Source organism: Muscardinus avellanarius, assembly GCF_963383645.1.
Source record: "Muscardinus avellanarius genome assembly, chromosome: 14".
NCBI classification, from domain to species: Eukaryota; Metazoa; Chordata; class Mammalia; order Rodentia; family Gliridae; genus Muscardinus; species Muscardinus avellanarius.
In genome coordinates, this window is record NC_137800.1 from 26,533,508 (window position 1) to 26,605,596 (window position 72,089).

General features: G+C 37.3%; 1 protein-coding gene across 1 annotated transcript; it reads right to left on the bottom strand.

Annotated features, from left to right (window-relative positions):
- Positions 1-10,464: 10,464 nt before the first annotated feature.
- Positions 10,465-51,762, bottom strand: HPGD (15-hydroxyprostaglandin dehydrogenase; the record flags this gene model as incomplete). Its single annotated transcript, XM_080710912.1, has 7 exons — positions 10,465-10,603; positions 11,816-11,979; positions 14,154-14,230; positions 36,337-36,433; positions 46,691-46,797; positions 51,252-51,375; positions 51,670-51,762. 7 exons carry the CDS (start codon positions 51,760-51,762, stop codon positions 10,465-10,467), a joined length of 801 nt encoding a protein of 266 aa, XP_080567038.1.
- Positions 51,763-72,089: the final 20,327 nt, after the last annotated feature.

The window sequence follows — 72,089 nt, forward strand, 5'->3', positions numbered from 1 at the left end:
GGCTCCAGAGAGAAAGCGGACTGAGAACAGAGCTCAGAGCCACAGAGGAGATACACCGGCCTCACGCCCAAGGACTTGGCAGCAGTGCCTTACTGCCGGCGGCAGTGGCGAGTTCACCGGGCGGCTACAGCGAGCCGAGGTGAGCCGCTGCAGAACAGCCGGGTGGGATTTTTCGGCGCAGGGAGCATCTAAAGCTCCCAGTGGCTGAGCTCAGCACATGCTGCAGGGACTCAGAGCGGAGCTCAAAACCAGAGAAGAAATACGCCAGCCTCACGGCCGAGGGCATGGCAGCGGCATCATATTGCCACCCGTGGCAGCAGCAGCGAATTCACCTAGTCCACTACAGCTCCATCTGCGTACTCAAGAACAGTGAGTCAAATTGCGGGCCACAGAGGAGAAATCCCAGTATTGCACTCCCAGGGACTTGACCCAGTCGGGGAGTGGCAGTGGCAGAGATATCACACCATAGGAGAACACCCAACCTGGCACCCCCCATAGTCTAAAGCAGCCTCTATCGACTCCCTGGGTCTGAGACTCTGTGATACAACCCAGTAAAGGAGTAGTGGGGTCTGAGATACCACAGACTCGAGATCCAGAGCACCTTAAGTGAAGTCATAGTGACCCAAGGGAAGAACCCAGAGAAGGCACAAACTTCTGAAATCATGGGAAAGAGGAATAACAATGGAGCAATGAATGCCCACAATCCCACAACATCAGAACCTGGTAAAACAGAAATTCAGAGATTTCTAGAAGATCAATCAGGAAAATAACTGTAGAAATAATAGAGTGGTTTTGAAAAGAATTCAGAGAGAGCCAAAAAGAGATAAAGGATGCAATTAATGAAGTAAAGGCTTCAATTCAAAGTACAAACAACTGATTAGACCACATGGAGAATAGAATCTCGCTCTTAAAAGATGATCAATCCAAAAATGAATGCATAGTTTCTAATCTAGAAAAAAAATATCCAACAGCAGGAATCTGACATTGAAGAAATATGGGTCCATTTTAAGAGAGCTAACCCAAGAATAATTGGAATAGAGGAGGGAAAAGAAGGTGAAACCAAAGGGATCAACAATCTCTTCAAGGAAGTAATAGCAGAAAATTTTCCAAACATAGAGCAAGAGGTCGATACACAGGTCCAGGAAACTTATAGAACTCCCTTTAGACAGGATCGGAGAAGAGGATCCCCATGCCACATAATTGTCAAAATGACCAATGTGGAAGCCAAGCAGAGAATCTTAAAGGCAACACAAACAAAGGGCCAAGTGACATTTAGAGGCAAACCAATTATAATCACTCCAGACTTCCCAAACCAAGTCATGAGAGCCAGAAGGGCTTGGAGTAACATATTCCAAACTCTGAAAGACAACAACTTCCAGCCAAAAATTTCCTACCCAGCAAAACTTTCTATCAAATTAGATGGAGAAATAAGAAGCTTCCACAACAGACAGAAACTGAAGGAATTTATGTCTTCAAAACCAGCACTAGAGAAAATACTCAAAGAAATTAACTACAAAGAAGAAATAGGTAACACACACCAGAACCAGAGAAACAAGATTTTCCATCCAACAGACAACTAAGATTAGTTATCTGTGGAGATTCATTACTTATGTTAGTCTTTTACCTATCTCTAATTTGTATTGTTTGCTTTTATTGTTGTTAATTTTTAGGATTTCTAGCTGGAATATTAATATACCTTCAGATATAACATTTAGAAATATTTTATCCCATTCAATCAGTAACTTTTAACTCTGTTTACATTGTCTTTGGATATACAATATTTTTTTTTATTTTTTAGGGAGTTTGTATACTCTTCTGTTGCCTGTGCCATTGAAATCATATCCAAGAAATTACTGCCAATTTTAAAGTTGCGAGGTTTTATGACCCAGATTTTCTTCTAAAAGTTTATAGTCTTAAGATTTATATTTAGGTCTTTTATCTATTTTGAGTTAATATTTGTATATGGGATTAGGTAAGGGTCCAATTTTATTCTTTTCAATGTAAGTATTATTTTTCAACAATATTTAGTTAAAAGATTATTATTTCCCCCACCAAATGTTCATGGAAACCTTGTCAAAAATAACTTGACAACATATGGAAGAATTTATCTCTAGGCTTTTATTTAACTCCAATCGTTTATATATCTGCCTTTAGAACAGTACTACACTGTTTAAATTATTGTAGCTTTATATGGTTTGAAATCAGAAAATATATATCTTCTACCTTCGTTCTTTTTCGAGATGTTTTGGGTATCTAGAGTCCATATTTCATATTAGGATAGATTTTTTTTCTGAAAAATAAATATATAAATATATGATAGTTTCACGTAAAAAAAAAGAAAAAAATATTCTCTGGTAAGAAAGAAAGCAAAAAGAAATATTGAAATGTTATCTTTAAGTCATCAAAAGCTTGGTATCAGACAAATGAAACTGTTATGTGAGATTATCATTTTTAATTTTGGATAAATTGATATAATACTAGATGTCAACCACTAAGTCAAGCATGGGAAGGAGGGATGGGGAGGGAATGGGGTGGGGATCGGGTGGGGGCTGACTGGGCTATGTGTGCATGTATGTCTACAAAAGTTTGTATCCCAGTAAGATGTATGAATACAGTGCACCAACAAAAAATTTAAAAAAAGAAAAATAAATAAATAAAGTGGTCTTGTTATCTCTCTCCTGCCTCATGTGGATATGCAAGGGTGTACCTTATAATTTGCCCACCGACCTTGTACCTAAATCAGTCATGATCTTTTTAACAGGGAATTATGATTTTTTTCCCCTCACATCTCTTTACCAAATGCAGCTGCAAGCTCTCTGAAAGTAGTCACATGGCCGATTCTTCCTTGACTCATTGGTATCTAGGATTATGTTTGTAGTTGGGTGGCTATTCAAGAAGTATATGCAAAATGGAAAGCAGATGTTTTGATGTTCTTGGAGTTCACAATAATTCAAATGAATTTAAAAATCACTCTGTAAAGACGCTACTCCAGAAATCCAAGAAGACTAGTTAGCATTCCTAACAAATTTCTCTTCTGTTGGAGGAAAGCACTGATCTAGATGATAGCAAAGTTCTAATTTTTTTTCTTTTTTTTTTAATGTGGTGCCGGGGATGGAACCCAGGGACGTTCTACCTCTGAGCTACAGTCCCAGCCCTATTTTTTATTCTTTATTTTGAAACAGGCTCTCACTAAGTTGCGGAGGGCCTCACTAAGTAGCTGAGGCTGGCCATAAGCCCGAATCCTCCTGTCTCAGCCCCCCCAAGTACTAGGATTACAAGTGTGCGACGCCACACCTGAACAAAGAACTAAATTTAAGAAGTAAATTTTTCCTTTGCTTTAGGTAATGGGAAAGGAAAGGACAAAAATAAATCCCATTTCTTTAGTGTTTTACATGCAGGTTGAACATTGAAAAGTTGCTAGAGAGAGGCTAAAATACAACAGAGCCAATTAAGCGTAAATTAAATGAAAGGGAGTTTAAAGAAGAGTTAACTTTTCCTTTTAACCTTTTTGTTTTAGTGTAAAGAAAGAGAACACTGATAAGGGATGGAGTCAGTGAAGCTTATGACTGAGAAATATTATGGGAATGATGCAAACTCCTCTCTGCATTATAAAATACTTAAGTAGATGAAAAAAGATACCAAAAAAGATAAAAGATGCCTGAGAAATATCTGAAGTGAGCCGGACATGGTGGCGCATGCCTGTAATCCAAGTACTTGGAAGGCTGAGACAGGAGGATCACAGATTCTCGGCCAGCCTCAGCTCAGCAAGGCCCTCTGAGACTTAGTGAGACTCTGTTTCAAAGTTAAAAAAAAAAATAATACTAAGGCTGTGTAGCTCAGAGGTCCAAAGCCTGTGGGTTCAATTCCCAGTACTATACAACAGCAACAACAAAAGAAAGAAAAAAATTAAAAATTAACATATGAGAATCCTAATTGCTGAGTTTTATAAGAATAAGCTTTATCAACAACAGCCATTTCTACCCATTCTGGCTTTCTACCAATGGCGTGTTTTTGTGCGTATCTGTGCATGTGTGAAGAACTCTCCATACAGTATTATTCTGCTTAGCTTTTTTTTCAAGTTTTGAATATTTTACAGAAATGACAAGAAGCAGGATCATTTGGAGTTCAGCATTCCTCAGTCACATGCCACAACTTGAATACAGATCATGGGAAGCTGAGATTAGTCACTGCCCTGCTGAACTGTGTGTGTGGGATGACACTGCAGCCCCGAGTAGACCAGAATTCTGGGGCTTGACTTGTGATGTTTTAGGCCATAATAAAAATTAAAAAAAAGTCGTCCAGAAATGGAGACAGGAGGGGCGGTTTTGGATGATGACTGATAAACTCTCACTGCTGTGTGGTTCAAATCAACTGAGGAGTGATGGGCATTTCTGTGTAGTGATTTAGTGCTGGGAACCATGAAAAGACCTGCTTCTCTGTCTTATGTACCATGATTATAATATGAAAAGCATACTCATTTGTCAATTGAATCTGAATCAACAGTGATCACAAACATCTGTATGCAGAAAATTAAATTCAGAAATCTATTCCTTGTGTTTTATATTAGGCTAAAGAGGGAAAACATATTTCTCTGAGATTTATTCAATTTTCTTCCTAGTACCTCTCTTTACCTTAAAACTTCTGAGATTCACCACACTTTCTGATATTAATTTTCTTCCATTTGAGGGAATTCAGTCCAACTATCTTCCTGCACACTCTCCTAATTCCTTCTTCCCTTTTAACATAGAGGAGATTTAGAGATGAGGGAATAGAGTAAGAAAAACTAGAGTGGGAGTTAGGGAAGCTTGTCATTTCATAAGGAGTTGCCCAGAAAGGGCCACGATAGAAATTTATGGCCTGATTGTGAAAGTCCTGACATGTCTAGCTAGAGGTCTGAGCTTCATTCCTCTAGAAATAGGAGACAGAAGGTTTTGAGCTGGGAGTGATCAGATCAGAGGCATGTGCTAGTTAAATCATACCAACAAAATTTAGGGCTAATTGATGAGGACAGACACTGGAGGCTTGAGAATAGTTATAAGAAAATTCAAAATACATTAACACATGTTAAGATGTTATGAGAATTAACTTTGGGCAGTGGAATTATTTCAGAGGAAAAGTGTTGGAAAATAAGGACCCTGGGCTACAAAGATGTGCTGATTTTTCTGACTTAATCTCGTAAGCCTCAAGTACAGCACCCCATACAATCCTGGTTCAACCCCTAAACCCTAGGTGCTTGTGTTATTCTCATACATTTATGCCATACTCTTACTGATAAGGTACAGGAAGAGGAATAAACAACAAAGATAAGTTTTATCCTAGCAATGTAGTGATCAGCAGATAAAGACAATAAATAGTTTACCTAAGAAAACTGTTGGTGCTTAAAACATCCTTCCTGACTTGAAACTTTTCTATTTCCAGCCACACCACCATGGGCAGCTATTAGTCAGTCGACATTCCATAAGCCTTTCATCACAAAATCTCAGTAACATGATCACTGGACCTATTCAAAGTTAGGTGGCCACAGGGACTCATTTAAAAAGGGACTAGCCAGAAGCTTCCTAGAGGCCCCTGGGCGGCCATATCATGGGGCAGCCCCAGAAGAAGTAGCAAACCAGTTCTTCAGATTTTTCTACCCAAACACTTCAGATATTAAATGGATTGGAGATACAAAACATTTGAAAAAGTGGAAGTAAGCCAGTGCAAAAGTGTCTGAGCAGTCCTTTATGATGAAGGAAAATATTACCATAAGTGGCACTTACTTTGTATAAAGTAAAATAGTATAGTTCTATAGAATAGAAATGAAGCTAAAAGTGATTTAAAGGTCATTTGGCTCTTCCTCCAATTTACATAGAAATATTGTGTACAATAGTTTAAAAATGGTTAACTGACATCACCCCAATCATGTCAATGATCAGTTAGTTCTTTGCTTCCATGAACAGTGTATTCCATCTTGGGTATCTTATTCTGTTGGTACCTTATACAGCATTCCTTTTACCTCCACTGGTTCATAGCTCTGTTTCTAGGAGATGATGATGTTTATTACATTTCTTTCCTTTTTTTAAAGTCAATTTCAAGTATTTGGAGTTTTGTGTGTTTGTAATTAAGATAAAATCCAAACTCTAGATTGCCAAAGGCTTCTTACAATGTGGCACTTAGACTGATCAATGCACTACAGAGTGGACATATTCGTTTCTGTTATTTTGGAAATTTTTGTTGTTTTTTAAGATAGCCTAGGATAATATAGCTACTTATGAGACATTGAATTTACTCATTTAACAAATATTTATTAAATGTACAACATCTCCTAGTTAAAACTGCTGGGATTAAGGGGAAAGCTAAACAGGCCTTGAAAAGCTTCCACCGTATCATGGTAGAGTAGAAAAATATAATGAAGTAAAAACAAAAACAGTCAAGTTTTATTTACAGGAATGTTAGGAAGGAGAATATAAAATACAGGTGGTGTGTTAGTCTAAAATTGGATGGCTGAGTGATTGGAATGGTAGAGACGGGAAGCCATATTGAGGAATCAATATTAGAGTCAAGCTAATCTTAGAAATGTTTGGGAAGAGAGCCATCAAGGCAAAGGAAGGGGTGAGTGGAAAGGCCCAGAAAGGTGTTTGGTACATTCAGGTTTCAGAGAGATTAGTGAGACTACACTGAAATCAGAATAGAGTGAGAAGAGTGGAAGATGGAGGATTTTATCTTATTTGCTATAATAAGCCATTGGAGGGTGATAGAGAGGGGTGAGGGATGATCTGATGTGCAGGACAATTTGCCCGTCATGCAACTGGAGATGCTTCTTGACTCACCATGGTTTGTTCTCTGATAAGCCCATACTAAGTTGGAAATATTGCAAGTTGGAAATGCATTTAATATTTATGACTTACTAAATAGAACAGCTTTGGGACACAATTCACTGTAGAGTGTTGGCTGTTTGTCCTTGTGATTTGATCATGAGGCTGACTGGGAGCTGCAGCTTGCTGCTGGGGTTCAGCATAAGAGTATAGTCATAGTCCTATCATAAGAGTATAGAGTTTCATTGTACATATTTCAAGTCTGGAGAAGATAAAAATTCAAATGTCAAGGTACAGCTCTTACTGACTACATATATTTTTTGCACCATCATAAAATTGAAAAACTGCAAGTTGAACAATTGTAAGGCAAGGGCAGTCTATATTTGTTTTTTGTGTTTTTTACATTTAACATTTTATTTCTTTCCTTCTGGACTCATTAACTAAGCAGTATTATAAAATTATTCTGAATTAGATATTATATGTTATTTTCTATGTTATCCTGGGCTTTTTTAACCTATTAATATCTAACTCTACCTAGTGATTTTAATCAAATTTTAGAAAATAAAAAAAAACTTAGAACACTTTTCCATTGGGTATTTTCCAATGTCAACTCTGAGATTATGCATAAAAAGCTATGATATAATTTTGGTTTGAATTATCTCCCAAAGGCCTGTGTGTCACCAACTCATCACATTATTGAGGTATGGTAGAGGCTTATTGGAGAAAGGTAGGTAGGTAGATTATTGGAAGTGTGACCTTGAAGGGGATACAGAGACCCTGTCATTTCTGTCTGTCTGTCTGTCTCTCTCCCTCTCTGTTTTCTGACCACTGGGAGATAAGCAGATCCTCCATCACTGCTCTGCACCATGATGTGCTTCCTCAACACAGGCCCAATGCAACAGGGCCTTGTGACCATGGACTAAAACCTCTAATACTGTAAGCTAAAATAAATCTTTCCTTTTTTTAAGTTATTTACCTCAGGTATTTGTCCCAGCAGCAAAGAGCTGATTAATGCAAAGTACAGACAACTTTGTAATGATTTAAACTTCTATGTATAACATTTAAAGTCAAGAATAAGAGAGAGATATTCCTAGCCCAAACTGCTGAGCTGCTGCTGGAGAGGGGCTTCATGGACAGGGAGGAGTTACATTTCCTGACACTCTACTCCTTCCTTTGCATCTAGATGGAGTCATGTGAGTAGTTGTCCAAATGATGCCAGAACAGAAAGATATGGTTAAGAAGCAGGGGTGCCACGTCCACCTTATGAGTAGACTCCAAGGCTCTGAATAATGGTGGAGCCACAAAATGGAGGGAACCTGAGTCCTTGAGTGGTACCTTGGAATAGTGCCTGCTCTAGCTTTGCACTGGATTCTTTTGTCTGAAAGGGATATATTTCTATGTCCTCCAGTCACTGTGATATGGAGATCTATCTTCTACAATATAGAAGTCCTCTTTATCTGGGTTTTTGCTTTCCATTGTTTCAGTTACTAGTGGTCAGCCATAGTTTAAAAACATGAAATGGAAAGATCCAGAAATAAACAATTTGTAAGTTTTAAACTGCATGCAATTCTGGGCAGCATGATAAAATCTTATGCCTTCTTCACACCTTGTCTCACTTGGGACATGAATCATCTCATTGTCCAGAATATCTATGCCATACATTCCACCCACCTATTGGTCAGTTAATAGCTTTCTTGGGTATCAGGCTGACTGTCATTCATCTCAGTGCTTGTGCTCAAGTAATCTTTATTTTATTTAAAATGATTTTTATATGAGAAAAATTGAATATTCCAATGTTATTATCAAATCTCTTTGTCTTTCGGGGAGGGGTATTCACATATTTGCAGTTCTGTTGTTCTGAAAGCTCCAACGCCATTTATTAAGGAAAATGCATTTGAAAAAAATACATATTTACATTAACATTTTCATTGAAAATACAATTAAGGAAACCAAGGCTCACCCTTCTACAATTTAATTATTTTTCTCAACCAATATGTAGAGATAAATTATAGATTTATTTAAAGCTACTTATAGAAAATAAGTTTTAAAATAAAAGAAGTTTTTACCATATGTAACATTTTTTTCAGCTTTACTTAGCATTTTGTTTTGAAATGTCTACTAGTCTATTTGAAAAAATGTTAATTCAAAGCATAAACTATATTGGTGGCTGTCAGTACAAAAATTTATAAATAAATAAAAAATCTTAGCTGTGACTTTACATGGCAGTGGGAAATACGTCAAATATGTAATACTTTACATACTTGTATCATCCACTGATTGGTCTCTGCCAGGATGTGCAAGTAAGTCTGTGCCTAATTAAAATGGAACTCTGTCAGCTGTTCATTTCTTGCTATATGTCAAATACATTATGTGAAACTCTAGACTAGTTATTCATATTCAAATTACTTCTTAAAAGTGAAAGTAATAGTTCTCTAAAGCAGAATTAAAGCAAAGTATGATAGCACTCCAATATCTTTTAGAAGTCATCATGTCTCCTATGGATGGATTTTGTTCTAATGTGAAGTGTCGATTTAGTAGGCATAGTGAGTCATTTCTCTAGTGTTTCTTTAAGTAAATGACTGATCTAGAAATCTTGTCGTTTCTCTGCTGTTAGTATTCATTACTGCTTGCAGAGTATTACCCAAAGCAGATGCATTTAATGACCCTACCTTCAAACATCTGGGAGCAAAAAGGACAAGACATCACAGTTATTATGATGTCTGTGTTATTATGGATTTCATCATAAGTATAAAAACATTTCCAGTTGTGGCTGAGACAAAATTGGTTTTATCTCCTCAGTGGCTATACATAAAAGAATAATTTATGGAGTGTGGAAAAAAGGAGTTTTATTGAGATGTGGGAGCTTTTGAACTTGGCATAAAATCAACAGAGAAGTAATCCAAAAAAGTTACATTTGCATTTTTATTAATGGCACATATTATATATAAAAATTTCAGATTACTAATACTCCATTGTTGTTATGTTAGTTTCATTCCTGAGATTTTTTTTTGGACTGAACTGAAATACTTAAAGTAAGCAAAAGAAGAAAGAAGTGTATTTCCTTGATTTGATGCTGACCTGTGTGTAAATCAACACATCTCCATCAGTTACTTTCTGATCATTTTCTATATCAAAATTTTTATTAGTGATATAGCCACACTGTAGTTTATCCCTTAATTACTAGCCCCCAATTATATCACATCTTTAATGAGTTGAAAGGTTAATCTTACAGGTGGTATATAAGTAAAAATTAGTAGCAACTTCCTTCTTCTAAGGTGCAAATATAGACACAAAGTGGGTTTTTACATTTGTTTTGATTTAAATAACAATTCAAGTATCTCCTTTAAAGTGATTTGGAAAAAACATCAATATATATGAACCACAAATTTAAATATGTTTTCTGAAAAGCAGAATATTTTTAATATCCTTTGTTTTAATAATTACTTAGACTATATAGATTACAACCTAGCTTTGGTTTGTATTGTGTTGTTGATGTTTACCATAAATTTATACCCATAGACTTCATTAATCATGTAGAAGAGTATTTAACATCAGGTGTGTGAAGAAAGGTTCAGACTATAACATTTTCATTTAAAAAGCTATATTGAAATAAAAATTTAGTTGTAAGCCATCTATGCTTATTTTCAGTTATGGCTGATATTTAAAATGTTCATTGAGTTTGTATATCAGATGGAGTTGTGTCATAGTCCTGAAAATGAATTCCATTGGAAGCTGTGATCTTCATAATAGCGCCATTTAAACCATCATCTTCAATGAGTCTTATTAATCCATTGGCGATTTCTGATGGGCTAAAAAATAAACATTGATATTTTTTAAATTAAAGAAATGCATGTTGTCATTTCAAGTTATTTTCTGAAAAACTGACATCCTTGAGTATATAATAGGGAAACAAATCATTATATCACTGTTCCCTCCAATTTTATTCATTCATATACTCATTAAATTCTATGATAAACTTAGTGGTAAATTTTCATGCCTAACCTTTTATCATTTTGGCAAAAAGTATTTATTATCATTATTTTTATTAACAAAAAAATCATTGTTTTAAATTTTACTGTATCAAATCTTAGACTTACCATTTGGAAATGTTATTAGAAGAAAATATGATGAATTATAAATAGCATATATTGAACATCTTATTACTTGCCATTTGCCCTTTTAAGTACCCTTCATTATCATTCATTACCTATATTTGTTTTCATATTATCTCCATTTTACATGTGAAAAAATTGAGGCATCCTAAGGTTGGCAGAAGTTCATGGTCAGTGGTAGAGTCAGGATTTGATCCCAGATCTGATTAGTCCTTCAATACGACAGCTTTGATTCTGTGTTATAAAAGCCTCAAGTACTCTAATTCAGACACAACTCACAGAATGCATGTGTGTGTGTGTGTGTGTGTGTGTGTTGGTCATTTGTTTTTATGAAAATAGGTGAAGTTGTGGAATCAAACATTCACAATGGTTACACCTGAATATTCCTTGAAATTTAGCTAGATAACATATAATTGCCGTCAAAAGCGATTGAATATCATCTTTAAAAATTAAATTGGAGCCAGGCATGGTGCTGCACACTTGTAATCCCACCACTTGGGAGGTTGAGAAAGGAGGATTGTAGGTTCAAGACTAGCCTCAGCAACTCAGTGAGATCCTATTTCAAAAATAAAATAAAATAAAATAAAATAAAATAAAATAAAATAAAATAATAAAATAAGACTGGAGGTGTAGCTCAGAGGTAGACTGTCCCTGGGCTCACTCCCCTAGTTTCCACTACCCACCCCTCACATCTGACAAGAGCTGAATATATTGTCTATATTTCAAAGCAAGATTCATATCATATAAACAAATTCTATTCGGAAATTGCAATTGTTTTTCAGAGAATTTACCAACTGAAACTTTGAAGTTTGCATTCGGTTCTCAAGTTTAAGAGATTATTTTCACTTTTATTGCTTGTCTAGCTAGTAATTTAATGCATTATATAAAGGAAGATAGAAGTTTACTTACTCCAGAACACCATAGTATTTCATCATGTCCTTGATATGACTCATGTATTCTATATATTGCCCCATGTTTTCTTCTTTTTCAATGGATTGAAGGATGGGTGTGTTGACAAAACCCGGGCAAATGGCATTCAGCCTCACACCACTCTTCATGAGATTAGCAGCCATCTGCCATTACAATCAGAAGGGACAGGTTTCAGCTGTTTTTCAAGTGTATGGCATAGGAGAAACTCAAAGTTATTTGAAAGACTAATGTAAAAATTAGTATTCAGATATCCTCTCAACTGTATAACATTGACAAGTAAGCAGAAAGATAGCAAAAGAACGCATGCCTAAAGTATGAATTAATTTCTGGAAGTCTCACCTAATTAATTTGAATAAAATAGTATTATTGGACAACTCCCGAGAATACTTAATTATCTATGCTGCTCTTATCTACTGAACTTTGTAGAAATCTGAAGCCAAGCACTGAAGCTTACCTTTGATATGGTTGTATAACAAAGAATATTTGCTTAGAAATACCTTGGTGGAAATTTTAGGACCTTAATTGATTCTTGAAATACTTTTTAATACTATGTAATATCTGGAAAAAATTAAGTATTTTGGGGTTAATGTTCATATTTCTGCTCACTTCTGCCTTGATATGATTTTCCTATTTTTGTGCTTGTTGCTGGTGGTTTTGCTATTTTGAATGGCCATCAAGCCTACAGTAGAATTGCTGTGTAGTGTTCCTACATAAGAAGGCTGTGATGTGTCTTAGAGAAAGTTGGTGAGTATGCTATGCTTCATTCAGGTACAAGTTACCTGTGCTGCTAGTCATCAGTTCAGTGTTATATAATATGTAAGAAATAAGGAATATTTCAATAGAAGTACACATAAAATAGTGTTATATATCAAGTGGTTGATCAACATGTTGTGACACTAGGATTTCAGGAACTTTATCCTCTATTTCCCTTAGAAGCAATGGTCCTGCTTTCCCTCATTCAGTGTTTGCAAGCAACTTGATGGAACATAAGTACTGTGAATCATGAGATTTGACTGTAGAGGTATCCAGTCTTCTAATTTTAAATATAAAATTTTATACAATTTATATAAATAATTTTATTAAAATATTTATAATTATTTAAATATAAAATATAAAATATATTTATATTTATTTTATATAAAATTTATATAAATAAAATATATAATTTTAAATATAAAAATGCAAAATTTTTGATCTTTAAGATTTACTTTGCTTTGTAAAAGCTTTATGTGGCTATAAGAATTTAAACTGAAGATTAAATCCTTGCAAATTATTTTTTAATCATTTTAAATTAGGAGTGTGAAAACCACTTATCTTCTTTTTTTGAGTGCACAATTAATACGCACATGTGTTATTTCCTTTCTACTAGTATTTCCTCTGTTGTTAATGTTTTTCTTATCTCTCTGGCTCCTCTCTGGCCTAGAGGAACCACCCAGAGACCTCCTGATTATTCCTTCCTCTTTCACACAAGTCCTCTAATATATTTTCCAAACAGCAGTCAGAATGGTTCTCTTAAAATGGAAATATGATCTTGTCATTCTAATGCATAGAAGACCCCTAGGTAGCTGCACTTAAGACTACAATTCAAGCCTACAACCATGAGGCCCTTAGTCCCTTTGGGTCTGGCTCCTGCTTATGTCTCTGATAATAGCCCATCCTATTCTCTGCCTGCATACCTGGCTCCCTTCAAGCTGCCCTTTTGTTAGTTATAAAAAGGCAAGCATTCTCACTTTATGCTTTTAACGCATGTGGTCAATTAGTTCTAAAAGATTTCCCTAAGCTCTGTATACCCTTCACCCCAGGCTTCAGGGAACCACTGTCTCTGAATACTCTAGCAGTGAGTACCTGGTCCCATCCCTCGCTCCAACACAACTTCACCATATTGCCAGGGACCAGTAATGTCTAGGGTCTACCGTATCCTCTACTGAAGGAAGCCTGAAATGAGTAATGTGAAAATTCGGAGTTAATTTTAAAACACAAACAAACTTTCCTCATTATTTATCCTTAAGATATTTTTCAATAAGGCACGTAGGTGTGGAATCGACTTCATTTTAAAATGTTGCATTCTTTATTTAGTTCTTCATGTGACCTGAGACCTTTTTTTATAATAAAGGCTAAAGCAAAATATGTTTCTATCCTAAATCTAGATGTATTGAATTCTGAATTCATTTTTTCTACCTCATAAGATTTGCATTTCATATATATGTATGTATATATATGTATATATACATATGAATATATATATACATATATATGTATATATATACATACACATATGTATGCAAAGAAAAAGATACTGTGGTCGCTATCTTCTCACCGCTGCTGAACGCGTGAATCCAATTATGCCATGCTTCGAAGCGCAATAAACGGGCTGCTGAGCAACAGGCATGAGTCCTGAAAGAGACAAGTGAAAAACTTAAGTCATTTGAGTAAGAAAAGAGACCATGTCGAGGTATTTCAAAATGGCAACTGAGGGACACAGCACTTCTCAGTAGCTGAAACAAATAAAGTTCAACTACTTAGAAAGCAGTGTCTTAATCAACAAAATAAATACATACCAGGAACCAAAACAGATCCAGGTACCTTGGCAGAACCCTGAACTCGAAGAAGAAGAAGAAGAACAAAGATCGGACACCAGACCTGCTGCAGATACAATCGGAACGCCCACTGGCAGGCTGCCTGTGCGGCTGCCTTCCTGAAATCACCGCGGCAAGATAATCCGGGACTGAAAATGGACATAGGACCTCATCTTAAGCAGCAAGCAGCACCCACTTCAGAATTCTGTGTGCTCACCAGCGACTGGATCACAACAGCACAGGGACTCCCACGGAAGCCTGAACCAAGAAAGCCAGGTACCTGAGTGCGTCCAGGGAAAGTGCGGGTCCTATCGTGTGCCCCAGCCCCAACCCCAGCACTGGCCCGGGGCATCTGTCCCACACCTCAGAACCCAGCACTGTCCTTGCGTACCCTGTCTGCGCCCCGGACACCTGCTAGTAGTCAGTGCCTGCGCCACCGCCACCCCTAAATCGGAGCCTACCTTGTGTGTCTAGCCCCCGCCCCCCACTGAAGCCCAGACATCCACCTTGCCAGAGGCCTGCCTTCCAGGCGGCGAAAGCTCTGTGCGCCCCGGAAATCTCCTTGGGCCCCCCCAGCTTCTACGTCCCGCAGGAGGCAGAGATTATTGCTGGACACCGCACACTGCCTGTGCACCTGGACCCTTGAGCACCTATCCTGCACCCCTGGCCCACCGCTGGGAGTTCCCACCCGCCCGGTAGCCCGATGCTTAGTTCTAATCGAGAACACAGCTCAATACACCTTGGAAGAGCATAGCAGTAGCAATAGGCAGCTGCACCCACTCACACCTGGGTCCAGTAATAGCAGCGCACCCAGCCTGCACTCTCAGAATAGGCAGAGCCCTGGCAGTAAGTGTGGGCATCCCTTTGCCCGGGGTACATCTTGGGACCACACCAGCTAGCCCATTTGGAATTTCCAGAAACACAGGAAAATCCATCAAGACACGATATCTGCACAGGACCTCAGGGGGAGGTTCCTAGTATACTTTGGACATCTTCCACCCCTGCTGTAGGGAAGCACAGGCGGGGGTCTAGGGTGGTGAGTGCAGAGGTGCTGACTACAGGTTTGAACTTCGCAGAACCTGTGAATTGTACATAATCTAATAACAGTGAAACCAGACATCCTGACACATAAACCCAAAGCAGTTAAAGGAAAGAAAGGTGTCCAAACACCCAGAGTGACCTAAGAAGATAAAAATAGAGTACAAAGAAAACTAAGAGACATTGGACTATATTCTGAAAGCTACCAAAGCAATCAGATATGCACATATTATATGAACCTGACCCCATATTCGTAAATAAGTAGGACTGTTTGTTTTACTTTTATTGTGGATGTTTTGTTTTGTTTTGCTTTTACAGTGCTTTTGTTTTGGTATGGTTATTGCTGTTTTATATTTTTTTCTTAACCCACCCTTCTTTTACTTTAACTTGTATATATATATTACATATTTGATAGTTTTCCTTATTTTCTGATTTCACACAGCTGCTAGTTCCTTTTATTTTATTCTTGTCCTTTTTTCCTCTTTCTTCCTCTTTCCTTCCTTTTTTCGTTCTCCTCCTTTGATTGGTTTTTCCTTTCTTTTTCTTGGATTACATAATAGCCTTGATATCTTGTGTAGATTTTTTTTTTTTTTTTTTTAGGTTTGTCTGCTCCTTCCATCACCCCTATTTACAAATTTTCCGACACTAACCTACATACTCTTCTCTCCCAAAACTTTTCCCCATAATATACCGCCTGGTTTAATACTCAAAGTATTTCATATATCCATACTTACTCTACTAACGACAAGAATCCTACTAGTTAACTCTCTCTCATTCTTAGCAGGATATTACCTTATCATACTTAAAGTCTTTCTCAACCTAAACATATCCTCTACCTAATCCGACTCCTTTACCCATCACCCCAGCTCCTTCCACATCACCCACCCTCAACACTGGAAAAGCTCTGCTGATTTGCCGATACCCCTAAACTTCTAATATTAAGATTGGACCAAGCATAATACTCATGAACGATGGGTAGAAATCAGAAAAACAGGACAGAGAACGCTATAAATATGAGAACCAGGAGTTATGAAGAGACCGCAGAAATCACGAATACTGACCTACTAGAAATGCAAGAAGGGGAGTTCAGAATCTTGATGTTCAATATGATGAAAGGATTTAAAACAAGTATAGAGGAGGTTAAAGGTGAGTTAGAAACACTAAAAAAGAATCAGAAAGAGGTCTGGAATGAAATGAAAGAGACAATAAGTGAAATGAAGACAGCGATAGAAAGAAATTCTGGAAGATTAGATGAAATGGAAAACAGAATATCAATATTAGAAGACAGTACATCCCAAACCGAAAACACAGTCAGCGATATACAGAAATCTTTACAGCAACAAAACCTAAACATCCAGCAATTATGGGATAATATGAAGCGTCCTAATTTACGGATAATAGGCATTGAGGAAGGGATAGAGGTACAGACCAAGGGCATCTGTAATATCTTCAAGGAAATAATCTCAGAGAATTTTCCAAATATGGAAAGAGACTTGGACCTTCATGTCCAGGAGGCATACAGAACTCCACTGAGACAGGACCAAAGAAAGACCACTCCACGCCACAAAATAAACAAAATGACCAATATAGAGGCTAAGGAAGGAAGCTTAAAAGCAGTGAGAACAAAAGGACGGGTGACATATAGAGGCAAAACAATAAGAATCACCCCAGACTATACAACCCAGGTCATGGATGCTAGGAGAGACTGGTATGATGTGATTCAGACCCTGGAAGAAAATAAATTCCAGCCCAAACTAATCTATCCAGCAAAACTACTATTCAAGATCAATGGTGAAACCAAAGTCTTTCAGGATAAACAAAATCTCAAAAAATTCATGAATTCAAAGCCAACACTAGAGAAAATTCTTAAAGAAATAAACCATAAGGAAGAAAAAAAAAGCAGACTCCAGAATCAGAGAAGAGAAGAAGTTAATAAGTGGGCCATTTAAGTAAAAAAGAAAGATCACACCACCCAAGAGTAGAGAGAACACAAAATGGCAGAAAACAAAAATCATATTTCAATAATATCTCTTAGTGTCAAAGGACTTAACTCACCAATCAAAAAACATAGACTGGCAATGTGGATTAGGAAACATAATCCAAAAAATGCTGTCTGCAAGAAACTCACCTCACAGCCAAAGACATTCACAGGCTGAAAGTGAAAGGATGGAAAAAGATATACCATGCCAACAGTGACCAAAAAAGAGCAGGGGTAGCAATCCTGATATCCAACAAAACAGACTTTAAACTAAAACACATCAAGAGACAAATCAGGGCACTTCCTTTTATTAAAAGAAACAATACACCAAGAAGTTATAATGATAGTAAATATTTATGCCTCAAATGTGGATGCAACCACATTTGTAAAACAAACCCTTCTGGACATAAGATCCCAAGTAGACCCAAATACAATAATTCTGGGAGACTTTAATATGCCTCTCACACCGCTGGATTGATCTTCAAGGCAAAAGATGAGTAAAGATGCTTTAGAACTAAAGGAAACCATAAACCAAATGGACCTAATAGACATTTTCAGATTATTTCAACCAGGAACTACAGAATACACATTCTTCTCAGCAGCCCATGGAACCTTCTCCAAAATAGACCATATCCTGGGACACAAAGAAAATACCAGCAAATTCAAAAAATGTAATATAATTCCTTGCATCTTTTCAGACCACAATGGAATAAAAGTAGAAATCAACAACAGGAAACTTGAAAGAAAGTATTCAAATCCATGGAGAATGAATGATACACTATTGAATGATGAATGGGTAAGAGCAGAAATTAGGGAAGAAATAAAGAAATTTATGGAAACAAACGAAAACAGAGATACAACCTACCAAAATCTATGGGACACCATTAAGGCAGTATTAAGAGGAAAGTTTATTGCATTGAGTGCCCACATAAGAAGGACAGAAAACCACCAAGTAAAGAACCTAATGACACAACTCAAAGACCTAGAAATTCTGCAACAGTCTATTCCCAAAGCCAGCAGAAGGCAAGAAATCATTAAAATTAGAGCAGAAATAAATGAAATAGAGAACAAAAAAACAATTCAAAGAATCAATAAAACAAAAAGTTGGTTCTTTGAAAAGATTAATAGAATTGATAAACCCCTGGCCAACCTAACCAAAAGAAAAAGAGAATCAACTCAAATTATCAAAATTAGAAATGAAAAAGAAGATATCACCACAGATAGGGAAGAAATTAAAAAGATTATCAGAAACTACTTTAAAAATTTATACTCCAATAGACTTGAAAACCTGGAAGAAATTGATAGATTTCTAAGCACAGTTAACCTTCCTACACTCAACCAAGAGGACATAGCAAGCCTAAACCAACCAATAACAACCAAAGAAATAGAAATGGTAATAAAAATTCTTCCTCCAAAGAAAAGCCCAGGCCCAGATGGGTTCCCAGCTGAATTCTACAAAACCTTCAGTGAACAACTAATACCAATATTTCATAACATGTTCCGGGAAATTGAAAGAGATGGAACTCTTCCAAATTCCTTCTATGAGGCCAGTATCACATTAATCCCCAAACCAAATAAAGACACCTCAAGAAAGGAAAACTACAGACCAATATCATTAATGAACATAGATGCAAAAATTCTAAACAAAATACTAGCTATACACATTCAAAACTATATCAAGAGAATAATACATCATGACCAAGTTGGTTTCATCCCAGAAAAACAAGGCTGGTTCAACATACGCAAATCAATACATGTTATTCACCACATAAATAGAACCAAGAACAAAAACCACATCATCATAGCAATAGATGCTGAAAAAGCATTCGACAAAATCCAACACCCATTTATGTTAAAAACACTGAAAAAAAATTGGGATTGAAGGAAAGTACTTCAACATCTTTAAGGCAATATACTGTAAACCCAAAGCCAACATTATATTGAATGGGTAAAAACTGCAAGAATTTCCGCTAAAGTCAGGAACAAGACAAGAATGCCCACTATCACCACTCCTTTTCAATACAGTCCTTGAGACTCTTGCTGCAGCAATCAGACAAGAGAAGGAAATCAAAGGAATTCACATAGGAAGAGAGGAATTAAAATTATCCTTATTCGCAGATGACATGATCCTTTATCTGGGAGACCCAAAGAACTCAACCAAAAGAGTTCTGGAACTGATTGACAAATTCAGCAAAGTCGCAGGTTACAAAATCGACCTAAAGAAATCAGTGGCTTTTCTTTATGCCAACAACGAATCCACAATGAAAGAAACAAAGAAAACAATTCCATTCACTATAACCTCAAAACCAATAAAATACCTTGGAATAAACCTAACCCAAGATGTAAAAGACCTCTAGAACAAAAACTATAAAACATTAAAGAAAGAAATTGAAGAAGACCTTGGAAGATGGAAAGATCTCCCGTGCTCATGGATAGGCAGAATAAATATCATCAAAATTATATTTTTCATTATAAGTTTTGAGGGCACTGGCCAATAATTATACTTAGATTCTAGAATAGGACCTTAAACTTTTAGCATAAGTAAATATTACTATTTCTATGTTTTTGTAACAGAAAAGCATAAGAAATAACATGCTCCACATCTACTGTGCTCATGACTATAATAAATATTCCTTCTAATTTTCCTTGCAAATGTAATTTCCTAAGTAAATCCAAATGGTGAAGTAAGAAGAAAATAAAGTTATCCTCTTTGGTGCTGGATTTTGAAGAGATTGGATAAATTTTGACTCAACTTAAGCATTTTCAAAATAAACTAACCAATACAAGAGAAAAAAAGAGACTATGTCTAGTAATGATTATGAAAATAAATATTATATGATCATTTTAATTTAAGTTTCATCTGAAAACTACCCTAAAATAAACCCTGACTACTTTGTAAACCTCAGTGGCCTTAGCATAGATCAATTTCCCATGATCTTTATGGTCCAAGGTTTATGGGTAAATTATATCTAGGTACAGCCATGAATGATATGTAAGTTTTTCTGCCTTACTGGCTCTCTGGAAAGTATAGGGAGAGCAGTTTTACATAAAGCAGAAAGAGAACCATGTTTAATACTAGTAAATTGCCATCTAATTTGTGTTTTTTAAGTCTGGATTTTAAAAAAGAATGTATTTGACTTTTTCTTTTTTATTGCCATGCTGAGGATTGAACCCAGGGGTGCTCTACCACTGAGCTATATGCCCACTCCTCTTTATTTTATTTTGAAACAGGGTCTCACTAAATTGCCCATGCTGGCTTTGAACTTGTGATTCTCCTGCCTCAGCCTCCCAAGTAACTGGAATTAGATGCCTGTGCCATCATTTTTAGTTATATTTGACATTTTTTAAGGCTTTCGAGTAGCTGAAGGATTTTGAGTTACTTAAGAGGGACTTGGAGATTATTAGTTTTTACTAAAATAGAATATGCAATTCTCTGTCAACAGTCTGTCTTGCATGATGCCTCTAAGAGTGTAAGAAAATTAAATGTTAATTTTCTTTGATTTAGAATCCTAGTAGATTCCTAGACTTTTTTGCATTTTGTCTGAGGGAAAAAAGACTTAAGTAAAAATTTATGGTGCTATTTTATTTCCTCTCATGATTACATAGTCAACAATAGAATTTAGTCAATTATAGAATTTTTAATTTTTAGTTTTCCACATATATACAATAGCAACTAATTAAAACCATGGCTTGGAGGATAATAAAATCAGTATCATACCATGTACAGAATCTTTTCTTCCTTTACTCTGGGTCTAGCCCACCCCTCCAAAAGGAATCCAAAGAACAAGAAGGAAAACCCCATTTCATTGCAGGATTACTTCTCCTAATTGTCAAGATTTATCAGTCAAATGTAGAGTCATTTTTATATTCAGTTTTGTCTAATTTCTTAGATTTACCTGTTTTAGCACTTCTTTTTAAATTTGTAATTTCTCTGAGTCAAGAAACAGTGATCCCTGATTACTATGATATCAATATCAAATGTCATGTTAATAATACTAAATTATTCTGCTGCGGGTGCTATCTCCACCCAGATAACTAGTTCCAGAACACCACCAATCAGTTGAGAGTCTTGTGCCAAAGTTCAGCCAAAAACGTGGACCGTAACCACTCCCTGGGTGCCTTCCAGGTCTCAATTTATAAGGCATGTTTGCTCAAGGGCAGTTTAAATCCCTGAGGATGGTAGATCACACATAGTCCGTCTACTCAGTGATCTCAAAGTACTGGGACACGCTGCTGCTCCTGTTGGTGTTTGGGTGAAGTAAAACGTGTTGGTTAATTAGGTTCATCAGAGTCAGCAAGAATTTGTGTTGTCTCCACAGGGTACAGAGGTCTATTAGGAGTATGAGATACAGGGAATAAACAGCTGTAGCCGGATGTTGATGCTTCATGTTCTTATAAGTTAGTCCTTGCTTTACCCATTCCTTAAATGTTTATGAAACAAAGGCAGTAGTTGTAGGATGGTGCTCACATACTGCAGGAAGTACAGCATGAACCTTAATCTGTCAGAGATAAGCTTGTTGACGCAGCCATAAAAACTCAAGGACATTATTCATAAATGTTATCATAGATAGATTCTGAATGAACTTTTGTTACATATGGAGGTGACAAACTTTTTTTTGTGGTACTGTGGATTGAATCCATGGGCATTCAACCTCTGAGCTACACTGCAAGCCCCGTTTATATATATATATATATATATATATATATATATATATATATATATATATATAGTTGTGGGGGGGTACTGGGTCAGAGGCGTTCTACCTCCGGGCTATACTCTCAGACCTATTTTCTATTTTATTTGGAAACAGGGTCTCACTAAGTTGCTGAGAGCCTCACTAAGTAGCTGAGGCTGGCTTCGAACCCGTGCGATCCTCCTGTCTCAGCCTCCCAAGCGCGGGGATTACAAGCGTGGGCCACCACGCCCGGCTTTTATATATTTTTTAAAACAGGGCCTCACTAGGGTCTTCTTAAGTTGCTGAGGCTCTCCTCAAACTTGCAATCCTCCTGCCTCAGCCTCCCCAGTGCTGGGATTACAGGTGTACGCCAACACACCCAGCTGTGATGAACTTCTGAAACCAAGTTAAGCCAAAAAGTGTCACAGACGTAAAACAGAAGTCAAATACTGCTTTGTTGGTCCTAGAAGTAAACAAACACAAAATACATATAGTATTTGTCCCTTTAAAGTCCAATTACAAGTGTAAGGAGAATGTGAAAGAACTTATTTGTATTTTAAATGGCACTTGGTTTTATAAGTCTTGTCATTCTGACAGTTTCACTACACTGATACAAAGCATTCCCCTTGCATTGCCTTCATTTTCTAATATTAGATCAAAGCCTACATAAATCAATTTTAGACATTCAGAAACTAAGCTTTCTTTTATCTTTATTTTTATAGGCTTATTGAAATATAAATGGCATGTAATAAAACTGTATGTTCTTAAAATGTGCCATTTGATAAGTTTTGACAGGTCTAGAACAATGAAACCATGACCACAAAGAAAATAGCAAACATATTCATCACTTGAAAACATTGTTTGTGTCTCTCTGTGATCTCTTCCTTCATCCTTTCCCTCCTCCCGTGCAACCATTGATCTGTTTTGTCACCACGGTTTGCATTTCCTAGAATTTTATATAAATGAAATCCAATTATATAAGTTCTTTTTGGTCTCATCATCTTTTATAGATTCTTTCTTCCTCTTGTGATCATTATTTTGAGACTGATCTACACAGTAGTAGATATTGATAGCTTATTATTAATTATTAATTTTGCTAAATAATAGGCTATGCCATCAATTGCATATACTACATATTCACTTGTTAAACATTCAGGTTGTTTTCAGTTTAAGGGTATTAAACATAAAGAGGATTCTATGCTACAATTATTGCACATAGTCAAGTTGTGGTTAACTTAGTTAAACAGAGACTTTTAACATTCAATACATGTAGATTTTGTGTGTCGCTTTTGTTTTGTACAGATAAGGTGGATTAGTGGTCTCCAGTACTTTTGTTTTGCTGATTCTCAGTGCTAAAAATGACTATTTATACCTCAGTTTGCTGTTTTGGAATGGACGCTAAATGAGAGGAAAAAGCTTTATACTATTTTTCACAATGATTTTAATTGAAAGTAAAGTTTTTTTTTTAAGTTGGAAGTAAAGTAAAGTAAGTTTTTCAGAAACCTAACATTTTTAATTTTATCTCAATATAAATTTTTTCTTTGCAAGCATAAATATAATATCATAAATATTTACCTTTGTGGTACTGGGATTTGAACTTAGAAACATCTATCTCAAAGCTACATCCCCAGCCCTTTTTTTTTTGTTTTGTTTTGAAACAGGGTCTCATTCGGTTGTTGAGAGTCTCACTACATCGCTGAGTCTGTCCTTGAACTTATAACCCTCCTGTCTCAGCCTACCAAGTACTGAGATTATAGGCAAATATATTTTTGCTATTGATGTTTAGCTTAAGTGTTACATGGCCATACTTCTATAACTTATCTAGATCACAATGCCAACATGTACTACTGTTTTTATGTGCTTCAAACAAAACTTGTGTTCTGAGGCTGATAACCAGGCTCCACACACACGATTGTGCTGGGTGGCCATTGTCTGAGTGCAAACACTATTCACACGGTAGTTGATACAAACCGAACACCTTAAGGTTCTTAAAGTTTACAACCTGCACTATTGCGCGTTGCAGCGGTCTCTGGTAGAGGAAAATTACTGAACAGAGACAGATAAGAAGGAACCAGGAGAGGTCAGTAAAGAACAAAGCGTGTGTTATAGAAATCAAAATGAAAATACTTAAAGTATTCATTAGTCTCAAGGGCAGAACCAAATGAGAATCATTCTCTTTGAACATGTCTGTGTTATCCATCTAAAAATAATACCTAGTTTGGCCTCATACCTCTCTCCAATTAAAATAATACCTATTTTGGTCCTGTACCTCACTCCAATTACCATTGCATTTCTCTGTATAAGAAAAGTCTTCCAAAGACTTTTCAAAAGAGTTAATACACTCTTTGTCTCTATTTTTCTTACCTCCGATTTACTCCATGATTCAATCAAATCAGGCTTCCTCTTTTTCTTTTTTGTGGTATTGGGGATTGAACCCAGGGGAATTCTACCTGTGACCTATACCTCCAGCCCTATTTGACTTTTTCTTTTTTTTTTTTTTGAAACAGGGTCTCTCTAGATTGATGAGAGTCTCACTACCTGCTAAGCCTGTCCTTGAACCTGCGATCCTCCTGTTTCAGCCTCCCAAGTACTGGAATGACAAGCGTGTACCACCACACCGGGCATCAGGCTTCCTTTTGAACCCTCCAGTCCAACAGATCTCAGAAGGTGCCAGTGAGTGCCAGCCTGCTAAGTCGAAATTTCTGTCTTTATCTTGCTTGATCCCTTCCTTGGTACCAACTAGCAGAGTGAAATGTGCTCTTTTTGAAGCACTTGCCTCTTAGGCTAATCTTTTTCCTCACTCACACTCACTGGCAGCTTTTTCTCAGTGTCTTTTGCTGGTTTCTCTTCACTGATAAGCAGACTCATAAACGTTCTAGAAAATGCCAGAGTTATTCCTGGCCTTTTTTTTTTTTTTTTTTTTTTTTTTTTTTGAGGAGGGGGTATGGTACTGGGGATGGAACCCAGAGGCATTCTACCTCTGACCTACACTCCCAGTCTTTTTTTTTTTTAATTATTATTCTTTATTTTATTTTATTTTATTTTATTTTATTTTTTGCGGGTCTGGGGGTGGAACCCAGAGGCATTTGACCTCCGAACTACACCCCCTGCCCAATTTTTTATTCTTTATTTTGAAACAGGGTCTCACTGAGTGGCAAAGGGCCTTACTAAGTAGCTGAGGCTCTTCGCGAAGGGCGATTCTCTGGTCTCAGCCTCCCAAATGCTGGGATTACAAGCGTGCACCACCATGCCTGGCTTTTTTTTTTATTGTTTATTTTTGAATCAGGATCTCACTGGGTTGCAAAGGGCCTCACTAAGTAGCTGAGGTTGTCCTCAAACTGCAATCCTCCTGTCTTGGCCTCCAAAAAAACTGGGATTACAATTGTGCACCACCACGCCCTACTCTTCTTTTTTTTAATTTTTAATTTTTAATTTTTAATTTTTAATTTTTTAATTTTTTTTTTTGGGGTGGTACTGGGGTAGAAACCAGGGTCTTTTCTACCTTTGGACTATACTCCCAGACATATTTTATATTTTATTTGGAAACAGGGTCTCACCAAGTTGTTGAGAGCCTCAATAAGTAGTAAAGGCTGGCTTTGAACCTGTGCGATCCTCCTGTCTCAGCCTCTCTAGTGTGGGGATTACAAGCATGCGCCACCACACCCAGCTCTTTTTGTTTGTTTGTTTGTTATTATTATTATTATTATTATTTTTATTTTTATTTATTTATTTTTTGGTGGTACTGGAGTTCCTAGAAGCCCTTCTACCTCTGGGCTACACTCCCAGACCTATTTTATACTTTTTTATTTTTGGAAACAGGGCCTCTTTTTAGTCTGGGTGATTTTATCCACTACTATCGATGAAAACTCATTTTCTCAATTTAGCAGTTTTCTAGCCAGAATCTCCCATCTGCCTTTAGGTTTATGGAGGAAGCTTTGGGGGCTATTCATTGTCATATCTCCTAGTAGTTTTCTTTCCTTAAAATACATATGTGTTAATTCAAAATGTTTGGTAGGAGTAATTCACTTCAGAAATATGCACTGGTATCATTAAGCACACCATTTAATGAGAACATGCTTTAAGTATAGTAAATTAAGTATATATATATATATATATATATATATATATATATATATACCCCAAAGAGAGGAATATCCTTTTATCAAAATGTCATTTCTTCTACTATTTGACCATTTAAATTTTTTTATTTTTGGTGGTACTGGGGTTCCTGGAAACCCTTCTACCTCCGGGTTACATTCCCCAACCCATTATATATTTTTATTTGGAAACAGGGTCTCTTAAGCCAGCGTGGCTGGCTTTGAACCAGCGCAATCCTCCTGTCTCCGCCTCCCACGCGCGAGGAGGAGGATTACAAGCGTGCGCCACCATGACAGGCCTGGCCATATAAATTTTTTAATGAAAAGAATAAGAAGAAAAACCGACACGCTGAGAGAACATGTTTATGAACGATATATTCCATAAAGGACTATTATCTAAAATACACAAAAATCTTGAAACTCAACATAAAGAAATGAACAACCCAATTTTAAAAGTGAACAAAAGCCACCTCATTGAAGAAGATACTAAACAGATAGCAAATACACACAGGAAAATATGCCCGGGATCACATCATTAGGGAATTACAAGATAAAAGAGTAATGAGAGAACCCTGCACACTAATTAGAATGGCCAAAGTCCTGACCCTGACAACCTCAAAGGCTGGCAAAGACGGAGAGGAACAGGGATTCTCACCCATTGCTGGTGGAAATGTAAAATGGCACAGCCATTCTGGAAGGCAGTATAGCCATTTCTCACAAAACATATTCTCATGATACAATCGAGCAGTTTTACACCTGGCATTTATCCAGAGGAACTGAATATTTATGTCCTCATAAAAACCTGCACATGGATGGATGTCTGTGGTAGTTTTATCCATCCTTGCCAACACTTGGAGGCAAACAAGACGTCTGTCTTTCAACAGATGAGTAGATGAATGAACCATGGTACCTCTGGACAATGAAATATTAGTCAGCACTAAAAAGAAATAAACCATTACATAATGAAAAGACTTGGAGGAGTCTACTAAGTAAAAGAAGCCAATCGGAAGAGGCTACATACTGTATGATTCAGATTATATGAGATTCTGAAAAAGGCAAAAGTATGCAAACAGGAAAAAGACAATGGCCCCAGGGCCTAGCCGGAGGGAGAGGTGAAGAAGTAGACACACAAGATTTTTAGGGCAGTGAAGCTATTCTGTATGATACTGTAGTAGCAACCACAAGTCATTATATGGTTGTCCAAATCTAGAGAATGTACACCACCAAACCGTTGACTGTTGCTAATTCTAATTCAAAAGAGTTTCAGAAGTACCTTCAAAGGTGTATGTATTTAGCTCCTTTTAAGTGCAAAGTATAGTGAAGTTATATTTTAAATATACTCCATCAAAATCTATAAAACCAATAGGAGGGCCCCTGGTGCCAGCGGAGGGTGGAACTTCACTGGCTGAACAGCCAGATGGATCGGTGGCACCTCACGGGGAATTCTGCCAGGATGAGGACTACAGGCCCAGTTGCTAGGATGAATATGAGTTTTCAAAATCTTGCAAATAAATTTCCATAGCACAGGGTAATTATTTTTCTCATTGTGTTTAAAGATTTAAAAACAATGATAATGGCCGAGTATGGTGGTGCATGCTTGTAATCCCATGCGTGGTAGGCTGAGACAGGAGGATCGCACAGGTTCAAAGCCAGCCTCAGCTACTTAGGGAGGCTCTCAGCAACTTAGTGAGACCCTGTTTCCAAATAAAATAGAAAATAGGTCTGGAAGTATAGCCTGGAGGTAAAAAGCCTCTGGATTCCACCCCAGTACCACCAAAACAAAACAAAACAAAACAATAATAATGAAGCCACGAATTATATAAGACCACGAGAGAGCAGTCTGCACTTTAAAGAAATACTATTTTATTTAAGATTGTGAGAATTCTCTTATTTCCACTTAAAAGTGGATCTTTTATATGTAAAAAGTTAAGAAGGATTGGGCATGCTTGTAATCCCAGTATTTGGGAGGCAGAGACAGGAGGATCACAGGCTCACAGCCAATCTCAGTTACTTAGTGAGGCTTTCTACAACTTAGTGAGACTCTGTTTTAAAATAAAGAATAAATAAAAATGGGGCTGGGGATGTAGCTTGGTGGTAGAATGCCTCTGCCTTCAATCCCCATTACTACAAAATAAAGTAAGAATGATATTTTTAATATGTAATATAGTCCCGCCATTCTTCAAGGGAACTTATAGAAATGTAAAATAGTTCTTTCTAAAATATATTATCATATAGCCGGGCATGTTGGCGCACGCTTGTAATCCCCGCGCTTGGGAGAAGGAGACTGGAGGATCGCTCAGGTTCAAAGCCAGCCGCGCTGGCTTAAGAGACCCTGTTTCCAAACAAAAAAGTATAAAAATAGGTCTGGGAGTGTAACCCGGAGGTAGAGGGTTTCCAGGAGCCCCAGTATCACACACACACACAAAATATATATATATAATCATATACATATATAATCATATATATTGTATATATATTGTACATATATTGTCATAACTGTACAGTTAGAGATAAAAAAAGTAGAGGAAAAAATTCTATCCACAAAACAAATATTATCTAAGACCACTCAGGATAATAACGCTAAACCACAAATTGATGAGAAACACACACACACACACACACACAATTTTATATATGTAAAATCAATTTTATGCATACAACATTTAAAACACTTGAAAACTACTTATGTATTTAAACACAAATAAGAAAGTCATTTAAAAATAAAATTAAAATTCCATTTCCAAATCACTTTGTCTATTCTTCTCATGCTTCTAAGAGAGGACTTTAACCTCTATATACCATGGAAGGTAAGCAGCTCAGAGATTTTGTGCAAAAACCAAAATCTCCTCAAAAAAGGGAATTATACTGAACATACAAACATATTATATTCTAAAAGTATAGAAAACACATAAAATGGGCTATATAGAAATGATAAAAATTCAATTTAGAAAAATAAACTGTGAATCTAAGAAGCTGAGTCTTTAGCAGCTGTTCTAAAAAGCAAGACTATAAATCTCCCATGTCTGCTTTAAAACCAAAAAAGAGAAACTGCTTTCCCATTGTCTATTTTTAAATGCCACTTCTCTAATATGAAGAAAAGGAAGAACTAGTGAGAATCTACCTAGGTTTGTGCATAAAACTGACCAAAGTAACTGGTGGACTTCCTCATTAAGTGATTTTCCACACAAGAGAATACCTTATCTGAGGCTGTTTTCCTCCTCCTTTTTTAAGTTGGTGCACTGCAGATGTACATGATATTAAGATTCATAGTGATTTATTCCCCCTCATTCTCCTATTGGCCATGAAGTTATGCTTTAAAGTGTGACGTGGCATTAAAAAGTGACACAAGCTTTCATAACCCCTACATCTTTTACAATAAATTTTTTTTAGAAAGATTAAGTCCAATAGTGATTTCCAGTGATTAATTCTCAGAAAGTCGTTCCTAGTGTTCCACCCAAATGCATATTCCCAAGATTTTGACCACTTACTGCGGTGGTCAGAAGAAACTGAATGAACAAGAGGCTAGCTTCGTAAAGTGTGGTCTAGATATCCTGTTATCTGGGAGTGAAATTTAAGGACCTACTTCAAGCAGAATTTCAGGACCCGCATCAATCCTACAAAGTCAGAATCTGCATCTGTTAAACTCTTTAGATGTTTATGCATATTAAAATTGGGGAATCTCTGTTCTAGCCGACTATTTTTTAATATCTCTTTTTCATACTAGGAAATTTTAAATCTTTTATCTATCCTCAAAAGGCTCGTTAATAAATATTCAGGAGATGGGAAATGATGGTCCATGCTTATAGTTCCAGTATTTAGGAGGTTAAGAGAAGAAGATCACAGGTTCCAGGTTAGACTCCACAACTTGGCCACAACTTAGTGATACCATTTCAAAAAAATAGATAAATAAAAAAATAAGATAGGGCTGGGAGTGTGCCTCAGAGGTAGAATGCCCATGGGTGTAATCTCCAGTATCTCACATACACACACACACACACACACACACACACACACACACACACACACAGATGCATACACACAAATAATTAAATAAATATTTAACCTTTCTAACTGATTTCTTCTAATAAGTGACTTAATTATCTAAAGACAAAATACAGCAAAATGTACCCAAGTCTCCATGCAGTGACATGGAGAGCTTTGCCAGAGCTAGGCAGGAATATAGATCCAGACAGCACAGGAACCTGGATCCATTCCACATCAGATAAAACATTACAATGAAATAAAATTGCTTTTATTACAACTCTTCATTGTTACGCTTTTCACGGTATATGGTATGTGACCCAAATGACATTAGTTATTTAACTATAAATTAGAGATAACTAAACCTCAGTGGAAGAAACATATAAAAGTTAAATGCGATATTATGGAGCATTACCACATGGCCTTTAACTTGGCAGTTGCTAAATGATGTTAGGCTCCTATCCTTGATATCAGGCATAACTGTAGAGGGTAGTACCACATGCGGCTTTTTACTTCTGGCTTGGAGATGAAGGATGATCATTGCTTTATCTTACCTCAAATTTCTGATCTATTGAGACAGTCCAGTGCAAATACTCTTTTCCAGGCTATTGGTATCCCAAAGTCCTTGCAACTTAAACACACTTATGTTTAAATAGTCTATGCCACCATGGTAAATATTTGCTTCAGCCATCCTGACAAGAGACACTAATATGTAGTTCTTGAGGTAGGAGCTTTGCCTCATTACTTTTATATTTCCATATCCTTTCTGCAACTGTTAACATATGTTGAATCTAAATTTTTAATTTAACTTTTGTCCTAACCATCTTTAGGCTAGTTATATTATTTTAGGGAAAATTCATAGCACAAGTGGATGTTACTGGGATGTTAATTTAAATTAAAATGTATATGATTTTTTAATATTTCCCTGAGTTTACAACTTTATTATTGTTGATGGTTTGTTTTATTTCTGGTGCTGGGGATTGAACCCAGGGGTGTTCTACTTCAGCCCCCTATTTTATTTTTTTACTTAGAAACAGGGTCTCACTAAGTTGCTGAGGCTGTTCTCCAACTTGCGATCCTTCTGTCTCAACTTCCCCAAATACTGATTTGTAAGTGTGTGCCACCATGCCTGGCTCTAACATTTTAAACTCTGAATAAATAAGGCCCTCATGGTATCTCTCACAAAATGCCGCTAAGTGGCTAAGTTTCTGAGGCCTATAGAATATCCTAGCTAACACCAACACCTCAGTAGCTGACTGTGCAGGCAGGTGGGGAAAGGATTAGTAGGTAAATTTCTTTTTTTCTGTGACGATTATTTTCATTTTCTCACAATTCGAAGCAACGAAATATATAAAAAGCACATCTGACATCTTATGGTATGTCTTATGGGAACACAGCTGTTTATCTGCACTAGAGCAGACTTTGTTCTTCTCTGCTGTTCCTAACTTTTTTTTTTAATAGTTAAGGATGAATGTGTCACCATGAGCGCGTGTTTGTGTGTTGTGTTTATAAACAAAAACTCATAGAAGAGTCCACATGGGGGTCAAGAGCCATCAGAAAGACTCGGAGCTGCAGCCTGGAGCACACTCATTTCTCAGTCTGCTGAAGAGTCAACTCCCACTTTTCTCCTGTTTGTCAAACCCATTAATTGCATTTGAAAATTCTGTCTGCGTCAGTGGCCATTACTCATTAACTTCTCTGCCCAAACCAGTGTGTCAACTTAAGGTTTTACCATGACAGTGAAGGACTCAATCCTCGTGAGAGATCACAAGGCTAGACCCTGGTCGGGCTGAACGTTGCCCACAGCGAAGCCTTCACTAGAGTGAGCAGAAGAGTTCTGTAAAGAAGGAAGGAAGGTTTGGAAAACACAGGGCAAACCAATATCACAAAGTACTTGGGAGAACATTATGCTAAGTGATATTAGACAGTCTCAGAAAGCAAGGTTTTCTCTCATACACGGAAGCTAGAGAGGAATTGGGTAGCAAAAGGAACTTCAATTAAAGGAAGAGAGAATCCAATGGCGCAGTGGAGATGGTTTAGGAGAGGGAGTTGGAAAGGCGATGTGTTTAAGGCAACAGTTCAAACAGTGCTATGTGAATATAGGAAATCATCAATACCAATATCAATGACATAGAGGATAAGGGACAGAGTGGGTAGGATTCAGAGGGAAACACACCAACTGCTGTGGGCATGTATGTTTCTATCTCTCTATACTCCCTTATGACATATAATTACAATGTACCAATAAAAATATATATCTTTAAAAAGAAGTACTTTGGCTTTGATAACCCCTCAAACTATATTTTTGGTCCTCTGATCACTATCTATGGGCCTATGACTTAAAGGCATACAATTATTGATACCATTTCTGAGAAAATGGTGAAGGCGGAGTGGTCCTCTTTTACCTCCTTCTATGATTATGATATTCTGAATTTTTATTAGAATAGTATGGGAAGGATAAACGGTTTTTGATTAGTGGATAAAATACAAGGCAATTTGTTTTAAGGCTCTTTGTGAGATGAAGGCACATTCCTGAGAGCCCCGGATGGGAAGAGAAGGGCAGGGCTGTCCAGGTTGGCCGATGGCAAGCAAACAGTATAAACATGCTGGGTGTGGAGGTTGCATTATAAAGGGAGGGTGCCAAGGCCAAGCTGGAGAGGAAAACAATCCAAGCAGAGGGACAAAGATAAACTTAAATTACACACGATTTAATCATTTAAATGTGATTGCCTTGCATGTTGAGACAAAAATCAGAGACAAAGTTTGGAGTGCTATAATATTCATTAACTTGTAACAGTGGCAGAAAGCTAATTTTAAAGCCCAAACACATCTCACCACTGAATTCATTCATTATTTTACCCATGAAGAGAGAAGACTCATACAGGATCCTAAATATTTTATATGAGAAGAAATCCGCAGGAGTGTGTAGTGTGATAAAGCAAGCTCTTAGACAAGAGAACAAAATGGACATCACGTTGTAAGTTTTAAATAGCTATTTTCACAGGCATTTTTTTTTTTTTTGCTTTTTAATTCTGGTTATTCCCCTCCCTCCCAAAAAAAACAAACAAACAAACAAACAAAAAACACTTTGAGAGACTTACAACATATATCAAATGGGGTAAAAGCTTAAGAGTTTGCTGAAGGTTTGGTAATGCAGCCTGACAATTAAACAGTGTCCTGGAGTCCTGAAGAGACTGGCAAATTACACTGGCTCACATAAGTCCTACCCTTTCAGGTTCTTTTACTTTTCTGGAAGACTTATTTGGATAGAGAGATTGATTAATAGATGAACTCACAGAAGAGATAAATAATCTTTACCTTTGTGATTTTTATTCAATGTAGGCCCTTTATGTATGAGTTCTGGTTTTGCTGTTGCTCACTTAGTGAGCTTGGGCAAGACACTTCAACTCCTCTGACTCAGTCTCCTCATTAACAAGATGGAGACTGTAGAATCTACCTCACAGGGTTTCTATGAGCATTAAATGAGATGGTATAAATGCAGTGTTTAAAATGGTATGAGGTCCCTACAGTTTGGAAGTTGAATGTCCACCAAACTTTCCTGCATTGAAAACCCAATTGATCTGTGTTGTGGGGTTGGGCTCCAAAGAGACAGTAGAACCTTTAGGAGGTGTGATTATTATGGGAGGTCTTTAGGTCCTTGGAGGCCTGCCTTTGAAAGGGATCCGGTGTCCCTGCAGTCTTGTCTTTCTTCTACTTCCTGGCTTGTGAAGGGCCTTGATTTGCCACACACTCCAGCCACGATGTGCTGCCCTTGCAAGAGGCATAAAGCTATGGGCTGCCTAATTCTGAACTGGAAACTTCATAACTATGAGTGAAGATAAACCTTATCACTTTATAAGTTAATTATCTTGGGCATTAAATGATAGTTCTGGAGAGCTGACTGATAATGCACAAATAAACAGTAAGCACTCAAGTATCAATTGTTATTGTATATTTAAATATTTTAATTGGGTAAAAGGCTATTGTACTACACTGTACCTCTCTGTTCTTCTTTTTGAAGAAGTAAGCTTCCTTATATGGTATAGAATCTCTCCCAGAAAGTCCTAAATCAATCCAAACCTGAGGCTTTCCAACTTTCTTAAGAATACAATCGGGCTCTCTGGTGACATAAAGCAAGAAGCTTTCTATATACTGCTCATGGTTCTCTGAGCTTTGCTGGCTTTCTTAGCTTTATAGAGAGAATCTATAGAATTATCTCTTAATTACGGCCCCAGGTTCTTATAAATTTAAACTTCTAAGAAAATATTAAATATTTATTATTTCTCCAACCATTTACATAATTTTAAAATTATAATTTTATTTCAAAAATAGACTGAGTTTTGCCAATTTGCCTTAAGCTTCCAGAAACCAAAATTTTTTACTCTCTGGAGAACACACATTTTTTTTTTCAAGTACTGCTTGTGTTTTTACTTTTTAATGTATATTTAAAATTGAGATGTTGCAATTTATAAGTAGATGTCATATTTGAAAAAGTAACCAGATTATCCAGGACTATATATAGAATTAGGTTTGTAATAGCTTTAGGGATGTTATTTTGACTTTAAGAAACCCAGAAAATCAGATGCTGGACAACTTTTTAGAACTTCTAAAGGAGGAAATTTTTAAGTCCCCCCCCTCCCTGGCAGTCCTCTACTTTAGTGGTTCCAGCCATCTGATAATGATTTCTAGAGAAAGGAGAAATCAAGACACTGATTCAGTCACCAGGACCTCAAACCTGATGCCCTAGATCACTGGGGCTTTCAGGAGAGGAGCAGGGTGGTTATATTCTGAAATCACCACACTAAAACCAACCAGATAATTTAAGAAGGCTTACCTATTTTGGGACATGGATAATTCAGACTTGCTCTCACTATTGAACAGACTTTCTTCAACTCCCTAATTTCCCTTAACTCTTCAAGAACCATTGATGACCTTTCCCTGGAGTTTTAGAAATCAAGTCACCCGACTACATTGCTCTAAAAACATATACCAGCAGTTCATGGGTAGCATTGAGAAATAAGATACCAGCTGGTACTAAACCCTAATGTTCTGAGCAAAATACAGTTTGGGATTGTTTGTGTGACATTAATCTATCAACTGCTGATGTGGCAAAGATGACAGTCTGGCTCATCTGCTCAGTGAAATCTCTTTTTCCCCCCTCATACAGCTAAAATATATTTCCCAGATGTTCCCATTGTTAGGTGAAGCATGAGTTTAAATATTGTAACAGGAAAGTGAGCAAAAGCAAATTTTGTCCTTATTGAGCTATGGATTTTGAAAGAGTTGCTATGTTTCCTCTATGTTCCTTTTCTCTTTCCACTAGAAATAAAGAAGTCCATCACATTTCAAACAGTCTTGGGGGTTCCATATAGAAGATGTGTATTTGTGGGCCAAATTTTCCATATGGCTGTCTATGGAAGAGGAACCCTGCAGTACAGATCTTGCCCTGGGATGAGTGAGTAATATATTTGTACAAAATTTAAACTATAACATGTATGGGCATATTTAGTACAGCAGTTTAGCACATACCAACCACTACATATTTCCTGTTTCAAAATAGTACACTTGAGCCGGGCATGGTGGCGCATGCTTGTAATCCCCACGCTTGGGAGGCTGAGACAGGAGGATCGCACAGGTTCGAAGCCAGCCTCAGCTACTTGGTGAGGCTCTCAGCAACTTAGTGAGACCCTGTTTCCAAATAAAATATAAAAGAATAGGTCTGGGAGTGTAGCCCGGAGGTAGAAGGGCTTCCAGAAACCCCAGTACCACCAAAAAAAAAAAAAATAGTACACTTGTAATCAAATCACATGAGAACAGAGATCACCTAACTTCACTTTAGTTCTCCCTACTTGTCAAAGACACTTTCTCATACATTATTGCTTACGAGTGTCACAATAGCCTTTGAAAAACAGTACTATGGGGAAATATGCATAGCATTAAAGTTGGTAAGACAATTTAAAAAGATGCAACTTAGAATAAGGACAGAGTTCAAATATTTGGTAGTATGCAAAACATTCCAGGGAACTATAAAAAAAAATCAAAAGAAGTTTAAATTTTAAATCTGAGTTGATGATAAATATACTCCAAAATTTTAATTTTATAGTCTAAATTACCAGTAAGAAATTGTAACTATTAATATGACAGCTGTCTTTACCTGCTAAAGATGACATATTGACAATGATGCCACCATCACCTCCGTTTTGCTTACTCATGTAATCCAAACCGAGATAGGTTCCACTGATAACAGAAACCTAATCCAGAGACACAAATGGAAAAAAGGAGTAGTTATTAGACTTGACAATATATTAACACAATGATATTATTGCTATTTCATACATCTGTGGAGATTTCTGCAAATATTTTCAGTCAAACGCTTTTTTTAAAGGTAACCATCAATCCTGGAGGTCTTCTTTTGTTGTATAACAGCTTTGTAGATTATCACTTCTCTGTAAAACCTTACTGCATTTAGTTGCCCAATATGAGATTTTAGAATAACGTTTGTATTGCAGTGTTTTGTTGCTTTAACTCAATTCTCAGCATCTTTATACGTTCTCTGTATTCTTTTGTATTTCTTAAACATTGAGAAGAAAATCTACTTGTCCTTCTCTTATTAGCACATGGTTATCATAGCACACATTCATCAGCACTGTTTACTTGTCTTGGATCTTTGAATATAGAATAGAGGATCTCCTTGATTTTCTATACAATTTTCAATTTCTCCTCCCTTCTTTCTAATACAAATTCCATTTGCCTTTTTAAGAAATATTTTTATGTGTGCATTGTAATTGTACATCTTAGTAAGGTTCAAAGTCATACAAGCAAACAGGCAAACAGGTAGGTCTTGGTGTGTTTCTTTGGTATCTATATCTTCTGTATATAATATGGTTGATGGCATTATAGCTTTAGTGTACACACAAATTAATCTAATTCACAGATATCCTTCTTGACAGTGGCTGGTCTAGAAGCCAGCATATGACCCAGTTCACATCACTGAGATCTGGGGGTCGTCTGCTGGAGGTGGGGAGTAAAGGACAGGATGCTGCTGAGAATTTTTTGTTGTTGTTATTCTTAAGAAAAGCAGGAAGAGTTGGTTACATTACTTTCTTTACATGGTTTTGTATATTTGTGATGACTGGATCTGATATTCATAGTGCTAGCAGCATGAAGATGAAAACAGTAACGACAGCAGGTGGGTGAGAAAATAGTAGGTCCTAGCGATATCACTGATCTGCATTATCAAATAATCCTGAACCCTTATGTTGTGGGAAATCACAAAAGTGTTTTGTTTAGCTTGAATGGAGATTTGCTGTTACTTGGGTCTTGTGGTCTTGAGTAATGTATATCACTGCATTTTATTCATCACTTTTTACTGCTGTGTGTATGTAACTTGGAATTGGACCCAGAGACATTCTACTTCTGAGTTACACCCCCAGCTCTTTTTATTTTTTGTTTTGAAACAGGGTCTTGTTAGGTTGCTAAGGCTGGCTAAGTTGCTGAGGCTGGTCTTGATCTGCGTTTCTCCTGTCTCGGATGTGCCACCATGCCCTGCTACAGCTTTTCTTTTAATAGTTTACTGTGTTGCTAATTACCACCATGTAGAGACTCTTCTTTCTTTTATTCTAACATTAAAGAATTCACTTCTACCAGAAATGTCATGTGAAGTGAAATGGGTATTTTAAACTTTATTTTTCCTTTCATAATTAAGAACTTGTCTCTCTCTTCCAGCTTGGTCTTTTAAGAACTGAAAATTCCATTTTGGCATCTTAATTCCTACTCTTTCAGGCTTGGCAGTACTGCAAAGCAAATGACTCAATAGGGAATGAGTCTGAAATGGAGAACATATATCAATTTTTACCTTCTTTATATTTTAAAAAAGTCCTTTTGGAATTTTCTTAAGTATTCAGAGATGCCTCTTTCCTGATAGTAGGTCCAGGAAAAAAAGAAAAAAATAAACTGGAAATTCTATTGATTTAAGCCCTGTCTCAATTTGATATTAAGTAGGCTTAGGAGGAATGAATAAAATCTCCACACAATTCCCTTCAAAAAGGGGAAGGAAAATATTGTTTATATAAGAAGGAAAAGAAATGTAGATTTATTAGTGAAGGCAGTTAGATTCGGTTGGGTTCTGCCTGAGCCTTTCAGCATGTCTGAACAGAATATCTGTTTACATGAATTAGTGCTGTACTTTTTTCTCAGGTATTTACAGGTTTTCTGACATCCTGCTTTTGTATTTTCAACATAAGATGCAGCCAGATAGAAAATTTGGGAAGACTGAAGCTTCGTTTTTAATTTCTTAAGACAAGACTTATTTCCACTGTTTTGGTAGAGGAGGGAAAGGGATTATTTTTCTCTTCTATTAATCAGTTTAAGAACTTTCAAATGGGATGAATCTACAAGACAGGTCTAGTGCTTAGGTTGTGCATAAATGACATTTTCACCTCTTCTTATTAACTGTTCTTTTCCTTATGCCATATCATATATAAGTTATAGGATATACATGTACACACACAAACATACACATATAATATGAGATTCCTCTAATACATATATATGTACATATACATATACATAAACATATATGTAATGCAGGATTCATATGCATATGTATTAGGGAAATTATTCAAAACCCATTGAACAAAACATTTTTTTTTGCTCTTGAGCAATATTTATGTCTTACAGATTGAGGCATTATGATATTAAGCATTTAGGTAAAAAAGATAATTATAGACATTTCTAGATACACAGATGAAATAACTTGTAATTATAGTAATATTTAAGTCCACTTTGTGAAAGTAATTAAAATTCTGTGCTTGACTCTTAAAGAAAACCTTATGTCTAATTTCACACAGAGAATAAAAGAACGTTTTAATTATTTTCAAAATGATCAAGTTGTCTTCTTAATACTTTGGGTTGTAAAGAGACAACATTTGTATGTACTACTAAAATTGTGTTGTATTTCAAATATCAAAATTTTCACTATTTATAGTATTCTGCAACTTAAAACTACTCTCACAAATTTTCTTATACTGGGAATAATTCTCCAGTAACAAAAGTAAATGGACAAATGGTAATGGCCTGCATGTTTAACCCTCTTACAGGTCCTCAAGGCTCCCTATCCAGTGCACACGCACTCCCTCCCCAACACACACACTTTTTTTCCCTCCTGAAATTTCCAACCTGCCACTTCTCCATTCCCCTCCCCTAGCTCCTCTTCCTCCACCCAGAGGTTCCTTTTAGTTTATTTGTGGTTCCTGCATTATACCATAATAAAAAAAATTCTGACATCTAAGTATGCAATTTTGCTTTTAAGGGTCCTGAAATTTAATTTAATTTAGCCCAGAACTCAAAACATATTAGTCAGCATAATTATTTTTTCCTAAAATCCCTTTATATCCTTTTTTTCATGTTCTAAGCTTTTCCAACTTTTTCTTGTTTTAGTCCTAAATATTGACTTCCACCTTGTTGTAGCTACTTACAATTAGGAAACTCTACCTAAGATAGTTCAAATGAACTTTCAGTATTACAGGGTAGCAATGGCAGCCAACGGTTACTAATTTAATTTACAATTTAAATCTTTGGGAACCTAGAGAAGGGAGCACATTTGAGAACAATGTTTCTGTCTATTTCTTCAACTCTGCATTAAAGATGCAGTAGAAAAGAGGAACCCAACCTACCTCACGTAAAAATTAAAAAAATAAGTGAGAAAATAAAGGTTTTGACATCTAGAAGGGAATGCAATTTACTGAATAAATATCATGCAGTAGCACTGTGCTAGATGCTTCACAGACATTATGGTTCATCTAATCTTAGTAGTTTTCACAGCGAGGGTGTTTATCTTCCTCCTTTCACAAAGTGAGAAATTAAAAAATCAGAAAAATTATATAACAGTTCACAAATTGTAGATTTAAGATTTCAACTTTAGCTTTGACTAGTTCTAAATTCCGAATGCACACCATTTCTAGAGTGATCTTATAACAACTAGTGTATTTCTAAAAAAAAAAAAAATAGAGTACCAGCAAAAATCATCTATTTTGCTTAATTTTTACTTGGAGATACTAAAGGATTCAATATATGTTAGTTTTGTTTCCAATATAAATAATAATTCCCTGCTAGATGGGGATGAAGTATTTGGGTATTTTGTTAAACCTTCAAAATGGTCAAGTGAAAGAAGTACGCTGCAGAATCGTAATATCACAACCATCAATATTCAGTTACGTCTACCTCTGCCCAATTGAAGAATGACCGGCAAAGGCTCGTTCTCTTCTGAAAGTCCTTGTAATCTGTAAGCAGGTATAAGTAATAGTGCTGCTGCTGAATTCAGACAAGAGATTGGGAAGAGGCTTAGTGTTTCTCTCCTGTGGGAAAAGTGGTGAGATCAGCAAAGTAAAGAATAAGGAAGAGGTAAGTGTGGTAAGTGATGAAAGCAGAAAGAGGACAGATAATAGCATCTGACAGCACTGATCTATTAGAAAATCACTTAGACATGGCACTAAAACATGGATAGGAGCACCCATGTATATGAAATACCTCACAATGGCAGATTATCCAATAAATATTAGTTGTACCTCTAGTCTACAATGGTTTTCTTTCTTGAAAGAGCCTATGGTTTGCTAGCATAAATTTCATATACATTAATATAATTTCAAAAAACCCTCTGTAAATGTGTTAGTGAGTTCTTTGAGAATGACAGGAGTATGATATATAAGATTTCAGAAGAGGGAGAGATATGGGGGATGGGGTAGAACTGAGTGGTAGAGTACATGCCTTCCATACATATGGCCCTGGGTTCACTCTCTAGCACCAGAAAAAGAGAGATAGAGATAGAGAGGGCCTTTAACTCAATGTTTGCTCTCTGACATGGGCAGTATCATGGAAAAATACAGGAAAGAACAAGTATATAATTACATAAGACCAAGGAAGCAAACTGGATTCAAAGCAGTCTTAAAAACAAACAAAAATTATATGAACTATCTTTGTATTACATTAGCAGAGCTAATAAAGTTGGAGAAACAAGAATTAGTCAGACTTTAATTTACCTTTGCAGTGGGTATATGTAGCAAGAAGGCCAACACGTTTTTAAGCTGTACATGAATATGTAAGATTAAACAAATGTTATCAACCCCAGAAGTTAATCTAAGAAGTGGCCTATGTCAACAAAGTCCCTAGAGAAATTCAGGCTGGCTATATGTCAGTGGGGAAGAATCTAGGAGAGTTAGTTGTAACCAAAAGGTCACAATAAAATTTCCCTGGTCTTCCAGAATTCCCTATTTACGGATGATGTAGGTACTTTCCAGCTTGGAGCAGGTGCTTATTCGTTAAAGCAAATATGCCCTCTTAGCTGGATGAATACAAATCATTTGAACTTGTACCTTTGTGACAACTGTCTCATTATTTTCATGTTTCTCTGTGCTAACTCAGGTCTTTGGACACTATTTTGACAGCTGATTTTTCAGATAGAAAACTCAGTTGGTGTCCATTAGAAATGCAATGGGAAATAGGACCTTTCTACCCCAGTGACCTTTATGTATAATAATATCTATAGTGCTTACTAATAAAACTATTAGAGATATTAGTAGTAATGCTGAATGGAGAGGCTGTGTAATTTATGCTTTTGTACTGGGATGGTTACATTGAAAAAATTCTTGTAGTTTTATGTGGTTTAGGAAAGTGGAATGATTTTATAAAAACAAATTCTTAAAAATTCCCGCAGTTCTCCAGTGGCTGTATATTCAAACATTTTGTTTTATCAGGAAACAAAGAACAAAGTATGGTTCTTAATAAGTCAGGAGCAACCACTAATAATAAAAAAGTCAAGTAATGCTATGCACATATATGAAATTATCAATCTCATTATCAATGTCATAGATGGGGAAGGAAGAAAGTGGGGTAGGATCCTAGGGGAAACTCACTACATGCTGTGCACAAGTATAATCTTACCACTCTGAACCTCATTATAGTGTGAAATTGCAATGCACCAAGAAAAGCATATTTAAAAACAAAATTATGGGTTTTCTTACCAGCAGAAAAAATTAAAACTATCTAATAGAGTTAGAAAATAAATGAAAATATAACAAAGACAAAAAGCAGTAAATATTAAATTATAAAACAGAAAGTAACAATACATATAAATGGCTTAAATTCATAAATATAAACAAGGCAGATGTCAACACATATGATTTTAAAAATAAGACCGCACAATATAACATCAGCAAGAGACATAGTTAACATAAAAAGGTTGCTTATGCTTTCAACATAAAGGAATGGAAAAAGAGATACCTAGATAAATCTGAATAAAATCATAGATATTAGACACAAACTTTGCAATTACTAGTGGAAAACAGGACCAACTCTTCAATATGTAGGCACTGATAGAGTTATTCATTATTATGTTCAAAGCTCAGGAAATAAAACTGTGAATTAAAATACTTTTGTGCAGCAAGGGAAATAAGAATCTAAAGAAAGAGCTTACAGCCGGGCATGGTAGCACAAGTTTGTAATCCCAGCATTCGGGAGGCTGAGACCAAAGGATCGCGGTTCACGGACAGCCTCAGTGAGGCTCAGTGAGGCTCTCTGCAACGTAGTGAGACTCTGTTTCAAATAAATAATAAAAAATAGGTGTAGCTCGGAGGTCGAATGTCCCGAGGTTCCATCCCAGACCCACACACACAAAAAAAGAGCGAGCTTACAGAAGGGGAAAAAATCTTTGCCAGCTTCTCTTCTGATAGAAAAATATTCTAAACTTGGGACATATAAATAACTCAAAAAATTTAACACCAAACTAAACCACTCAAATAATTCAATTAAAAATGGAAAACTGAAGAGCCGGGAGTGGCAGTGTATGCTTATAATCCCAGCATTTGGGAGGCTGAGACAGGAGGATGGCAGTTTGCAGACAGGCTCACCTACTTAGTGAGGTCCTCTGCAACTCAGTGAGACCCTGTTTCAAAATAAAGAATAAATAGAGCTGGGGATGTCACTCAGAGGTAGAATGCCCCTGAGTTCCATCCCTAATACTGCAAAAAAAAAAGAAAGAAAGAAAGAAAGAAATTGAATAGATAATTCTCAAAAGAGAAAGCACAAATGGCCAAAAATTATATAAAAATGTTTAGCATCATTAGCAAATAGTGAAATGCAAATCCAAACTACACTGAGATTCCATCTAACTCCATCTAGAATGGCAATCCTTAAGAATACAAACAATAATAAATGTTGGTGAAGATAAGGGAAAAGAGGAACTCATGTTTGTTGAGAATGAAAATTAGTATGACCCTGATGGAGATCAGTACAGAGGTTCCTCAAAAGACTAGGAATGGAACTACCATTACATCTCAGCTATAATATTCCTGGGTTTCTTTCCAAAAGAATTGGAGTCAGAATATTATAGTGATACATGTATATTCAAGTTTATAGCAGCACAATTTATAATAGCCAAATCGTGGAACCCATCTAAAGGTTAATAACAGATGAATGGATAAAGAAAATATAGATGCCGGGAGTGGTGGCGCACGCTTGTAATCCCCGCACTTGGGAGGCAGAGACAGGAGGATCGCGCAGGTTCGAAGCCAGCTGGGCGCGCTGGCTTAGGAGAACCTGTTTCCAAATAAAAATATAAAAAATAGGCCTGGGAGTGTAGCCCGGAGGTAGAAGGGCTTCCGGGAACCTCAGTACCACAAAAAATCCAAAAGAAAATATAGACAGTGGAACTTTACCCAGCCATGAATAATAATAATGAAAGAAGCTAGAGAACTTTATGCCAAGGCCAGCAAAGTCAAAGGTTGTATATTTTCTTTCATATATAGAAACTAGAGAGAAAATAGAAAACAAAACCAAACAAAACTTCAGATAAATGAGGAGAGAGACCAGGAGAACAGTGGAAGGAGACTGGGGAAGAAAGATGGGGAGGGTAAAAGGAGGATTGAGAAAGGAAAGAGTTCAAATAATGTTATGTCCATATATAAAGGTATCACCATCAATCTCTAACAAGGAGAGAGGTAGGTGGGAGTAGGGTGGGATGCAGAGTAAAATACACCAAGTGATGTATGCATGTGTGAATGTGTCACTTTGAATCTATAATATATAATTACAATAAAATAAAAATGTAATAAAGATAAATAAAATTACCAACAAAATTATGTAATAAAGAAAATCATGGGGCATTAATTTTATATCTGAAAATATAGGCCAGATGAAAATGCTACAGGCATCAAATAAGAGTATAACTTAAAAATGCAAAGATTAATAATTATAATCACCAGCACTTTGGGCTCTGAATATTAAAGGTTTATAATGTATAAATTCTAAACTGACACTATTATTGAAAGAGGTTGAAAAACTGACATTAGTCCTTTTATTTATCAATACCTTTTGTTCAGAAACTAGCAGAGCAAGGAGATAAAAGTCAAAGTATAAATGACATTCAAGCTAAATAGGAACAGTATAAAAATAGAGTTATAAACTTATATCATGTATAAGCAGAGACACAAATATTAAATTAGGTATAACTAAGAATGTTCAACAGTATAAAATATTGATATACCTCAATAATGTAAGACTTAGCTAAGAGATGTTAATTATGGTTCATAGTCAAAAATATTTCATGTATTTCACTATATTGCTCAGTTGAAGTAGAAGAAAATCATAGAATTGCCTCAAACAAGAAAAAGGAGTTATCAGGTCTCTCCAAATGCACAAACACATGCTCTCGCGCTCACTCTCGCTCTCTGCAAGTACATGCTATAAAATTTTTTGAGGGAAACTTGATAAATAGGTTATTAAGTTATTTTCAAATTTAATGAATCAAGCACATTGGAAACAAAATTTGAAATGAAGTTCAAGGAGGGTGTTTGTACTATAAAATAGTATCGTTTGTTCTTGATTTAAGGAATTTAGGGATTTTTCAAGTTTGGGGAACAACTTTACGCCTTCATCAAAGTGAGGCTTACAAACTCAGCTCTTTTGTGAGGTGACATAGTATTCTCTTTTCCACCAAGTTATAGTTAAGTAACTCATGGGAGTTTCAATTTAAATGAAAAATTATTGACTAAGCACTATCTTGAAGATATCATGCTGATTACTGAAAGGGAACATAGACAAACATAGCACAGTCCCTGTTTTTAAGGAGTTTAAAATCTCCTAAGAAGATCATGAAGCAGGAGGCCACTCCTTACACATTTATACAAACACAAAGACCGCACTGTACTTTACTTTACTTGCTTACCTTGTATAATCTTATCTTGTACACATGATCCCAGGTAGGGTCTGCCTGACATTTTGTTGTAGCAAAATAGTTTGGTTTTTACTAAACTCTGATAGTCTATGTTAAAGGCACTCATAAAGTGAGATGGTCAGCAAACTTGTGATACATTACATGGATGAAAAAGAAAAATGTATTGTTAATTTCACCTTTTTATAATTTAGTTGAGAGGTGAATAATCATCAAACACAGTGGAATTTACACACACACACACACACACACACACACACACATTGACGTTCAGTATAAAAATCATACTAACTACAAAGTTAAATTGTTACCTTAACTTTGTTTTCTGCTATATTCCAAATATTTAATTAAAACTTATTTATTTGTGGTACCCAGATTGAACCCAGGGGCATTTTACCTTTGAACTATGGAGCTAGGTCCCTAGCCCTATTTTATTTTTTATTTTGAGACAGGGTTTAACAATGTTGCAGAGGGCCTCTAAATTGCCAGGACTGGCCATGAACCTGCAATCCTCTTGTCTCAGCCTCTCGAGTACTGGGGTTATAAGTATGTGCCACTCCTGGCTAAGGCTTTATACATGAATAGGTCAGGCTTGGGCAAGCTGTTTCTAAGGCACCAGACAGCAGACATTTGACAGGCCGTGGGCTCTCCAGCATGAAAAAAGCCGTGAACAGTATGTGACTGAATAACCTCTGTGTGTTCCTATAAAACTTTATAGATACTGACATCTGAATTTCATGTAGTCATAGATTTTATATTGTTTTTCAAGGTCTCAAAGATGTGGAAATTGAGCCACTTGAGGTACGCAGGCTTGTAATCCCAGTACTTGGGAGGCTGAAGCAGGAGAATTGCAGGTTCACAGCCAGCCTCAGCTACTTATCAAGGCCCTCTGGAACTTAGTGAGACCCGGTTTTAAAATAAAGAATAAAAAATAGAGCTGGGGGTGTAGCTCGAAGGTAGAATGCCTTGGGTTCTAACCCTAGTACCACACACACACACACCAAAAAAAAAAAAAAAACAGATAGCAGGCCAACCCCTGAGTTAACCAACTATGATTTTTTTCTTATTTCTTCTTAATATTTTAAGACAGATTTATTTGAATAATTTTAAGTCTCAAATGTCTTCCTACTTGTAAAAGGAAATGCCTTCTTTCTAGTTTTAACTTCTACTTTTGCATATCACAGGTCATTATTTTATCCCTCCGAATATGACAGCCCTTTCTCCCCCTTTGTAACCATCCTGTAAGTGACAGTTTCAGGCAATCAATATGGCGGGTAGAGCTTACCAAGTTAATTTGCAGGGTTTTTTCCCAGTGCTTCTCATTATTTACTCCGGCATTATTGAACAAAATGTCCAATCTTCCAAAGTGGTCTACAACTTTTCTAAAAGTTTCTAATTAAAAGAGAAACATTACAGGTACATTTTAATGTTCCATATATACAGTTAGATCACACCTTATGTCTCGAAATTAATATTTATCTCTGCTCAGAGTAAAAATTAAACCTTGTTCTTTGCGTCTCAATGTGTGGTTTGTAGAGCGGCAGCACCAATCAGCAGTGCCTGGGAGTTTGTTAGAAATGTGAAAAGCTGTGGACACAACACACCCCACTGAGTCACCTTCTTACTCTACCACGTCCTTAGGTGTTTTGTATGCACATTACAGTTTTATAAGAAGGCATTTAATGGAATAAATTTTAGGGACTTGAGCATTCCAAGCTAAGAGTTCATCTCAGTGAAGTCAGTTTTGGCAGCCAGTATCTCTGTATAGCTAACAAGTTATTGGAGCATTATGGCACAGATTATGTGAGACATCTTTTTATAATAAACCATGTTACTTCTTAAGGTGTTACGGTAACACATGTTTTCTTAGGGATTCAAGTCCATTGTGATCATTTCATGAAATTTTGATACCTTAGTAAATAAAATCCTATTTTTCATCCATTGATCTTATAAGATTAATGAGAGTTGTTTCCAATTCAATTTTCTTCTTTTGGCTGTTGTTACTACTTTATTTTTTATTAGTTTGTATAAAAACTATGTTCAGCCAGGCGCAGTGGCGCATGCTTGTAACCCCAGTACTTGGGAGGCTGAGACAGGAGGATCACACAGGTTCGAAGCCAGTCTCAACTACTTAGTGAGGCTCTCAGCAACTTAGTGAGACCCTTTTTCAAAATAACAAAAATATAAAGTAGGTCAGGGCTGTAGCCTGGATGTAGAGGCCACTGGGTTGTGGCCCTAGGACCACACACAAAAAAAGAAACTATGCTCACCCAGGATACAGTCTACATAGACTCTATGGCCTGAATGGCACTCATTATATTGTCCAAGAACATATTCAATTCCTGCAAACCCTGTTTAGCCAGTCCAAAGTAGGCCTTACCACCTTAGTACTGAGAAATGCATTATTTCTCAAAGTAGCCTTTTATAGAGTTCTCTCGGTTTAAACTGTTTTTGTGGACTTTTTTTTTTTAACATACATTCTAGTTCTATTACTTGACAGAATGTATTCTCTCATCTCCAGGCTACAATATGGATTCTTTAAAAAAAAAAAAAGTAGATCAACACATGTTTGACTGATTGAAACCAATTCTTAGAATTAACAACCACCAAACTTATTTGGGAGGGCATGGATTAATCAGTTCCCAAATGGATGAATTACTATGCAATTTAATTGCTAAAACATTGGCAAAGCTTTCTACTATACACCACTTTACACTCACTGAACCAGAATGAAAAGCAACAAAAAGATTAAAACTTTACTTTTTTATGGAATTCTTAAACTGTTTCTCAAGATCTCAAATTGGTTCCAGAAAAGGTCATCCATGGAATACTAATTTTTTCTTTTATCTCTCTTACCTGCTAATTACGTTCTATTCTTTGTAACTCTATAGAAACATCCCCCACTTCGTGGGAAATTAGGTGGTTAAATATGTGTGGCTAATTTTTCTTGAATTTTCTTTCCTCATTCTGGTCTCCACTAATACTTTGACTCCATCAGTGCCTAGTCTACCATGTATTTTCTGACCTCCCACTGAGTCCTGGGCTTCAATGGGTTCAAAATTAGTTCTTGCTGACATTTATATGCAGTGGCACTCTTTATAATTTACCTAATCTCTCTGCTGCAATCTGTTAATTTGTAAAATTAATTTTGTCTAGATCACCTCCAAAAAACTTTTCAGCTCTGTAATTTTATTATTTTTTTATTTTTTTATTTTTTGGTGGTACTGGGCTACCTCTGGGCTACACTCCCAGACCTATTTTTACATTTTTATTTGGAAACAGGTTCTCCTAAGCCAGCGCACCCAGCTGGCTTCAAACCTGCACGATCCTCCTGTCTCTGCCTCCCAAGCGTGGGGATTACAAGCGTGCGCCACCACTCCCGGCATCTATATTTTCTTTATCCATTCATCTGTTATTAACCTTTAGATGGGTTCCACGATTTGGCTATTATAAATTGTGCTGCTATAAACTTGAATATACATGTATCACTATAATATTCTGACTCCAATTCTTTTGGAAAGAAACCCAGGAATATTATAGCTGAGATGTAATGGTAGTTCCATTCCTAGTCTTTTGAGGAACCTCTGTACTGATCTCCATCAGGGTCATACTAATTTTCATTCTCAACAAACATGAGTTCCTCTTTTCCCTTATCTTCACCAACATTTATTATTGTTTGTATTCTTAAGGATTGCCATTCTAAATGGAGTTAGATGGGATCTCAGTGTAGTTTGGATTTGCATTTCACTATTTGCTAATGATGCTAAATATTTTAATATAATTTTTGGCCATTTGTGCTTTCTCTTTTGAGAATTATCTATTCAATTTCTTTCTTTCTTTCTTTCTTTCTTTCTTTCTTTCTTTCTTTCTTTCTTTCTTTCTTTCTTCCTTTCTTTTTTTGCAGTATTAGGGATGGAACTCAGGGGCATTCTACCTCTGAGTGACAGCACACCCCGCCGAGCTCTGTACTTTTAAATTCCAATGTGTCTAACAGTTTTAAAAGTGATAGTCAAGCCAGGAGTGGTGGCACACGTTTGTAATCCCCGTGCTTGGGAGGCAGAGACTGGAGGATCACCAGGTTCGAAGCCAGCCTTGCTGCCTTAAGAGACCCTGTTTCCAAATAGAAATATAAAATAGGTCTGGGAGTGTAGCCCAGAGAAAGAAGGGTTTCCAGGAACCACAGTACCACCAAAACAAAACAAAATGAAACAAAACACAAAAAAGTGATAGTCAACATTAAATTCTGGGATTGAATGAATGAGTGCTATGCTTTTTAGTTTGATAAAAATAGATGCTGATGTTTGGACAACATGTGTATTTCTCATGACCAGCCTGCCTTCCTCTGGTCATTCATTATGTGTCTGAATTTCCTCCACAGTCACTTATCCTTAAGGAATGCATTTCCAGCTAAGGCACTAATTTTAACTGAGAAGCAAAACAATTAAGGTTAAATGTCCTGCGTGAAACTATATAAACTGAGACATAAATGGTCATAAAATGATCAATAATATACCTTTTTTTGGTGGTACTGGGGTTCCTGGAAGCCCTTCTACCTCCGGGCTACACTCCCAGACCTACTTTTTTATACTTTTATTTGGAAACAGGGTCTCTTAAGCCAGCCCAGCTGGCTTCGAACCTGAGCGATCCTCCTGTCTCTGCCTCCCAAGTGCGGATTACAAGCGTGCGCCACCACGCCCGGCTGGATGTTGGGATTTGAAATCGCTAGGGGACTCTATCCTTGAACTAAAATATTAATTGCAATCAATAAAATTTAGCAAAATATGTTCTCTTAACATTGACTTAGATCTGTTCTACTCATGCTTATAATCTTTGTTATAGGTCTTCATTAGCCTGGTTGGGTTTTAATCACATATTTTCCTAACAATTTTCCTTAAGTTTAGGTGCACTCTCTTGTAACACAGTCCATTATTCCTCCTACATAAGATCCAAAAATTGTAAAACCCATCCTCACTTCTGTGTCTCCTCAATTGGAGTGGTAGGGTAAATTTTATGGATGGTTTCTAATCTCTGCATTAAAGATGTGCCTAGCAATTTACCGAGTCTCTGAATGAAAGTTTGTGAAACACGAATATCTTATTTTTCCCAGGGACATTATTTTTATGCAAATCTAATGGGCCCTATATGGGACCAAAGCTATTTATTAAATATGCCAATAGTGTCTCTGCTGTTTACTGGATCACAGGGGCACAGTAAAACAGATGGTCTATTTTAAGGGATACAGAGGAACAGGAGAACATCGAAGACAGGCTGGTGGGGACTTTTCTTCTGTAGTCTAACACTGTACAGATATAAGTACCATCTCTCATAAGGGGGAAACCCACAGAAAACATCTGGATAAAAACATCTCGCACATCTGTAACCACGATCCCTGAACTTGTATTCTAGCAGGTTTAAAGAAAAACCCTGCTACGGTATCTGGTTCTCGCTGGAGTCTGTGTCTTCCAGCTTTCTGAGAAGATGTTTGTCAAAGATCCTCAGCCTATTTTAACTTTCCAAGTTCGATTTGCAATCATGTCATGATTATCGTAGCAGCCCTGTCTTTGAATATACAAGGGAGTTTTTTATTACCAACGTGCTGCGAAATGACTAACATGAAAGAATTTCCAAGCCCTCTTGTCTCTTCCCTAGTTTTTAGGGCTCTTGAGCTGTCAGTAGGAGACTTAACAGTCCAACCTGTCTCCAGGAGCTTGCTGGAGCTCTCCGGGGCCCTGGCCAGGCTGCCTGGCTCCGGGCCCTGGCTGGCTGCCTTGCCCGGGCTGCCTTCAGGTTGTTGCTTGTTCAGGGCGCGCTTCCAAGGAACAGAAGGATTGATTCCCGGGTCTTACCTCTCAGCTGTCCCTGGTCAGCCACATCACACTGAATGAAGAGAGTCTTCTGAGATTCGAACTGCTCGTCCAGAGCAGCTTTACACTGGAGGCCCGCTTCGAGATTCCAGTCCACCAGCGCGACCTGTCAAGGAGAAGGAGAGGAACCGCGGTCCCTAGGAGCTCGGGATACCATCGCACAGATCCTAACACAACCGGCCCCTCTGCCCCGTGGACCCCAAGCGCTCCGATTACAACTAGGGCTCTCTGGCCGTGGCTTTGGAGAGCTGCTCGGGGCCCGAGCCGCAGCCGCTCTTGGAAGTGCACGGCGAGCTGGCGGGGCGCTCCCTCCCCGTCCCCGGGAGCCCCTGGGGCGCTGGGACGAGCCTCCCGGGGGGTGGGCGGACGAGTTTCCCCGCCGGCGCCGGGCGCAGCTCACCTTGGCGCCCTTGTGCAGCAGCGCCTCCGCCGCCGCTCTGCCGATGCCCTGCGCCGCCCCGGTCACCAGCGCCACTTTGCCGTTCACGTGCATGGTTGCCGCGGCTGGCGGGCGGTGGGCGAGCTCAGCACCGCTGCAGCCGCTTTTATGGGCCCCCTGCGCGCGCGCCGGAGCCCGGCCCCGCGCCGCTGCCGGTGGGCGGGGACCGACCCGACCTCTAGCCCGCGCCCTTGGGGAAGCGTGTCACCTGCCCGCAGCGCCCCAGGCCAGGCGTCCCGTCCAGCCGTCTACACTCGCAGCCGCGGGTCCCGGGTCGGAGCCTCTCTTCCTCCGGTCCCTGGCTGAGTGCCCACCGGGAAGCTGCTGGGGAAAGCAGAAAAGTTATTATAGACTTTCCCCCAGTACCCTGAAAGCCAACCCCATAGGTCAGTAGGACAGAGGCTTGGGTTCTTCCCCCCCCCTAATAATAATAATAATAATAATAATAATAATAATAATAATAGAAGAAGAAGAAGAAGAAGAAGAAGAAGAAGAAGCAGCTAAGATTTGCCTCTATTGACTCAGTTTTATGTGTTTTCCCGTTCCCTGTTCATTGGGGATGGGGTGGTGGGAGCAAGCATAACTAATGACATTTTTTTTTACTTATGTTTTAAACTAATTGTACAGATATAAAGAATAGGAAGTGAACTATACGTTGATGGAAACAACAGCAACCTTGAATTGTATTTCAGGGCTGGAACTTTAAGAACCTCCTTATCTCTCGTGTTTGACATCAAATGTGGACCATGTGTCAGTCACCTGGGTTATCATGGATTTGCACATGTCTTCCAGAGTTGTTGGTGGCCCGAGGACGTTGCCTCAGTGGTGTGCTCACTGGATGAATCAGACGGGCTTTGGAGACTCCCGGTGAAGTGTGGGACAAAGGTCCCTGGCCTTCCAATCCAGAAGCCGAAGTCCTAGCCATAAGCACCCGGCCAGCGCCAGTCTCTTTCTCAAGGTTAACAGCTACAGGCTAATTGATTGGCATTTGCTTTAATGACCAAAAAAAAAAAAAAAAAAAATCTAAACTCTCTGAGGAGATGGGGGTTGGGCATCACGGGAGTGAATGAATTCTTGGTACATTTTCTTTGCTTGCTTTCAGGAGACCTCCAGAAAACAGGGTTTTAAGAAGTCTGTGTAAACATACATGGTTGGTAGTTGGCAAGGCCCTAAACAGCAGAAGTCTTCAAAGTTGGATTGAAATTGGGTATTGAAGAAGTGTTGAGAAATTAAGATGGGTCGATATTTATATTCTACTATGATAACTGAAATTATGTTCCAGTCACACTGAACTTCATGATTAACTTCATGATGGTGTGAGATAAAAGTATATTTTAAAAAAGAAATTGAAATGTGAAAAATAAATACAGGGATATAGAACAATTATATATATGTAACAAATGAAAACCCAGCACCACTAATGGCTTGCATAGAACATATACACAAAGAAAAGCCACAGTTCCTTCACCAGGAAGGAAATGGCAGAACACAGAAGAGGAACTGCTGGAATAACACAGGGCTGAGGGGACAGGGGAGTTTTGTAGCTCTTATGAAGAGAAATCTTCAAGAAGAAAGGAGTGGGAATAATGCAAAGGACTTTGATGAGAAGAAGAGGAAAAAAGATGGTGACATCATCTGAATTTTCCAGGACAATAAATAGCGTAAATTTAAAAGGCATAGAACCAAAAGGCTGCAATTTACGGATAAAATGTCTGGTGAGAAGAAAGGTATTGCTAAGGACCCAAAACCAACTTTGCATGGAAAGGAGGACTGGTATTTGGAAAGATTAGAGGATAAATCAGCTTTCTTTTTTCCTAGGAAGAGAGGACTCAGATTAAAAGATTCCAAGTCAAGGATAAAGGAACTGGAAGCAGCTTGGGGGGCAGACATAGGGATGCAGACAGGAAGGAGGTGGCTTTGTCTCTGCTGACCAGCTGGGTGACTTTGGGGCAAGTTGCTTTAACTTTCTGTGCCTTTTATTCTTTATTAGTAAAGTAACAATTAGGTAATGTTTATAAAGCACTATTACTGTGCCTGGGACATAGTAATGACATAATAAATATTAGTCCTCACTAATTGCTTTTGGATTGTTAATAAGTCAAATATGTGAGACGGGGGAAAATGGAGGAAGAGTTCTTTCAGTACATAGAAAGGACTGGGATCGGTGGTAGAGTTAGTGCCCTTTATCTCAATTCAGTTTAATTCTTTCTCGATTTCCACTATCAAAAGTATTTGTTCAGGTCCTTATGCTTTTGTCTGTGTTAACAACAACATTTATTCTCCCCAATTATTTCTTTGGCCCCTAATTTATTAAATTCAATTTGGCTTTCACATTTACCCTAAGGAAAAGTTCCAAGACATAGATCTGATCATGTTTCCACATTCTTTTTATTATTACTTATTTTTTTTTTTTTTTTTTTTTTTTTTTAGTACTGAAGATGGAACCCAGGAGCATCCTACCTCCGAGCTACATCCCCAACCCTAGTTTTTAATTCTTTATTTTCAAACAGGGTCTCACTGAGTTGCAAAGGGCCTCACTAAGTAGCTGAGTCTTTCTGTGAACCCGGATCCTCCTATCTCAGCCTCCCAAATGCTGGGATTACACGCGTGCGCCACCACTCCCAGCTGACATTCTTATTATTAAAGCCGTACAATCTCTAAACTGCAGGGAATTGCTGATGAGGTGTTCCCTGCCACCCATCTTTCTTGCAGTCCCTCTTTGTTTATGCTCTGAGAGGCAGTATCAGTTTCGACACTCACTTCCAGGAGTTGGCCAGACAATCCCTGCTGGCATATCCTTCCCTCCCACTTTCTTCACCTGTTTTTCCTACTCAGCTCTCAATTCTCTCCCGTGAAAACACGGATCACAAGACTGTAACTCACTTACACCTCTGGAATCTTTCAGCCTGCAGCACAAGTGGACGTGTGTGTGCAGTGACTAAGGAAGGCACAGAGAAATACATTTTCAAGAGAAGATGGGAACATTTTCACCTGGATGGTGAGATGTCCTATAAACTGCGGGACTCTTTATACAATGTTAAGATCTGAAGAAAATACATTAACATGATACTTTTGGATAAGGATGTTTCAAAATGTTATTGTAGTTTATATTAAAGATATATTTTGAATTAAAAATATCTACACAAAATATGTATGGTGTGTATCAGAAAGACAAAAAAGCACCTTCTACCTCATAAAAATACCCTCCATTTCTCTATGCTTTTTCTTCTTTTTTTTTTTTTTTGATATGGGGATCGACTCATAGACACTCTACTGCTGAGCTACATTCCCAGCTCTGTTTACTTTTTATATTTTTGAAACAGGGTCATGCTAGGTTGCTGACAGTTTTGCTAAGTTGTTGAGGCTAGTCTCAAACCTGCACTGCTCCTCCTGTCTCAGCCTCTCAAGTACTGGAATTACAGGTGTGCACCATGACACCCACTTCCTCTATGGTTTTTGAGATGCATTTCTCAACTTTTATGTTCATAGGATTATTTAATTTCATTTATATTAGCTATAGAGTTCTATCATAGTGATTTGTTATTAAGTGTAATTCATAGCTGAAATTGAGTTAAAATTGAGACAACCCATCATTTGTATAATTTTATCAAATAATTCCTATTTATAGACTATGTTTGATTTCCCTTTTATTTTCTTAATTTTTGGTGGTACTGGGGTTCCTGAAAACCCTTTTACCTCCGGGCTACACTCCAAGACCTAATATATATATACATATATATACACATATACATATATATATACATATATACATATATACATATATATACACATACACACACACACACACACACACACACATATATATATATATATTTGGAAACAGGGTCTCTTAAGCCAGCAAGGCTGGCTTCGAACCTGAGCGACCATCCTGTCTCCACCTCCCCAAGAGCGGGAATTACAAGCGTGCACCACCACACCGGCTTGATTTACTTTTCAAACAGAGGGGTTTTTTTAAATAAAAAAATAAAGTAATGAAAAGTAAAAGAGATGGTTATTTTCTGAATGCAATTTTAAGTTTTAAGTATTAAGTATTAAATATTTATTCAGGGGTAGGTTATAAGTACAACCTTTGGAAATTGGACTGTGTGGATCTGAATTCAGCTCCAATACCTGTACGAGTAACTAACTTTGGGTGATTTACTTAACATGGCTGAGTTCAGCTTCCTCATCAGTAAAATGAAGATAATAATAGGATCTATCTCATGAAGTTGTTGTGAAGACCACACTAAGTTAAATATAATTCAAAGGCACAGAGCAGTGGTTGGCATGAAGCAAATGCATAGCAAATGTTATATAAATGTTACTGCCATTAAGTACTACGTACTTATAATTGCATTTATTATTTATAACCAAACTGTGAGGTAGTCATTATTGTGGTTATTTTACAGATGAGGAAAACAGGTTTGGGGAGTCTGGAAAATTTGGTCAAGGTCACTTATCTAGAAAATTGAAGGCTTTAACTTCAATTAACTTCAGGCTGACTCCTGAGTATTCTTTCTTTCTTCTTTTTTTCAGTTAATATTTTTATTTCAATATAATTGTACCCAAGAAGTACTTATAGCCATGTCTGAATAGTGATTTCCTTAAGAAATACAAGTCAATAGACTTAAAATTGGAGTTATTTGATCAAATATAATCTCAGACACACACTGGGGGCTGTTGATTTAGTTCGGACCCATTAGAACATCCCAGTGTTGACAGAATTTCTCTTCCATCCCATGCCCAGTGGTAAGCAGAAACATTCCAAGATATTTAGGCTGAGAAAGGCAGATCTCTATAAATATGTTTACTTAATTTTTAAGTAATCACATACAAGTCAATAAAAATAAACTTTTTATTTATTGAAGCCAAAAAACATATCTGAAGGCAGATTTTTGCTATTATTGGGAGTCTTGAGTTCTTTTCTTGGTCCTTCTACCTGTTATGATTTGGGCGTATCCCCTGGAATTCATGTGCAATCAATGTTGGAAACTTAATCTTTAAAGTTGATGGTATTTGGTAGTGGAGACTTGAGAACTTAATTAGGATTTAATGCGGTCATTAGGATGGGACCTCTGATTACACTATTAGCTTAATAAGAAGAGGAAGAGATACTTTACATTTTTCTGTGTCACCTACAATGTCGCAGGACCTGCAGAGTCCCCACCAGCAAGAAGGTTCGTACCAGATGCAGCCCCTCAATTCTAGACCTCAAAAACATTGAGGTGAATAAATCTCTTCTTTTTACAACTTATTGAATCTCACATACTTTGTTACTGAAACAAACAAACAAAAATGGCCTAAGATATCAGAAACTACAAGAGAGGAGTTGAAAATGTTTTTGGTATCTACTATGTCCTATTGGTTTGTATGATAGTTCACCTAATTTTTTTATTAAACCTGCCAGAAGTATTATTTTCTTCATTTTATGGATAAAGAAACTGTGGTTAGTAGAAAACAAGTGGCCTGACCCAAGGCCACTCCCTAAAATTTACTGACAAACCTGGGTTCAAGTCCAAGTCATGTGGTTCCATGGACTCTACTCTTTCTACCAAATTCAATTGTCTTAGATCTGGGTTCAAATGCACTTTCCCTTTTGTGAGCTGCATTATCTCATGGTAGTTCCTCAAACTCTATAATCCTGTTTCTGGAGCTATTAATTGGAAAACATTCTTCTAACATTTCTAAAAGAACCCCCTATAGTGCCTAGCACATATTTAATGATCCATGAATTATTCTTACTAGGTTTGTTACTTAATGATCATATTTATTTTAAATTTAAAGACAAAGAATTAGTTGAAAATGGATAAAGAATGATGACAAGATAGATTTTCATTTTTTAAATACAAGTGAGGTGTTTCTAACTTTTCAAAGAGTATTAGTTTGCTATGGCTGCTATAACAAACCAGTAAAGATTTGGTAACTGCAGTGGCAGTAATATATTTCTCAATTCTGCAGGCTACAAGTCCAAGACAAAGATGTGAATTTGATTTCTTCTGAGTCCTCTCTCCTTGGCTTGCAGATTACTGCATCTTGCTGTGCCCTCATATGGTCTTCTCTTTTGTGCACACATGTCCTCTGCATTGCCCTTTGTATCCAAATTCTTATAAGGATACTATTCAGGCTGGGTTAGGACCCAATCTAATGCCTTCATTTTAACTTCACTATCTCTTTAAAGTCTTTACTTCCAAATATAATCACAGTCCACAATTTGGGGTTTTGGGCTTCAACCTAAGTATTTCGAGGAACATAATTTATCCCATGATACATAGGTTTTCCATTTAGAAAATAAAAGTCTGTTTGTTGACTAAAATATCTTGGGAAACCTTATATATTTCTTAAGGATGAAGCCAGTCTTCTGGTTTGTAATTGGCAAGGCATCTCATAATTTTATAAATTGCAATAACTGGAAGGTGAGCAAAACAAGAGATAAACTGAATGGTCAAGGTTACAGTTACCAAACAGTCAAAGTAGTAATCTATGTCAGGGAGTGAGAACCAAAGAAATTTGCTTCTTGAAAGTTGACCTGAGGATTGAGGGAAAGAAATCAGAATAACCAGTGCATCAGAGTTTCAACCTTGACTAGCATCACTTGTAAACAACTACTCTCAATTAACATCTGTTCAATGTTATGTTCATGTCATTTGTATAATTTATTCAACACATGTTTTATGGGCGCCTAAGATATGTCCTAAGACATAGGATATGAGGGCATGCAGTAAATAGTCCTATCCACATGGAGCTTGTAACTTGGCTGTGGAGGCAGACAGTAACTTGGGAACAGGTACATGGATGGGAGAATATGTTGCAGGGAATTAACATAGTGAGATGGAAGAGGTAAGTCTTTGATAGGAAGTGCTATTTCTCTTAAAACTGATGGTTGGGGTGAACAGATGTTAAGAGAGGGGGAAAAGGGTAGTGCAAACAGAGAAATCTGAGGGTTCTAGGCCTATAAAATAGGGAAATCAGAGGCTGTGACAGGAGGATCACAGATTCACCACCAGCCTCAGCTACTTAGTTGGGCCCTCTGCAACTTGGTGAGACCCTATTTCAAAATAAAGAATAAAAACTAGGGCTGGGGGCATAGCTTAGAGGTAGACTGACTTTGATTCAATAGCCAGTACCAAAAAGAAAGAAGGAAGGAAGGAAGGAAGGAAGGAAGGAAGGAAGGAAGGAAGGAAGGAAGGACATAGGGAGGCCAACGTTTTCAACAAATTAAACTAAAAGAAAGGCTAGAGCTTGGGCCATTGTTGGGAAATGAGAGAATGGCAGAAGATTAGGCTGGAGAAAAAGGCAAGAGTCAGACCATTAAGAGCATTTTAAGACTTGGAAGTAGACTTTAGATTTTACTCTTTAAAAAACAGCAGTCACTAAATGGCTGTTATGATTTGTACATGGAGAATCCTAAAAAAGTTTTCTGTGTGGAAGCCGGGTCCCCAGTGCAACTAGGCTCAGAGGTAGGGCTTGGCTGGAGGTAGGTCACTAAGGATGGGACCTGGTGACCATGTCTACTCCTGGCACTTCTCTCTCTCCCTTCTCTCTCTCTCTCTCTCTCTCTCTCTCTCTCTCTCTCTCTCTCTCTCTCTCTCTCTCTCTTTCTTCCTCCCTGTTTCCCAGCTTTTCCTCCTCTGTACCATTCAGCCATGCTGATTCTGCTTTGGAGCTGGCAAACTATGAACTGGACCTCTGAAACCATGAGCCAAAAGAAATATTTCCTCTTCTATGGTTTCTTATCAGGTATTTTAGTTAGAGAAATAAAATACTTGACAAAGAAAATGGCCTTAAAATCCAGAGAGAGTTGGTCATGGTGGTGTATGCCTGTAATTCCAGTACTAGGGATGCTGAAACAGGAGGATTATAGGTTAAAAGACAGACTTCACAAGTAGTGAGACTCTCATCAAGATCCTGTTTAAAAAATAAAAACAAAATAAGGCTAGGTGTAGCTCAGAAGTAGAATGCCTCTGAGTTCAATCCCCACTGTTCCCCCCTACACACACACAGAATAAAACAAAAAAACAAACAGACAGACAGACAGACAGACAGACAGACAGACAGACAGACTTCTCTTAGATTTGTGTGTTTGGAAATCTATCTTGGTGGCCCTTAACAAATGAATTGCGGCTGGGGTAGGGAATGCAGAACAACGGTATTTATCCTGTTCTATTGTTGAATCCAGAGTGTTGGGAAGAAACAAGGTGAAGAAGTAACTCCAGGGAGAACATCAGGGGGAGTGGAAGACTCCACCATCATGTTGATCATGAGAATTGATTTGGCAGGGCAAAAAAAAAGGGAAGAACATCAGTGAAAGCTTGGTGATAATCACCGATTCACATCTGCATTTTCTGACTTTGAGTTTGTCAAACTCCATAATAATGAACAAAAATATTGTGTTTACTACTGGATGTTAGCTTGTACATTTGATTTTAAAGTTTGAGAAGGATTTTATTTTTTATATACTTGGCAGAAATCTTTGGAAAGTTCTTTACTTTTTTCCTGAACTTTTGGATAGTGTGCTAAAAATCTTTTAGCATTGTCCCTCTTTTCTATTTAGCAATTTAACCATCTTGGTTAGAGAAGAGTAATCAGATTAGTCTTTTCAAATTGCACAATATGATGATGAGGGGGAAATGGTAATTTCCTGCACTTCAGGGATTTCATGTATTATTATTTTTATTGTTTAGACCTTTTCATGCATAGTGGAAAGAACAGCTTCACTCATGTTGTGGTTATCCCATCGGAGCCCTTATCAGACAGGAAGCCTCTGGAGAGTTGTAGCCAAACTGACCTCAACTTCAATACACTCACAGAAACAACCCAAGCCTTTGTAGAGGGAAAATTTAGAGTCTAGAATGTGATTATGTTACTAATGGGTCATTTGTGATTTGAGAATTTTTTTCAGCTGATGTCAAAAGAAGCCTTACTCTTCAGTGCCTGGTAACAATTGAAAAAACCTTTCAGAAGCCTGTAGCCTAGACTTTGAATAAACTCTTTTATTATTATATTATTATTATTATTATTATTATTATTATTATTATTATTATTATTTTGTGGTACTGGGGTTTCTGGAAACCCTTCTACCTCTGGGTTACACTCTCAGACACCTATTATTTTTTTACATTTTATTTTTTTCAAACAGGGTCTTTTAAGCCAGCGAGGCCAGCTTCAAACCTGCGCGATCCTCCTGTCTCTGCCTTCTAAGCATGGGGATTACAAGCTGTGCCCCACCACGCCCAGTTTATTATGTTATTTTCAATGTTCAATCCATTATTTCAGTTTTTAAAGTAGTAAATTTAAAAACTTTATAAGTTAAGGCCTCCAACTCATAATGAGCAAATATATTTTTGGTTCTAAAAGTTAGAACATACAACATAAAACTAGATCCAGAGCCGGCATGATGGAACATGCTTGTAATTCCAGCACTTGGGAGGCTGAGACAGGAGGATCATGGTTCATGGACAGCCTCACCTACATAGGGAGGCCCTCTGCAACTTAGTGAGATCCCGTTTCAAAATAAAGAATACAAAACAGGGCTGGGGGATTGTAGCTCAGAGGTAGAATGCCCCTGGGTTCTACCCTCAGTACCACAAAAATATTAGATCCAGAAACATAGGAGATTGGAAGTTGGGAGAGCTTTCTCTAATATAGGCTGGTGTGGATGACTATATAGGTGTTTATAAAAGCAAAGTCATCTATAATATCAGGGATGGGTATACTCGAGATGTCAGCAGGTTATCCTGTTTCCCTAGCCTCCATCCCTCCTCCTTCTCTCCTACCTCCTCTGCTTTCCTTTTCTCTCTGTGTTGGAGGGTGTGGGATGTGACTGTTACAGAGTTACTTAAACTCTGACTAAAGGAGACAAGATGAGGAGCCAACAGGAACAGTGGAATACAGAATGGCAGAAGGAAGTACACAGTTCCCTGTGACTCACACCTGTACATCCCGACCACCACATGCTCTCTGTTCTTGAAATACTGGTGAAGGTCAGCATAGCCTTATAGCAACATAGTTAAAATCATTAGGATAAAATATGAAAGCTGAATATAACATTTGCTACTACTATGAGATTTGTAATGTGAGTCTCTGTTATCTTGTACCAATAACACTAACTGTGACAAATGATAGATGTTAGTAATTGAAAACTAAACTGGTCATCTTTATGTCAGAGGTCCGCGGACAAAAGCATTTGTTTCAAATAGGGACAGTTTAACTCTTAGGATAACAGAGAACTTGTACAAGTTATTATCTTCAATCTGGAACTGTTTTACATTTAAAAAGCGACTTTTTCAAGATGTCCTAAGAATAATATGTAATGATAGTTAAGTGTGCTTTACAATTTACTGAGTACATGTCAGTGAGAATTGTTTCACTGATCTGGGAACATGCCGGGACATTTAGTACATGTGATCACAGTAATTTTTTTTTATATCCTTTTATCTCTGTGGCTCACAACAGGCCACAAATAATTGGAGAAGTTGGAACAAGTATATTTTTCCAGATACATACTTTTAAAAATTGTTCAAAAATTTAAAAAATTCTATATTTGGACATATTAAAATAAATCAGTCAAGTGAACCCTTACACTAAAATTATCTTTTCAAGACCCAACTTGGCTGTAAGCGTGCACTTTCTAACAAAGCAACTTTGGTGTAAGTTTGTACTTTAGTTTGGAATTACATTTTTCTAATTTCTGTTAACTAATTAATTGATTTACTGTGTGTGTGTGTGTGTGTGTGTGTATGTTTCAGGGGATCAAACTCAGGGCCTGACACATGTCAGTCAAGTGCTCTCCTATGAAGCAACCTTCACCCCCAACTCTGTCCATTTATTTATTTGGTGGTACTGGGGTTTCTGGAAACCCTTCTACCTTTGGGCTACGCTCCCAGACACCTATTTTTTACATTTTTATTTGGAAACAGGGTCTCTTAAGCCAGCGAGGCTGGCTTCAAACCTGCGAGATCCTCCTGTCTCCGCCTCCCAAGCGCGGGGATTACAAGCATGCGCCACCACGCCTGGCTCTGTCCATTTTTTGAATCTACAAAAATAAGAGCTTATATTGTATGGTGTAATCAAAGTTAATAATAGAAAGATTTCTACTGATAGGTCCTATGGGTTTTAACTCTAAGTTTGTAAGTCACCTAGGTATCCTGTGGAATTAGAGCAACAGGAGAGGCAGAAACTAAATAAGGATTGAAAAAAAGAAAAAGGAGAAAGGAAATAGGAAGGAGAGAAAAAAGAAAGGTAGAGAAGGAGGGAGAAAGGAAACATTAGCATGCGTTTCTGTGAACAGGGGTCTCGGTGCCTTGTCCCACCCAGCTAGTTTCTCCTTGCCTTCAAGCCTACTGCCTGGTCAGGACGGGTAACTAGGAGACAACAAATCAAGTAACTGGTTGATGGTGAGATAAGATCAGGTTTTTTCTTTACAGCCCATTGTGAAGGAAAATTCAGTTTTTGCTGTTTCATTGTGTGGAGAGAACAGATCTATTACTATACTGTTTATAAAAAAGACTAGACACTTTGCAAATGGGCCTAATCTGTTTTTTGGAGGAGGTTCAAGCAGGAATAAAGACATCTGACTGATTGCTCAGCTCTTTATCTCACTGTTTCTCATCCTCCTTAGATATTCTGTAATGGAAACTCACATATCGAGTGAGTTTCTTTTTCTAGGTCTAACGTCTTGGGTAATTTTAGGCAAAATATGTAAACATCTCCCTTTCCCCCCCTCTCTGTAAAACAGGAATGATTCTGCTTCTTATCACTTAAATACTTTGCAGAAATTTTACAGGACTGATGAGGTAAAATATAGTAACTATACTAATTTCAAAGAATATACCAGTGTGTCTATTTGGCGTCACACTGGTTTTTTTGTGTTGTTTACTAATTTTTACTAGACAGCAGAATTGCTGTCTTTCTGTCTCATTATATTTGGAGTTAAAATGGTGCAATAGGTCTCTTGGACAGCTAATAAACTGAAACTGGAGAATAATTTTTTTCGTGGCTACTATAGATAGATCATTACTTCTCACAAGACAGAGCTGGCCAAGAGGGAATCTCAGACCTTCAGTTTGGATAGAGACTACTATTTAAGATCTGTTTCAATTCCTTTATTTTAAAGTATTTAATGTTAAGAGGGTTTTTTTTTTTGCCAGTTATTACTGATTGGGTCATTCCTAGAAGCTATATCAGCTGTTCCCAAGGAGTACATTTTGTCTTACAGATCTCTTTGTGAAGACAATAATACTGGGATTTAGAGGAACTGAAAGTTACCCAGGGATCTCAAATTAGAGGAAAAAGAATGATGTATTATGATACTCAGTGTTACAGTGCCTTGATATGATTAAACAGCTGTACATTATTTTTCTAAAGACTTAAAAATAGTGATAATGGTAATGCTGATATTAATAATAATAATGTTCATAACGGGTAACATTTATGAAATGCTTATTCTGTAATAGACATGTTTAGAGGTCTATGCATTATATCATTTGTTCTCTAAAATGATGCTGTACGGTATGATTTATATTTCTTCCAAATTGAAGAAGAGGAAATTGAAGCGTAGAGATATTTGGAAAAACACCTCACTTTTCAACATTAGTAAAAAGCAGAGCCAACCAATATGGTGCAACCCTCCTGGTATGCCTCATCACTATATGATTCTGCTTATACACCTGACCGTCTGTCAAACATTCAGATGCTCATTATCTACTACCAATATTTTGTTGATTTTTTTGGAATGAATAAAATGTATAGAAAGTATCTTTAAAATATTGAATTTTATAGTAAGAATTTATATAGAATTTTATAGTAAGAATAAGATCCTGGGCACCAAGTCACTATATGTTTAGGTTTTGCTGAGAAACAAAATTTTTCTGCTCTGGTTTTTACTAAGAAGAACTTTGATTGCAAAGGAAAGAAGGGAAGTTTTCCTAAATAAATCAGGGGACATAGATTCCAGCCTGCCACCTAACCAACTGTGTAATCAAAGACAATTGACTTAATCTTTCCTGGGCATTATATAACTTTTAATTTTATTTTATCTTATTTGTGTGGGTCTGGGGATGGAACTCAGGGACATTTGACCTCCGAGCTACACTCCATGCCCTATTTTGTATTTTTATTTTCAAACAGGGTCTCACTAAGTTGCAGAGGGCCTCATTAAGTAGCTGAGGCCCTCACTATGTAGCTGAGGCTGTCCGTGAACCTCGATCCTTCCATCTCAGCTTCCTGAATGCTGGGATTACAAGCATGCGCCACCACGCCCAGCTATAAGTTTTTATAATAGTAGCTTTTATGACAATGTCATCATGAGAAATATGTGATATTTGTGATAAAATCTGCCATACTACTACGTAGATCATGATTGATTTCAGTGAGTTACAGGAAAAGGTAGAACTCATTTAAGAGAATGGACTTCAGCAAAATGTTAGAGAAAGGAAGAAATAACTAGATAACATTTAAATGCCTATACTTTGGAAGGGTTTTCCTGGTAAGTCATAAATAAAAGCAAGAAAAAACAGTTAAAAATGTGTGACCAATGAATACAATAAAATTTGAATTTAATCATAAATAGGTAAACATAATCTCAATTACTGTGAATTAGCAAGGTGGCAGTCGGAACTCAAATGGTGGGGTAAGGCTTTCCCTTATATTAAAAAAAAGCTGGGCGTGGTGGCTCACGCTTGTAATCCCAGCATTCAGGAGGCTGAGACCCTGAGGATTGCGGTTCGCGGACAGCCTCAACTACTTAGTGAGGCCCTCTGCAACTCAGTGAGACCCAGTTTCAAAATAAAGAATAAAAAATAAGGCAAGGGGTGTAGCTCGGAGGTCGAATACCCCTAGGTTCAATGCCCAGACCCTCAAAAACAAAACAGGGAAATAGAAAGAACATAGATACTCAAGTGAAATCCAAGACCCTGAAGAGAAAGTGTTTCGGCAAAAATAAAATGAATAAATAGAAAGATGAAACAATTAATTATCCATGGTACATGGTGAACCCTAGCTTGGATAACTCAGACTGTATGTTCATTTGAAATTGGCTTAACTATAATGACCCTTATAGTCCAGGGGAGGTGTTGTTTGGCAGAGATTAAAATATGAAGAAATGAGTCCTGACTTTAAACAACTTGCCCCTTGGTGAATGGGAGTAGAGCAGGTGAGTGAGCCTTGGCACCCGGAAAAGTGTCATAGAGGTAGGGTTGGCACATTTTGTCTACTTGCAACTGAATGAATAAAGCATGTGAAAAATACTAGGTATCAGTTTTGAGTCTCTGAAGACAAGATTAAATTAAAAAAGGAAAAAGCATGACTTCGTTAAATTCTAATCCAGAGAAAAATTGATTTGTTCACTGAGACTTAAATTAATGTAAGTATCTCTACATTCCTACGGGCCAGAGAGAAAAGTGCTGGGGTCAGCATTAGTTTTTCAAAACTGAGATTATTTGAAGTTCAGAGAAAAGTAGGAGAATAATATCATGACTTGGGAACCATATAAAAAAAATTTATTAAAATGTTTGTGAGGCGTGCTATAAAAAAGTTCTACTTCACAACTAAAGATGATCACCTTTAAAAATAAGAAGCTAATAGGGAAAACAGTCATTAGTTCCTAGACAGGAGGCAGATGGCATAGGATTAAGATTTATTTATTCATTATTTATTCATTAAGTCTGATATTCAGTCTGCACACTTCAGGAAGGCAATTCCAGTTCACAGCTGGCTTCTATTATGATTGTTTACTCTCTGTGTTGTGACAGTTAATGTTTTGAATCTCAGCACTGTATTCAACAGATATTTACTTGAAATGTACTATGTGAATGATTCAGTAATAGGTCCTAGGGTGAGAGTAGCATCCCCAACTGCACGAAGCTCACCGTCTAGTTGAAAGAGACAGGAAAAATAATTATAATAGATAGTGGTAAATGATGCAAGATCTGAAGAACTTTTTAGAAGTAAAAGCTTCTCTCATAAATGGAAATTTCTAAATAATGCAGATGGAAATAAAATGCTCTTTGAAAGAGTCAAGATAATATCTATATGAAGGTCATGAAGAGAGGGAGTAACTGATATACATACAATATCATAATATCAAAATAAATAACTGAATATGCAGTCCATCTGCAATGCTATCTTATTTGTGGTTTTCTTTATCCAGCAGAACATTATTTGAACTAGATAGAAAAAAAAAAATAGTCTGATGATCACCAGAGGTTTAAATGGTTGAAGATCTTCTGGATACTTTTAGCATGAGTTGATTATTAATACCAACAAATAACATTTTCCAATGCCTAAGCATTTTCTTTCCTTTTTTAGTACTGGAGATGAAACCCAGGGACATACTATCTCTGAGAAACACCCCAGCTCTATTTTTATTCTTTATTTTCAAACAGGTTCTCACTGAGTTGCAAAAGGTCTCAATACGTAGTAGCTGAGGCTGTCTGCGAACCATGATCATCTGGTCTTAGCTTTTTATTTTATTTATTTATTTGTTTGTTTATTTATTTATTTATTTATTTATTTATTTATTTATTTATTTATTTATTTTTGGTGGTACTGTGGGTGGAACCCAGAGGCTTTCTACCTCTGGGCTATACTCCCAGACCTATTTTATATTTTTATTTGGAAACAGGGTTTCACTAGGTTGCTGAGAGCCTCACTAAGTAGCTGAGACTGGCTTTGAACCTGTGCAATCCTCTTGTCTCAGCCTCCCAAGTGCGGGGATTACAAGCGTGCGCCACCACGCCCGGCTGTCTTAGCTTTTTAAATGCTGAGATTACAAGTGTGTGCCACCACGCTCGGTTTAGCATTTCCTTTTGAGATTGAAGAGCTGCTGTGAACAAAATTGTGGGGGGAAGGGTCCAGGAATGTACAAATGGTTAGTTTTCAAAAGACAAGTTAAGATGATGGGGGCAGTAGGGCTGGGGAAGAGGTTAGCATAGATAATTCCTGAAATTGCAGTGGGGTGATGGTGATGTCCATCCGCATCATAACTCCATGTTTGAATAGTAAACCCATTATTACTGAATTCTTAATAATGTAAGATGGTTGCCACAAGGATCCACCATGGGTTCAATAACAATTTCTCATGCTAAACTAGCTTCTTAATTGATTTAATTTCTGGACTTAAAAGTCAAGCAGACAAAATAATTCCAGATTAGAGTAAGCTCATATGAAGAAAAATTGTGGCTTAATAAATACACTAGAAATAGCAAATGTACTTATTAATAGTAACATGCCACTTTTCATTAAATGGATATTTATTAATAATTGCATTATTCATTATTCATATCTTTTACTTTATCATTCACCTTTTATTTTATTTTTACTTTTTAGAAATTCCAACTAGCCGGGTGTGGTGGTGCAGGCTTGTAATCCCCCACCTGGGAGACGGAGACAGGTGGGTCATGCTGGTTCGAAGCCAGCTGCACTGCCTGTTTCCAAATTTAAAAAAATATATATAAAATAGGTCTGGGAGTGTAGCCCAGAGGTAGAAGGGTTTCCAGAAATCCCAGTACCACAAAAAAAAAAAAAAGAGAGAAAGAAATTCCAACTAAGGCCAGGCATCATGACATGCACCTATAATTCCAGAACTTGGGAGGCTGAGACAGGAGGATCACATGTTTGAGGCTAGCATGAGGTAACTTAGCAAGACCTTGTTTAAAAAAAGAGAAAAAAAAAAGTACTGGGAGTATAGTTCTAAGGTAGGATAACCCTTCATTGAATGCTTAGTATCACAAAGGAAAACATAAAGAACAATAAAGAAAATAGAATAATGAAAAAAGAAACACTTTGTAATTCCAATTATATAAAATTCCAGAAAATATAAACTAATTTATTTAGAAAGTAAATAAATCGATACTGAAGGGCTAGTGAGGGCAGTGAAAGATTATAAAAGGGTGCAAGATAAATACAGTGGTAATGGATATGTTTGTTAGTATTATTATAATGTTTTTATTTATATATACTGTATATAGAAATTAATACAATCATGCACTTAAAATAGATATAATTGATAGCATATCAATTATACTTCAATAAAACTTTAAAAGATGGTTTAAATGAAAGCCCATATCTGCTTCTTTAGAAAATCAGAATATTTGGAAACCCAGTGTTGACTCTGCCACACCTGGTTAAAGGCAGTCTTCCATCAGTGACCGGAAACATTAGCGAGCCATAAAGACTGTTTCCAGTAGAGTCACCAGAAACATTAGCTGGGTGACAAATGTCACATCCCTGGACTATGACACTTCCCTTTTTTCTGTTTTCGTTTTCTTGACTGTGCAGCAGTGCCCTTGAGGACATTGCGAGAGTGAACAAAACCTCCTTCGCTCTGATGATGATTACTGCAGGGAAAACCGGACAGTGTGAGCTTGTCCACTTGTCCCACATCACCATCATCAAAGGAACATCTGTGCATCCACTTACAGACATCCCTTTTCTCTATTTAGACGCAGTCTCCTCAAATTACATGTGTGTGTGTGCGTGTGTGCGTGCGCGCGCACACGTGTGTGTGTGTGTGTGTGTGTGTGTGTGTGTGTGTATGTGTGTTACTAGGAATTGATCCTAGGGACTGTCTACCTCTGAGCTTCTCCCCAGACATTGTTTTGTTTTTGTTTGAAACAGGGTCTTGCTAGGTTGCCGAGACTGTCCTCAAACCTAGGATCCTTCTGTCTCAGCCTCCGACCATGCCCGGCTTCCTCCAAATACTATTAATTACATCCACTATTCTTACACTCATTATGACTGGAGCCTGGCCTCTGCTGTCTAACCACTGTGACACCAGCAAACAGAATTTTGGACATCAGGGTGCATAGTTCCTGTGCAATGCCTGGGGACAAATGCTCTGGAATCATGCTGAATGTCATGAGACATCCCCTGGGAAAAAGGAAACAATTTCTATTTCTCTCTAAACCGCTGGAGGCTGTCACAGCAACATCCTCTTTTTTGGATTGATTTCTAGGTACACACACAAACACACATACACACACACACACACACACACAAACACACACAATCCCTTATTGAGGTCACAAATTAGCATAATAAAATGAGTAGTCTTTCTTAGGTGGCCTTTAGTAACAACAAAAATGAAATTAAAACTGAACAAAGGTAAAATTCTTTGCAACTTCCTTGTAATACTGCAGTAAATCCTCCTGGCCAAAACTGAGTCAGGACCATGCCTTCAGAGAAGAAGGAATGGAACCGCCTAAGGGCTTAGATTTTTCTCCAAGGAATAAGAGAGAAAAACAGACATCTGCTCTGTTACTACCCTGGTGTACTTACTGGTGTGGCCACAATACACAGCAGAAACTGCTCAAGTGATAGAGGTGAAATCACAGCAGAGATTGGTCACATGGTAGAGATGAAAGGACTTAAAACTAAAACAAACAAACAAAAATAAGGCTGGGGTATAGCTCAGAGGTAGAATGCTCCTGGGTTCAGTCCCCAGTAAAACACACACACACACACACACACACACACACACACACACACACACTCACCCACTCACTCATGCACTCACACCAAGATGGCTTCTTTGACTATTGGTAGAGGGGGGCAAGAGCTTAGGATGATCCTGAAGGTCATCCCCAAACCTGAAGGTCTCCGAAGCCAGAACCGGACCTATCACAGGTGCTGCCCTAGAAGTAGAGCCAGGGCTCGGGCTAGGCGCCAGGGGCCAAGCCTCAGACACGCCCTGCTTGGTCTGGACCAGACCTCACTCTTGTTCTCAAGATATTGCACCTTGGGCCACATGCAGTGTCTGGTGAGTGTGATGATCCTTTGTCCATTACCTATAGAGCATTTTTTAAAATTTAATGATATATAGGAACAGGGTGGGTAAATCTATGGGCTTTGAAGTTAGCCATCTTGGGTTCGGAACCACGTTGCTGTTTAATGTGAACTTGGGCAAGTTATTTCATCTTTCTGAGCAGCAATTTTCTCATGCATAAGAGGAAAAACAATGTATACAAACCTGCCAGTGGCATTAATGAACAGAGGCCATGCCTGCAGTACACTCAGCATGCTGTCTGGCATATTAAGCATGTAGTCAATATCAGTTGCTTTCGTTACTGTGAGTAAACATGCATGCTACAATGAAATTCCTTCTAAAAGCCATCTCAATTCTTAACTTTCATAGCAAATTTGAGTTCATCTGAAGAGTATATTAAAGGGTCTACATGTTTGAAGTTATTTTCCTTTCAATTCCCTAACTAGAAGTTTAGAGGAATCCTAGCATGAACTTCAATTATATAGGCTTGTTGAAGATACTTAAATGAATGAGCAGAATGTTTCTTTTTTTTTCTTTGTCTTTTTTTCTCTTTCTTTTACATTTTCTTTTTTTCCCTTTCCTTTTGTCTTGTCTTGTCTTTGTTATACTGAAGATTGAACCCAGTTTCTCCTACCACTGAGCTACATTCCCATCTTTTTTCTTTTTTATTCTTATCTTATTTTATTTAATTTCTTGAGACAGAGTCTCACCAAGTTACTGAGGCTGTCCTCAAACTTACTCCCGAGTGGCCAGGATTATAGAAGCTCTCCACCTCACCACCCTTTCCCTATAAAGGTGAAAATAATTCAGTTAGACTACTTTGCAGGCCTGGTGTTCTTGATTTTAAACAAGAATATGAGTTAGAAAGATTATTAAGGAACTTAAAAACTAACAAGATTAAGAGTTAGAAAGCTTATTAAGGAGCTAAAAAAAACTAGAGGGTAAATGTTACAGCTTTCTTGATTTACAGAGTAATTGTTAGTTCTGAATCACTTGAAAAAGAAGCATATTAGGATGTGTGAATGGTTAAATCTCAAAGGACTGTGAGGTGGCTACTTGGCAGACAGAGAAAAAGCTATAAAAAGTGAACTAGAAGGTTTGGGGTCTAGTATATAAGGAACTGAAAGTTATCACTCTGTCCTAAAAACAACAACAACAAATCAATGAGTCCACTAAAAAGAATCAATAACTCTGCTTAGAGCAAAAGTGAAGAGAGGTCCCTGGGCAAACCAAAGTCTCCCCCAAACAGGTAAATACAGAGAATCACAATTTTAGGAGAAGAAACCCATGAGCAGAGAGATTTGGACATGTTTAGCATGGTAAGGCCATAGATATGTCAAGCATGGTGGTGTACACCTGTAATCTCAGTACTTGGGAGGCTGAGGCAGGAGGATCACAAGTTTTTGCCAGGTCTCAGCAATTTAGCAAAGTATACAACAACTTAGTGTAAGATTGATGAGCGTGTGTGTCCCCCAGTCGCATAGAGACACGCGGAGAATCCATAGCAGATATATGAATGCCTTTATTCGTGGGAGATCGGCCTCCAGCCCCCGCGTGGCCGCGGGGGCTGGTGGCGGGGGAGAGCGTGCGTCCCTCCTTCTCGGGCTCCTCTCTGAACTCT